This window comes from Mesocricetus auratus, unplaced genomic scaffold (assembly GCF_017639785.1).
Source record: "Mesocricetus auratus isolate SY011 unplaced genomic scaffold, BCM_Maur_2.0 Super-Scaffold_100022, whole genome shotgun sequence".
NCBI lineage: Eukaryota > Metazoa > Chordata > Mammalia > Rodentia > Cricetidae > Mesocricetus > Mesocricetus auratus.
This window is the reverse complement of record NW_024429203.1, coordinates 6,415,300-6,487,388: the sequence shown is the minus strand read 5'-3', so window position 1 is coordinate 6,487,388 and position 72,089 is coordinate 6,415,300. Positions and strand designations below refer to the sequence as shown.

Sequence of the window (72,089 nt, the reverse complement as noted above, 5' to 3'; positions counted from 1 at the left end):
TACCTGCCATTTCCTTGCTGCTGAAACTAGTGATGGGTCCTTTAGATATTTGTTCAGGAGTGGTAGAGCTGCGTCATATGGTGGTTCTGTTTTTTTATTTTTTCTGAAAACCCTCCATACCAATTTCCATGAGAGCTCTACTAGTTTGCTCCTTAATCCCTAATCATGAAGTCATTTTCTCTCTTGGCTGTGTGGTATTACCTCAGCCTGGATGTCAGAATCACGCAAAGTGGGGCCTGTGGGAGAAGGAGGGGAGAGGGTCATCTTGACATTCGAACAAACACGAACCTGGGTCTCATAATACATCCCTATCTGAAGTTCAGTGTCCTCCATCACTTGGAGAACCGTCTCATCTTCAAACGACTGTTGCAGATATGAAGAGACTGAGTACCAGGTGTGGGAAATCCTCCACCTTCTGAACCATGCCTGTCCTCCGCTCTGCTACTTACTACATATTTCCTCCCACTCTCCTCTCCTTCCTTGTATTCTCTATTCCTATTTTCTCGATCCCACTGCTCCTGAAACACATGCTTCCTTGTGGGCTAGCACAGCAGGAGAAAAGAACACACCCTTGGACCGTGGAAAGTGCCTTGGAAGTCTGGATAGCAGCCTTCTGGCCACCCAAGGAGAGCCATAATACCCTCATTTCTTCCTGTCTAATGCTATAGGGAGCCAGAAAATGTGGGTTGCGTACTGTGGGCTCTGTTGACCCTGCCCTTTTCTTATTAACAACAGAAGAAACCCTGGAAGAAGAAGACAATGCATCCGCATTCCCTCAAAATAAAGTCACATTTAAAAAACGACCCTGCTGGAATGGAACAGAAGGGGACACCCCTCGGCATCATGAGGTCACTGAGCTCCCCCTGCCCGCCACCCCCCCCCCGTTTTTTGAAGCCAGCAGTCTATGCTGCTGCTGGCTACATGATTTCAAGAATTAATTTTCTATTATGAGCAAAATTAATGACTATAGCCAATTTCTTGTACTCATAAAGCTGTGCTTTTCATTGCCAAGGTTAACAGCCTGCTGGTGATGTGGTCTCCTGGCAGAGTGCCCACAGGGAACTGGGACTGGGTAAGAAGAAGGGCAAGGGAGGAATTCATGATTCGATTGGACAAAAGCTTGCTTCACCGTGCTAGCCTCCTAGCTTCTGATTTAAAACTTGGATTTCCTAGGAGCTGACTTTGACTGACCCTTGCCACATCCTTGACACCTACCGGACCCTCTTCTGTTCAGGGGCACTGGGAGTTTGCGGAAAGGTGTGACATTTGGTGTGTAGACCGGAAGTACAGCTGGATAGGAGTTAGTGATGAGTAGTATAAGGATGGTGATGGATGTGCTCCACACTGGTTAAACCAGGATAAGCACAGCTTGCTGTAAGAACCCCGGGAAGAACACAGTAGAAAGGTCCTGAGCAAGGCTTGTCGTCATGCTTGCCTGAGGCCTGAGGACAGGCTCCTTTAGAACTCTGCACCCTCCACACTGTACCTTTAGGCCCCGAGTCAGTGAACTAGAGGCATCTGGCCAAAACCAGCCTATTGGTTATTTCTCTAAATCAAGATTCATGGGCACATAGCTGTTTTCATTCCTCTACACAGGCCCTATGGCTGCTTTCGTATTAAAAGGGCAACATGGTAACTGACAGAAATCCTTTGAACTGTAAAGCCAACATATTTACTTGACAGCTTTTATATCACAAGTCACAGGACCCTGCTCTTGGCTCTTTTTGCCGCTTGCAGGGAACACTCCTCATGCATGGCCTCAAATATTCCTGCTGTCTGCTCTGATTGGTTGAGTCTATAGTCGCAGCAAGGTATTAAGATTTGGAAGGCAAATGACTTCAAAGGCAGGCCCTGTTGTCCAGGGGTCTATGTTTGTATCTTGGCTTGGACTAGTCACTGACTATGTAGTAATGACAGTAGTAGAAACTGTAGTCAATGGGGAAACAATTTTATTTGCTTAGAAAGGATTTGGTGTTTTTATCCTCTGCTTAGGACTTATTTTTATTAATTTACTTTGTTTTACATTTCAATCCCAAGTTTCTCCTCCCTCCTCTCCTCCTACTTCCCCACCACCCCACTTCCCATCAGCTCCTCAGAGGGTAAGGCCTCCTCTAGAAAGTCTACTAAGTCTGTTCTATCATCTAGTTGACATAGGACCAAGGCCCCTCTCCATCCCACACACCCCTGTGTCTAGGCTGGGCAAGGTATCTCTCCATATAGAATGGGCTCCACTAAGTCAGTTTGTGCATTAGTGTTAGATCTTAGACCCACTGATAGTGGCCTCATATATTGTACCAGTCACACCATTGTCACCTATATTTAGGGAGTCTAGTTTGGTCTTATGCAGGTTCCCCATTTTGTTAGACCTGAGCCAGTGATCTCTCACTAGCTCGGGTCAGCTGATTCTGTAGGTTTCCCCATCATGGTCTTGACTCTTTTGTTCATATTATCACTCCTCCCTCACTTCGATTGTACTCTAGGAGCTTGGCCCAATGGTTAGTTGTGGATTTCTGCATCTGCTTCCATCTGTTTCTGGAAGATGGGTTCTAGCTTCTCTGGGGTTGTGGATTGTGGCCTGGATATCTTTTACTTTATGTCTGTATCCACTTATGAGTGAATGCATAGCATATTTGTCTTTCTGGTTTTGGGTTACCTCATTTAGGATGCTTTTTCTGCATTTGGTGGGGTTTTAAAATAACACTAGTTCATTATATTCTCACAAGGCTTGTTTGGATATAGGTGTTTTTAAAACTCATTTTGCAGACACTGACATGAAGACTCAGACTAAGTGGTGAACTTGAGCCAGTTAAGAAGTATATTCTGCTTCTGGCAAAAGAGAAGGATATGTAAAAATCAATATCTCAAATGAAATAAAATCTTTCTCTCTTTTCACAACAGAGTGAACAGTCCCGATGGGTGATAGGGTAGATTCACAGATACCTAGGAGCTGTATTCTAAGCACATTATTTTCCTGTTTTCAGGTCTCCACATACCCAAGAGTGGCCTGAGCTCTGCCCATAGATATGGGAAATAACAAAGGGCAAAAAGACTTTTTCCTTTTTTTTTTTTTTAACAGAAGTTACATAAAGTCTCTTGTCCGTATCTTATTGGTCAGAATTTAATCATGTGGCCATAACTGCTTGCAAGGGAGGCTGGGAATAGTTTTGTGGCAGTGCGTATTGTTACCTTGCATAAAAATAAGATATAGTTCCAACAAGAATAAATGCCAGAATGGTCACCTGTAACACTGGTGCAACCTGCACATTGACCCCTAATTTGCATTTCTGAGGCATGGGATTCCTACCCTGTATCATCCTAACCAGTTACTACATCCTATAATCTAGGATCAGGTATTTCCTTCAGCCCCAGACAGGGTTTCTTACAACCTAGTGATTTATAAATTAAAGGACAGGTCTGTATTTTGCTCCTAATCTACCAAATTTATCATTGTTTTTTTTTTCACTTTTTTTTATTTTAATTTTTTTTGTTTTCTTTTTTTCTTTTTTTTTAATTTTAAATAGCTTGTTTTACATGTCAATCCCAGTTCCCTCTCCCTCCCCTCCTCCCGCACTCCCCTTCCACCCTCCCTCCCACCCTATTGCCAAATCCTTCCACATAGGGGATGTCTAGAGTCTATCATTTTACTCTTGGTAGGGTCAAGGCACTCCCCTAAGAGTCCAGGCTGAGAGAGCATCTCTCTTTGTGCTATAGGCACATGAAGACAGATTGTATACCAGGGATAGACACTGATCCACAGCTCAGAGCCCCATAGGTTGTCCAGGCCTTCTCACTGACACTCACATTTGGGGGGTCCAGATCAGTCCCATTCTGGCCTCCCCCCTGTCGGTCTGGGGTCCAAGAGCACTCCCCTGTTCAGATCAGCTGTCTCTGCTGGTTTTGCCAGCCCATTCTTTGCCAATTTGCTCATCATTCCTCTCTCTCTGTCACTGGGTTCCTTGGGTTCAGTTCAGTGCTTAGTTGTGTGTTTGCCTCTGCTTCCATCAGTCCCAGGATGAAGGCTCCCGGATAGTTATAGACATCAAGTTCATTATCAGGAATGGGCATTCGAGGTGGTCCTTCCACTATTGCTTAGCTTGCCAATTGATGTTATACCTTTAGATCACTCGAGGTCACTCTGGTGCCTGATCTGTCTTCGATCCTATGATTCCCTCTTCCCCCTATTCTACCCCCACCCCCTCAACTTCCTGTTCCCCCATGACCAACTCCCTTCCTCTTTACCCCCTCTATTCTTCCCAGGTCCCACTACCCCCCCCCCTCGCCCTGTTCTTAGCACAATCTTAAAAACCAATCATCCTTTCAGGAGAGGACGAGAGAAAAGCTCAGCAATCGCTGGGCCATTGATGATGGCTAAGCTGCATTCTTCAGGAAGCACAGGCTTGCAGCTGCAATAGCAGACTGGGCTCCATGGCTGACCCATGTGGATTCTCCTCTCTTGACCTTAGGGTTCAGCTCCTTGGGCACTGTCCTCTATGAGTCTGACTTGGTCTCTGGAAATGTCCTTCCTGCCAGACACCCTCTGCTACCATTCTGCTGTGGGCACAGAAGAATAGATCTGTCCTGGAGAGTGCCAGATATGGATACCCTGGATGTAGTCACAGGACTAGGGATGTTTGTAGTATTGACTCATTGACAGTTGGGGATAAGGTTTCCTTAGAATTGAAATTCTTTCACAATGCAGATTGGCTTCTGGTTTATTTTTTAAATGATAATTTTATATGAAAATAATGTAATTAGAAAATAATCATTTTTTTGTGTCCAGATAGATGTAGGTCCAAGCTTTAATATTTGTCATTCTACTTCCAGACTTCTTAGCTCTTAAAATAATACCTATGACAGAACCATTCACCTGATCTTTGCTAGTAAGTAGATTCTCAGTGTCTCTAGAGAACTCCCATATAACATGCCTGACAAAATCTGGTGGTTACACCTTACAGTCACCATTTATGACTGCTTCAGTTAGAACACAGTTATGGCAGGATATGCTTTAGATTTTTGAAAAAATTTCAACTCATACAAAATGGCTAGAAACATGTTTATTTCTCTTCTCATCAGCTTGCACACCCCCTAGTTCTAGTTGAAGCCCATCTCTCTTTTGTAAGATTTGTGGAGAGAGACAGAATGATTTGAATCACATCAGCATTCTTTTACTTTTTTTAATACCACTGGGAATGGTACAACCCCTAGAGGCATGGGAGTTGACCACTTTGCTAATTCCCTTAAGGATTGTGGACTTTCCAGTATGAAGGTTCTCTCTCTCAGTCTGCATGATGTTCTTCCTTACACATCAAACTCAGACTTGCAGTTCCCATGGCTGACAGGAAATACTATCAGTAAGAAATCTCTGTTAGCAGAGATTCTGTATCAGTTTCCAGAAACATTTAATGGCCCAGATGATAGCCAGTACTTACCTTGTCACCAAATACCATCATGAGCACTGGGCTACACACCTTTTAGTTTCAGAATGCAGATACTAAACCTTAAACCACCCCCACTGCCATGCAGTAGCTCTCTCTGGAGAGAGCCAAGATTCTTCTCTTGCCTCTTGGAGCTGATTTAAGATGAAGTATAAAATGCTGTGTGAATATTTGATGTTATTATGAATGTGTTTTTCCATCTAAGAAACTTATTTGCATTTTAAGCAGAGTTTTCAGTGTCTAGAGCCAAAGGACTAATGATGCGGGTTAGGTATCTCAGGCACCACACAGAAACAGCTATTAAACTAAAACACAGGCAATAATTTTAAGCCACTTCTCAATCTTGCTTTAAAATTCCTCCTTCCTATGCTTCTTCCATCCTCTTGGAACTCAACAAGCAGGGAGTCAACCTGGTATTGCTGTGACATCTCACATGCAGCCAGAATGTAGGGGAAAAATATAAAGTTCCATTGCCAAATTATTTTTATAACACCACAGTTACCCTGATACCCAAACCACACAAAGACGCAACAAAGAAAGAGAGCTACAGATCAATCTTGCTCAAGAACATTAATGAAAAAATACTCAATAAAATACTGGCAAACTGAATTTAAGAACACATCAATGAATTCATCCATTATAATCAAGTAGGATTTATCCCAGGGATGGTTCAACATATGAAAATCTGTCAATGTAATCCACCATATAAACAAACTGAAAGAATAAAAAACACATGATTATCTCATTACACACAGAAAAAGCCTTTGACAAAACCATGATAAAGGTTCTGGAGAGATCAGGGATACAAGAAACATACCTAAAAGCAATAAAAGCAATATAAAACAATATGCAGTCAGCTGACAGCCAACAGCAAATTAAATGGAGAGAAATTCAAAGCAATTCTACCAAATCAGGAACAAGATAAGACCGTTGTCTCACTCCATAGCTGTTCAATATAACCCTCAAAGTTCCAGTTAGATCAAGAAGGCAACAAAAGGAGATCAAGGGGATACAAATTGAAAAGGAAGAAGTCAAACTTTTGCTATTTGTAGATGATATGATAGTATACATGAATTCCCAAAATTCTACAAACTTCTATAGCTGTTAAACACCTTCAGTAATATGGCTGGATACAAGATTAACTTAAAACAATCAGTGGCCCTCCTATAGAGATAATAAATGGCTAAGAAAGAAATCAGAGAAACACCACCCTTTACAACAGCCACAAACAATATACAATATCTTGAGGTAACTCATATCAAACAAGTGAAAGAAGTCTTTGAAGGAAGAAATTGGAGAAGCTATCAGAAAATGGAAAGATCTCTCATACTCATGGATTGGTAGTATTAGCATAACAAAAATGGCAATCTTACCAAAAGCAATCTATGGATTCAAGGCAATCCTCATCAAAATATTAACAAAATAATTCTTCACATACCTCTAAAGAACAATAATCAACTTCATATGGAAAAACAAAAAAAGCCAGAATAGCCAAAATAATCCTATATAATAAAGGAACTTCCAGAGGGATCACCATCCCTGACTTCAAGCTCTATTACAGACCTATAGTAATAAAAACAGCATGGTACTGCCATAAAAACAGACAAAGTAGTTCGAGGGAATTGCATTGAAGACCTTCACATAAATTCACATACATATGAACACCTGATTTTTGTCAAAGAAGTCAAACTTATACAATGGAAAAAAGAAAGCATCTTCAAGAAATGGTGCTGGCATAACTGGGTGTTAACACAGATGATTAGAAGGTAGATCCATATCTATTGCCTTGCACAAAACTCAAGTGGATCAAAGGCCTCAACATAAACCCAGTTACACTGAATCTGATAGAAGAGAAAGTAGGGAATGGCCTTGAACACATTGGCACAGGAGACAGAATATGACCTCCTTCATCTCTTTTGATTGATTTTAATTTGAAGTCTAATTTGTTAGACATTAGGATTGCTACCCCCCCTTGTTTCTTGGATCCATTTGATTGGAAAATCTATTCCCAACCCTTAACTCTGAGGTAATGTCTGTCTTTGAAGTTGAGGTGTATTTCTTGTATGCAGCAGAAGGATGGATTCAGTCTTCATATCCAACCTTTTAGTCTGTGTCTTTTTATAGGCGAGTTAAGACCATTCATATTGAGGGATATTAATGACCATTGATTGTTCATTTTTGTTTGTTTTGAATTTGTTGTTATTGGTGGAATTGTGTATGGATTTCCACCCCTTTTTTTCTTTTGGCTGTTGGTAAAGTGAGCTTATCTATTGTCTGCTTTTTTCTGGTTGTAGTTAACTTCCTTGGGTTGGAGTTTTCCTTCCAGAACTTTCTGTAGGGCTGGATTAGTGGATATATAGTGTTTAAATCTGGCTTTGTTATGGAATATCTTGTTTTATCCATCTATAGTGATTAAAAGCTTTGCTGGGTGTAGCAGTCTAGGCTGGCATATGTATCTCTTAGTGTTTGTAGAATATCTATCCAGGACCTCCTGGCTTTCAGAGTTTCCATGGATATGTCAATTGTAATTCTGATAACTTTGTTTTTATGTTACTTGACTGTTTTCCTTAGCTACTCTTAATATTCTTTCTTTATTCTGTATGTTTGCGGTATTGATTATTATGTGGTGAGAGAAATTTTTTGTGGTCCACTCTATTAGGTGTATGTAAGCTTCTTGTATTTTAATTGACATGCCATTCTTTAGGTTGGGAAAGTTTTCTTCTATGTTTTTGTTGAAATATGTTTTCTTGACCTTTGAGGTGGGTTTTCTTTCACCTTCTTTTATACCTTTTATTATTAGGTTTGGTCTTTTCATGGTGTCCCATATTTCCTGGATATTTTGTGTTAGAAATGTGTTGGACTTAAGATTTTCTTTGTTCAATGAATCCATTTCTTCTAGTGTATCTTCAGTACCTGAGATTTTCTCTTCTATCTCATATATTCTGTTGGTTATGCTTACATCTGTAGTTCCTGATCATTTACCAAGCTTTTCTATTTCCAGCATTCCCTCAGTTTGTGTTTTCTTTATTGTCTCAATCTCAGTTTTCATGTCTTGAATTGTTTCCTTCACCTGTTTGATTGTTTTTTCTTGGCTTTCCTTGCTTTCTTTAAGAGATTTTTGATTTCTTGTATTTGTTTGTCTTGGCTTTTCTTCAATTTCTTTAAGGGATATTCTCGTTTCCTCTTTGAGTGCCTCTATCATTTTCATGAAGTTGTTTTTAAGGTCCTTCTCTTCTGCTTCATCTGTGTTGGCATGTTCAGGTCTTGCTGGTGTAGAGTCCCTAGACTCTGATGTGTCATTTTGGATTTTCTGTTGTTGAATGTCTTTTTATATTGTCTTCTTCCCATTCCTACTTCCATTGGGTGCAGGAGGATTCTCTTCCTCTCCTGGTGGGTATAGGTCCAAGGTTCCCTTCTGTTGGGTGCAAGCAGGTCCAATACTCTGATGGCTCTCCTCTTCAGTATATGGAGGCAGCACTAGTACCGGGGCCTTCCAGTCTTTGTGTGTGCTGGACTGACAGGATGGATTTCCCAGTGCACAGACTCCAGACCTCAGGTAGCTCTAAGCAGGGCCTATGAGATACCATCTTACACCTGTCAGAATGGCTAAGATCAAAACTGCTAATGACAGCCTATGTTGGAAAAGATAGGAAGTGGAGAAGTCTCCTCCTTTTTCTGTTGGGAATGAAAACTTATACAGCCTCTTTGGAAGTCAGTGTGGTGGTTTCTTAGAAAATTTGGAATCAGTCTACCTCAAGACCCAGCTATACCAATCTTGGGCATATACCCAAAGGATGCTCAATCACACCACAAGAACACTTGTTCAGTTATGTTCATAGCAACATTATCATAATAGCCAGAACCTGGAAAGAATCTAGATGCCCTCAACCAAAGAATGGGTAAAGAAAATGTGGCACATAATGGAATATTACTCAGCAGTAAAAAAAAACTATGACATCATGTAATTTTCAGGCAAATGGATGGAAGTAGAAAAAAATTATTCTGAGTGAGGTACCTGAGACCCAGAAAGACAAATACGATTTGCACTCAAGTATAAGTCGATATTAGATAGAAAGCAAAGGATAACCAGGGTATGACCCACAGCCCCAGAGAAGGGGAAATAGATGAGATCTCCTGGGTTAACTGGGGGTGGGAGTGGAGTAAGTGGAGGGCAGGAGATGGGAGAATGGGAACATGAGGGTCTGGGTTGGTCAATATGGGCATGATGGAAGGGGAGAGTAATAAAAGGGATATCTTGAGAGAGGGATCATTTTGGGGTCAGGGAGATAGCTGGTATGAGGGAAACTCCCAGGATTCCAAAAGGATGACCTAAGGAAAGACTCCTGGCAATAGTGGAGAGGATGCCTGGATTGACCTTCTCCTGTAATTAGTGGTGACCAACTGAACTGTCATCAGAGAACCTTCATTCAGTAACTGATGGAAGCAGATGCAGAGATACACAGCCAGGCATTGGACCAAGCTCTGAGAGTCCAGTTGAAGAGAAGGAGGAGGGACTTTATGAGCAAGGTGGGGATCAACATCATGATGGGTGACCCCACCGAGGCAGCTGACCTGAGCTGGTCAGGGCTCATGGACTCTGGACCAACAGCTAGGGATCCTGTATGGGACTGACCTAGGACCTCTGAATGTGGGTGACAGTTGTGTAACTTGGTCTGTTTGTGGGGATGCTAGCAATGGGATCAGAACCTGTCCCTTGCATGTGATCTGGCTTTTGAGAACCTATTCCCCATGCTGGATTACTTTTCCCAGCTTTGATGCAGTGGGAAGAGCTTGGTCCTACCTCGACCTGATATGCCATTCTTTGTTTATTCCCATAGGAGGTCTGCCAGCTTCTGAATGGAGGAGGAGTGGAGGGTATGAGGATAGATGGGAGGTGGAGGAAGTAATAGGAAGAGAGGAGGGAGGGGGACATGGTGGTTGGTATGTAAAATAAATGAAAAAAAAGTTATAATCTTTTAAAAAAAGAATCTAAAAATCCCACGTTCTAAAGGAGTATGAACCTTTTCTCATGGAGTTGCCATGTAGAAGAGGGGGTACAGAGGATGGGGGTACACTTGTGGTAGAAACAGAGATGGCACATCCCTGTGGCATAGTACCTCACAGATATCCTCTTAGAGGTGACAGAATATGATCTGCAGGATGATGAGAGGAAAGGCATCTTCTCTGGCAGGACTCTGGCTAGCTTGGCACGTGCAGAAAAGAGCCCAGACATGCCATATGGGAGGACATTTTGTGGAAGTCATTAGCAGGTGTGGAATGCCATAATTTGGATAGTTAGAGAGAAGGAAGCCGGAAGTCCTGTAGATTGGGAGCAGAGCCATAGAACTAGCTGGCTAAGAGGATTACTCTGACCTCTCCTATGTACTGGTGTTGTTTTCATGAGGGAGGGAGATGGAGCTGTCATGATAGGAAGCCCCAATCCATGCTTAGAAAATGTTTCTCAAGTACAAAAAAAGCAAGATAAACCCCAAGCCTTATTTAATGTGCTTACCTCTTTCATAATATCATTTTCTATAATTTTAAAAAATTTCCAAACTATTATAAAAGTGGCAAAACTACAAACAGGAAATGAAAACCATTATTGAGAGTTGACCCCTGCTACTTCTATTCTCTGTGACCTTCTGACTACCCTCTGCAGATGCAGACACTGGGATTATGATCTTATAGGGTGCAGAAGTGTGGCTCCTGTTTCATACTGCTTCCTTCTTTCTCAGCATTTCAGGGATGTCTGTCTGACTTAGTGTCATAGGTCTCGACTCTGAGATCTTCTCCTTTAGCAAACAGAGAGATGTAGAGATGTTAGGTCAGAGGTTCTTAACCTGTGGGTAGAGACCCCATTGGGGGGTCTCATATCAGATATCTCACATATCAAATGTTTACATTACAATTCAGAACAGCAGCAAAAATTACAGTTATGAAGTAGCAACCAAATAATTTTATGGTTGGGAGTTACCACAACATGGGGAACTATATTAAAGGTTTGCAGTATTAGGAAGGTTGAGAACCACCAAAACTAGACCATTGTGGGAAGTCTGGTTTTGTCTATATGGGGTAACTTCTACAAGGCCCCCTTATGTCTACCTGTGGGCTTCATGAAGCCTGTGGATTCAAGGCAATCCAGTACTAGTCTCACCTATGATCCTGGCTGACATGTTCTTTGGGAGAGAGCTCAGGTTTAGCTCCACCCAGAAGAGGGAGGAGCAGAGCTGCAAGCTGTTGCCTGTCCAAATCCATGACTGCTCATGGAGCAGCTGCTTATAAAACAGACCACTGGAGTTCAGCCCACCCTGAGATGGGTTCTGCAGGGCTCAATCTGTGCCACTTAGTAGGCATGAGGGCTTGTTTTCCTCTTATCTGGAATACTGCTCACATGTCAGGGGCCCAAAGACTTGGGCTGGCAGATGAGCTTTTGAATTATTTTCTCCACTGGCATTCGCTGCCTCTGTGCATCTTGCTGTTTAGTTTAGCTCTCAAGGTCAATCAACAATGCCCCTTCCTTCTATTGTCAAACACTACTTAGCTAGGATTCAGACTTGGAGTCAGTCACATCCCTGCTTACATGATTCAGTAGCTCCTTATTGGCTACGATTCTCTTTTTCTCAAAACAAACCAAACCAAACCAAAAAAAAAAAAAAACCCTTGCAAGTTCATTGTGGCTGCTTGTGATGTCCCAGGGCAGACTACCTCTTGCCAGCATGCCTTCTTTCCTCTCACATTCCTCTCCCCATCAGTACTCAGACCTCCCCCACCCCATGAAATGAGTACTTTATTCACCTCTGCTGCATGCCTGCAGCTACCCCGTGAAACTGCACACTGCAGGCCGGGGATCTGTGCCATCCACTAGACACAAGTCTCTTCCCCCTGTCTATGGGCCTACAGTGTGCAGTTTATAGAGTTGGAACCAGTATGCCTATTATGAATGAGGGAGAGGTAGAAGCCTTATTTCACTAACTTTTACCTTCATGTGTCCATGGGACAGAGCTAAAGGAGTGCGGGTGATTGTCGTCACACAGGGGACTTATGGTCTGGAGACACTTTTGTTTCCCACTACTTATCTGAAAGCCTGTACCAGTTCAGTGGCCTAGGAGCTCAGCTGGGCTCCAGGCAGGGTGAGTTCAGTACTCCGAGGCCTTCTCTGGAATCCAGACATGATTCTGGGTTTGACTTGCTGTCAGTGTATGTGACATTGGACAAACAGTTGCATCTTTCTTGGCCTTGGGTTCCTCACTTCTAAAATGAACATGGAGGCCCTTATGTTCCTCTCGCATTTTCCAGTCCTTCCTTGTCAGGCTGTGAACTCATCTTGCTCTGAGAATTGCATGAGAAGTAGAGGCTTGGGGAGAGGAGAAAGGAGGGAAACAGAGTGTTAGTCTCTTCCACTTCACTCACCCTGGGGACATCCCTTCAGACTCCTAAGAAGAGCCACAAATAATGACAGTTTCATAAGGCAAAGCTAAACCCCCTCTGTTCCTGTAAATGAGCCTTGGCCTGTTCCTGTCCCCATCCTCAGGAGATCACGCCTGGAAAGTCAGGCTCGGCACTTCAGAGCCACAGGCTGCCTCTCTCTTCCCTCTGCCACCAGCACCCACGCCCCGATGATCATGTCTCAAACCAAGAGGTGAAACCTCCCGGGAATCTCTTCAGTCAGAGTTCCAGGTCCCTCAAGATCTTTTCTACCAGCATGAATTCCAGAATCCCCTGCTGATGTTTCGGAGCAAGCTGTGCTGCCCCCATTTTCAGTCTGCAGAGGCTGGCTAAAATGACAGCTTCCTTCTAGGTTTGAATTATGGCCTCACACCCAGGTATCTCAAACCTAATCAGCAACTCTCAATGGCGACCCACATCCTTTGACTTGTTTTAAAAATGGGAGATGAAGAAGTAAATAATGTCCTATAAATAATTCTTTTCACTACAAGGCACAAATAATAAAAGAGAGCCTTAGGAGAAGGGTCTACAAGCACCAAATAGCTCTTCATTTGATAAGCAAAGACCTAGAACAGGGAGAAAGGGCACTGCGGTTTAAGTGGGTCACCTGGAGTTCACCTGTTGGAAACTTAATCCTGAAAGACATAGGCTAATGACATTTACACTGGTGAACAATGGTGGAGTTTGGGGAAGTAATTGAGAACAGATGAGTTGATGAGAATAGGGTTCCCATAACAGTATAGCAGCTTTGTAAGATCTACACGAGTGCCCTTACCCTTTGAAGCAGCACAAGGCCCTCTCAAGACACTGCGAAGAAAGCAGAGCCATGTTCATGTTTTTTCCGGACTCTAGACCGGAAACCAAACAACTGTGTTTTCCTTATCAGTTGTTAATCTTCAGATGTTTTGTAATAGCACAAGAGATCAGACAAAGACAGATGGAGTGGATCACCCCAAACAGGATGGGCAGAACTCAGCTCTCTGACCCTAACTTAATGTCATTGGCTGTGAAGGGACATTTTCCAGTATTATTGTTTTCATATGGGCAAAAATTCCTAAACAACACAGTTTAATGTCTATTGAGCCTGACTTTTGGGCAGTAACAAGTGGTTATGCCAAGGAAAGCCTGGTCTCTTAGAGGGTTGGTGGAAATGCTTTAAAGCCTTCTGAGATGACAGCTGTGGAGAGCACACTGCATGTTAGGGTCTTCCTTTCTGTTGAGACCCCAGGATTTCCACAGATTTAATAAGCTGAGTGTGACAGCAAGGTCGTGGTCCTTAGTTCTCTAAAAATAAGAACTACTTACCAAGCAGAAGAGTGATCCAGAGTGAAACGAGGATCCGCCTGGAGCCCAGCCATGTTCTGTCCATTTGCCAAGAACACCCTTTGTTCTGGGTATGTGCAGAGAGTGGTGGTGGTACAGACAAGGATGCTGTGCACAGCAGAATTGTGTCTAGGACTAAGCAAAGTATCAGAAAATCTTTTGGATGTACGAAGAAGTAAGGGCAATGCATGTTCTATTTGCAGGGTAGATGTTAATGTTAGTGTTCTGGGAGGAGCCAGCCTTGCTCATTGATAGAGCAAATGAGTCACAAGACTTAATGCTGGTGAACAGAGAATCAGGGCTGACATCCAGACCAGGGGTGTGGCCTGGAGGAGACACACAAGTCCAGGCCTCAAACAAGTCTAAAGAATATAGAGGTGGGGTGGTCTCCTGGTCAGGGTCCATATGTGTATTGTGTGTAGGGCTTCTGTGGGCAGCGTTTGGGAATGAGGTCTGAGACTAGCACCTGCGGGCCCTGACTGCTAGCCAAGACTATTCCATCCCTTTAATGCGACATGGGGTTGCTGCAGAGCCTCACTCAGCTCTCCATTCTAGCTCCTGTGTGATGCTGAGGAGGGAAGAAAGGACCAGAAGAGAGGTTAGACTGTCCAGGCTCCACGGTTTGGCACTTGAGTCTCTTTTTTGCCTGCCCACACAAAACAGCAAATCTCCAAGGATTCATGTGTAGGATGTGACTGGATGCCCCTCTCTCCCCTTCAGATGTGGAGGGATTTCTGGCCAAGAGCAGTTGGCACAAGAATGGACTGGAGAGCCAACAACTTGCCCTCAGTTTGTTCCATTGGCTTGGGTCAGGTGAGTTGGCCTAGAAAGTGCTCCTTAGGGGCCAGTTTGCAGGGATCTGCAGAAGTCTGGAGCCAGCTGGGAAATAACCACAGTCCAGGAGTAGCACAGCTGAAAGACAGAAGGACGAATACTTGTCAAGTGCCTTCTGGGAGCCAGACTGGACTGTCTGAAAGAAGCCATCTCACTTGGATTCTTATAACAAATTTGTGAGTAGCTCCTATTTTAAAGGAATGAACCTTAGGCTCAGAGAAATTATGGGCTTTGTCCTAAACCACAAAGTTAGGGAGTGTGTGAGCATGGTTTTGAACCCAGGTACCTGCCTTTGGGTTTCAGTTGCCCTTGCAAGACTTGAGAAAAACTGGGCTTTGTGGGGGGGTATTTCAAGTATGACACAGTACAATTTCATGGCATTGTTCAAGCAGAAGGAATAGCGTGAGTAAGAGAGGCTTCTAGTCTTTACAAAGATAAGGGGAAGGAATCTGGGGGAAGGTCAGAGACTGAAGGAGAAGGGAGAGGAGGAGAAGGAAAGGGGAAAGAAGTTTGAAGATAAGTGAATGGGAGGTCATGTGCCTGGTTGGTGCTGCCTCTAACTCTGCTGGGAATTCAGTCTGGAAGGAAAGAGCAGAGTATAGGGGAGGAAGAGGAACTAAGTGAGGAAGAGAAGGAAAGAGGTCAAGGTGTGAGTCCACAACACATACTTTCAGAGGATCTCCATGTCACAGCTGGATCCAGGATTCAGAGATGGAGTCACTCAGAGTCACTCAGATTGTGCTCAGCTTCCCCTGCCAGCTCCCCCTCCCTCCATCACTTCTGCCTTCACAGTTCAGAGTTAAAGATCAAAGCTTTCCAGGAAAACTTTTGACCTGCTATATTCGCCAGAGTTCTCTAGAGGATTAGAACTTACAGAATACACGTATGTATGTATGTATGTACATATCTGTCTGTCTGTCTGTCTGTCTGTCTATCTATCTGGTTTATTAGAATGGTGTGCCCAGCCATCTGGATTCCAGATGCAGTCAAGTTGGCAACCAAGAATAGCCACCATACCTGCTTTTGGGTTAGTTGTCTCTATAGACATTTTCTCTTTGGGGATCAAAGTGTAGGCCTCACCGTATCCCCATTCTAGAACCAAGGGAACTCATTTTATGCCTGCGTTAGGGCTGGGACTCTTCTCTCCTTCTGCTCTGTTGTAGCATCTTTGGCTCTCAACTGTTACAGGAAGTCTTTGCCTGAGTGCTGTGTCAGCTTAACTATTGCATTTCTTCAACCTATTTTCTTAGAATTGACTTGCTTTCGTGCATCTCGTCACATTTAACTGGATGTGTGCCCCACCTCTCCACCCACCATGGCAATAACTTCCATGAACTTTTTGTCTTGTTTAAGAGGATATATTCTAGCCGTAATGAGACCTTGCTAATACCCTCACCAACAAGATATATGATTTCTGTGTTGATAGTATCCGTTCCTCGTGATCACTTCACTCCCTTCCCGTTTAGAAATGAAGAGGGACAGTTGTGTGGGAGATAGGACATTGGGAAGAATATTCTATAGCTAAGGCAAAGGGCTCTTCCAGAAATGATGGCTTTTTGCTGCTCAGTTCATCATTGCTTTCATGTTGTAGTATCATTTAACAGTCCAAGCCTCCTTTCTCCTTCAGACATTCAAGAATAGTTATCTTCTAGGGTGAGGTATTCAGTTTATATCCCATAAGAAGACCCCAAGACCCAAGAATTGCTTGCCATGGATACTTTTTTTTAATTGGGAAAAGTAGTTCTAAATAGCCCTAGTGGAGATCGGATTGAAGGTTATGGTGGCCTGGCCTGACTTACCCTTCAAACATTGATATATGCAATTCTTAATCTCTGGTTGTGTGCCAGGTACTACCCCATCTCCCTCCACACTGTTCTGAAGTAGCATGGCCATTTTATCTTTCTTGAAAGAGAACGGATACATCCATTATGAGAAACAATTCATTTATTTGAATCTGCATGCAATTAAAAACTAAATTAAGCAGGTCCAGAAAACCTCCCAATTTAACAAGCCTGCTTATGGAAGTCGTCACTCAGATCTCCACTGAGGCTTGGGAGAGGCAGGGAGTGCACAACTATGGAGGAAGGTGTGGAGAGGAAGATCTGTAATTCTCCTCACTTCCATCTGTCAAGAGTCTTCCCAGCAAGACCAGTAGGAACAGATTCTGTGCTCTAAGGGAGTCTCCTGTGATACAGACTCTCATGATGATGCAACTTCTGAGACCTGTGTGGTGGTTGGGAAAAGGCTGTGTCCATAGTTCCAGTAAGTCCCAGTCTATCTCACTAACCAGGTCTAAATTCCACATGTTGCATTAAGGAACATGCAGCCACACACATCATGATATACACTGTTCTTTCCATGTCTCAAGAAGAAAAGTTTAACAGAAAAACCTAGGCTGACTTCTCGAGGAATTGAATGGGGTTGAGTAGCAGGAACCATTTCCATGTGTATCCACATGGGATTAATTCTAGTCTCTTCCCACCCCAGGTATCAAAATCTTTGCACTCCTAAGTCCTTTATGTAAAACTACACCATTGAGTATAACCTATGCACACCCTCCCTGAAACTTTAAATTATCTTTAGCTTACTCATAAGTCCACACACAATGTAAATGCTATGCAAATAGTTGTTAGACTGTATTGCTCAGGGAATAATAACAAGGAGAAATGTCTGTATGCTAAGTGCAAGTACAAATATTTTTCGGAGTATTTAAAATTTGAGGTTGGCTAGATCCACAGACAGAGAACCCACAGATATGTACACTTACCCCATTCCTAAAAGAGTTGAGTAGCTTGAGTGAATGAAGCCTAAGGAAGAAAACTCACCCTTGAGGGAAGTTGTTGCATGCTTGGATATGGCCAGGTGAACCCAAAGAGCATAGGAAAATATAGGAGATCGGCAATATGGTAAGTCTTTTTAATTAGGACAAATAAAATTCAGCGCGTAGAAGTTGTTAAAAATCTGGCTGAGTTAGGAGGTGGCATTGCAGTAGGACAAGCCAGAGGAGATGAGAGCCAATAAACAGGTAAGAGGGTTTACAAAGGCAGGCCCTATGCAGGCCTGTAAACAGGAACTCAGCTAATTTACAACAAAGGGGAGAGGTTGGCATTTGATGATTTGTATCCTGAGTCACATCTAAAGGTACTTACTTGCTTGATTCTGTATATTCCACATACATGGCGATTCCTTATTTGTATTGGTTAACTGCGTTGATTTGGCTCAGGAGAGAAATAATTCCTAGTGATAGACTCTGCTCTTTGTTTCCTTCTGTTTACGTATCTGTGCTTTTTCCAAATTATTTTTAAATAATTTGCTAAGTTGTAATGGGATGCTTGGATCATGTTGCCATATTTACTTAAGAACTATCACTTTACAGTGAAGACACAGAATCTGAAAAGACCCAATATGTGGTCGCCTATAGTCTGACACCTATGTATGAGTGGTTCTCGACATGCCATTGACCCTCTCCCAGGGGTTGGCCAAGATCATCCAAAAACGCAGATATTTACGTTACAACTCATAACAGTAGAAAATTGCAGTTATAAAGTAGCAGTGAAAATAGCATTATGGCTGGGGATCCCCACAACATGAGGAACTGCATTAAAGGGTCACAGCACTAGGAAGCTTGAGAACCACTGCTATAGACTGTTGCTCGCCAACCAAATCTGCTACTTCATTCCTGATTTCATCAGTAGTATGCCGTCCTCTGTGCAATCATGTGTTTCAAGAGAAGCCAAGCTCATCAATCACAGTCATATTTACCTTGTCAATCACTGGCTGTGCTATATAAGGCAAGTGACAGCCTGGGACACAGTCTTGGATAATGGGCTGATAGAAATGAAGCGAGAGAGTTTTCTTTAAAAGGTACAGAAGAAACAGATTGCCTTGTTCGGAATATGTGACCACACAGCTGAGTTTGAGGATGGGTCAACAACTCAGAAGATTGACCCCCCAGTCTCTTCCTGACACTGTTGAGTCATTCAATCATGAAACCTTGAATCCCTTGAAAAAGCTTGTCATCAGGATAAACTTGCCCCATTGGAACTGTTGTTACTGGGAATATTTTACAGTTCTACGTATCCATGTATTGTTTCTCTAATTCAGTTGACACTGTAGTAGGATCCTCATAGCCAATCTTATCTCTTTTTAAAGTAGGTTTTAGAGATGCATCTGCAGCCACTGCATGTGTCCATGACACCATCCAGGAAAGCTGTCAGGGGCCACAAACCTGGAGGTTAGCCAGGAAGAAGCATGCTCTGCTAGGGTGGCTAATAAATGAGCCCTGACAATGGTTGGTTCCCTTCTACATCAGCAGCCAGGCTCTGTCCTCCTTTGCTACTACTTCTAGTCAGAGTAGTGCTGCAGTGACAGCATCTTTTATTGCAAAGGGCGACAATTGATATCTCTTATTTTATCAGGCTATCTATCAGCAGCAGCTAGGCAACTCTACAAATCAAATCCATAGTGACTCAATCCCCAGCAGAGATGCATCTGATAACTGAAAGCATCCCCTGACTGCATCCTGGATGAGGACCACAAATTCACTGAGGGGGTATTCTGCTCCCCTGGCTTTAGTGTGGGGAAGGAGTATGTTCCTCTTCAACGCATCACATGGTCACAGTGTTCACTGGTCACAAACACAGACCCAGTAGTAATCAGGACACAGATGGTTTATAAGGCCTTTTGGTTAAAAATATTCTATCCACTGGTGTGTCTGCACTACATTCAGGAAGACCATGATGCAGAGAGTGATGGGGTGTCCAAAGAGTGTTGGAGACTTCTGGAGTCAGGAATAGTACCAAGAAGGGAAGGATCCTACAAAACTGGGAACATAGAGTTCAGAATGATGAGGATGTTGAAGGAGGGATTTTGAGATTCTGGCTTAAGAATAAGTAGGGAAGTTTGTTGCATCTGTGTTTTCAGACAGCTCACACCTCCCAATACTCAAAGTCATGGGCTTGGTCAGTGTAATCCTGAACATGTGGTAGATAACTATGGCTACAGGTTTGAGTCCTTGTTCAGTGACATCACCTAACTATTTTATGTAGATGACCTTATGTTCCTCAGGACAGCCAGCGAAGGAGATACTGTTTTTGTTGCTAGTGAGGAAACAGATTAAGAGTGGTTGAGTGAGTTTTACAAGGTCTCCTACTTAGATCCTGGGCTAGAACTCAGGTATTCTCTTTCCAAGCAATAAGCTCCCAGCTGGTCTAGAGATACAGTCTCATAGGTGAGCACTTAGCTGGGTATGAGGATAGCTTGCCTACATATAACGGGAGCTAGGGGATGGAGTTACACCTCTCACCAGCAGTCAGAGACAGGAGGCCCGTTTTGGAATTCTCTTGTGGAGCTGTTTATTACCTCGTGGGCATTTTGCTGAAGGTGCAATTTGCAGAGCTGTTAATGGCAATGAAGTTCCAGCGGGTGTCAAGAGACATGGGGAAAGTGGAGAATGGCGCAGAGGCTGCCGCTATTTCAGCTGCCCTTTGCGAGGACTAATGAAGCCTGTGCACTCCCTGCTCCTGACAGCTCCAGGAAATGTCAGGTGCCACCTAGAAGACCTTGTGAGCTTGCCAGCCTTCCTTTGTGTGCCAACACCAGTCACTGGGGGAGAAATTGCCATCACATGATGCTGTCCCTTTGCCTCCCATGCTCAGAGTTCTGCAGGATAGTCAGAAACAACTTTGGATTCAATTGCTGGACCTCTAACATTGCGCGTTAATGGTGTTACTTTGTACAATAAACGTTGGGAATAGCTGGACTCTATAATGAGGAATAACTCGATTCTAGTAATTTAATCTCCATTAAACTCGTCACAAGCTATTTATTGATGTTTTTAAGAGGAGCAATGTGAAAGAACACGCCCCTCCCATCACACAACCTCCCGTGTCCTCTTTCATGGTGTAGGCTTTGAGCAGAGATGGGGCTCAGCGACGTGGAGTTCTACACAGAGAAGCTGATAAAAGCAAGGGCGGAGAGTGACACCGATGACCCTGGTTTCTAACGGAGCTGTGGGGCACAGTGTGCTCTGTCCTTTTTGCAGTCTTGGAACCCTCCTGTGAACAGCTGATGTTCACACAGGCAGACATTCTTCTGTGTGAGGTCAGGACTGAACATCAGCTCTGCCTGGCAGGATGGTGAGCATACAGGTAGGTCAATCAGGGAAGAAGAGGGACAACAGGGACAGCAGCCAGGACAGTAGGGAAGGGAGCAGAGAACCCCTAAAAGGACCACCTGAAGGAGTGGACTCAGGGAGAGGAGTATGATTCTCGCAGCAAGTGCTAAAGGGCTTCAGGGAGAGGGGTTGCATGGCTCAGAGCTGGTTCCAATCTCTGCAAGGTGCTTGCTGTGTGTAGGACCTTGGGCAGGGTAATGAGCTGATTGAAGTCTGCATTTTCTCATCAATGAAATGAAGATAACGATGCTCATTTTACATAATGTGTGACAGAACATGTTTCAGGGGCTAGTCATGTGAGAGAAACTCACAGAATGTGAGCTCCACTCTAAGTTCTAGAAGCGACTGACTGAGAAGAAATAGTGTGGCTGAAAAATGCACAGAATTTCTGCCTGGGTGAGCCTGTATGTGAAGCAAAGGTTTTTAACATGGGTATGCTATTCTCCAAGCCTCTTTCTCAAATAGGACTACTTTTTCACATTAGTATTTGTATAAAATGTTGGTTATTGATGAATGTGTATTGGGGCACATTGCATTGAAGCTATATGAGAAAATAAAGAATATCTAGAAATGTCCAGCTGGAGAAACAAACCCTGGGAAGCAAATGCTAAATTTATCACACACGACAGTGGAGAGCATCAGGAGCTCTCTGTGTCTCTGAGGTAACACATAGTGGCTCAAGGCACTTAGTGAATTTGTGAATCAGCCAAAAGCCCAAGACCAGTGCTTCTTGGTTGTGTCCCCAAAGCAGCTGAGTTGGTCCTGGTGGGCCTGTGTTCTCAGGAGAATGACTGGATGCAGAAGGACTTACACTTAAGAGGGGGCAATGACCTATGCAGGTCCAATGTCACTGAGTTCAAGATTCTTCCAGAAGTGGGGCGGGGGAAGCTGAGGACCCCAAATGCTAGTCTTGAGAGGGGCCTGACATTCAGAACGAGTCACAAGGACATTCTTAGCTGAAAGTTAGGATTTGAAAAGCAGCTCCAGGCTAAGGCTGCAGGGGACCAGCTGGTGTCTCATAAGGAGCTCTTGAGAGGCTTTTAACAGTGTGCCTTAGGGTCTCTGAGGAGTGAACAGGGGTGGGGTGGGAGGGAGGTGGGGGAGCAGGAGGGGAGGGAGTGGGAACTGGGACTGGTGTGTAAAATGAGAAAAGATTGTTTTAAAATAAAAAAAAGATTTAAGACGTGTCTAGATACAGTGGAGCCTACATTTATTAGTGATATTTGGAATAGATGGGCTCCCAGAAAGTACCTGCTGAGTGCTAACTGTATGTAGGGGTTCAGTCAGGGATACTAGTACAGTGACCTTGATGCCAAAATGCTATTGGAACACACTGGGAGGACACAAACCTCTACTGAGTGTCCCTTCTAAGACGTGTGACGTCAGGAGAAAGCAGAGATGGAGAAAAAGCCCGTGTCTTTCCTCAGCTCACCAGTTAATCCGTGTGGACCTTGGATTCCAGCTTGTGTCCTATTGGTGTGAAATAACTGAATATTATCTGGTAACATGTCCTGGTAGATGGTGACTATGGGGCTGGGAGGGGTGGTGAGTGAGTTATCATTTCAGGACTATCCTTTGAGGGACATCACAGCCCCAAAGATGAAGGTATTAATTATGCTATTCCACAAAGACTAGCTGGTCGGAGACTAACTAACTCCAGGCCCATGACTGTTCCTGGCCTCTGTGATCACCTGAATGAAGGCTCGCTCTGTGCTACCTGGGTCGCTGTTGTGAATTTCCATCCAGTGCTTGGTATCTGGAGTTTTTTCTGTGGCCCTCTCCAGAAAGACTTAGTAGCAGGGCTTTCTGTCCTGGAATAATGCTCAGGATAAGGATCTGCTGGGGTTACATTCCCTACAGCAAAGCTAGTGGTGAGTGGGCCCTTCCCTGCTTTCTCTGTCTCCCAGTCAGCCAATGGGATTGTCAGGGCTCTATTTTCCTTTCCTTATAGCAGGGTGACACAGGGGACTGGTAACCTTGTGGAGAGGGGGAAGCTCCCGGGGCACAGAGAAGAATGACCTTCCTTCTTCCAGAAGACCAGTTTTCTGGCTGTCCCAGCTGCATCTGCTCCAGGCCGCCACAATGCTGTGTCAGCTGAGACCCACAGATGACAAGCCACTTTGGTCTTGTCCTCTCTTCCCAGCCTTTCTCTGGTCTGGGCCGGCTGCCTGTGTCCAGAGTCTTAGGGCTCTCCTCTTGTTCCAGTCCATCATGCTGTTCTTCACAGGCTGTCCTCACAGCTCCCTACACAGCAAATGCCAATTCTGTCCTGCTGCTCGGGTCATATTCACTGCAGCTGCTCCTGGCCCCTCCCAGACTCTTGTTCTCTCCTCCCCCCACACCATCATTTTCAACATGCTCCTCGGGTCAGTTCCCATCCCCTCCCAGATAAGTCCTCCACTGTGTTTTGCATAGCCAGAGAACCATTTGAAAGCATTGCAGGCTACAAAGAGCCACCAGCACAAAACCAAGTTACCAATGTGGAGAAAGAACCCTTAGCTACTGCCTATGGGAATATAAACTGGTTCAGCCACCAGGGAAATCAGTGTGGAGGCTTCTCAAAAATGAAAAACGGAAGCCGGGTGTTGGTGGCACATGCCTTCAATCCCAGCACTCGGGAGGCAGAGGCAGGTGGATCTCTGTGAGTTCCAGGCCAGCCTGGTCTACAGAGCCAATTCCAGGACAGTCTCCAAAGCAATACAGAGAAACCCTGTCTCTCAAAACTAAAAAAACAAAAACAAAAAAATGAAAACAAAACAAAAAACAAACAAACAAAAACAACCAACCAAACAAACAAACAAACAAAACGAAAAACGGAACTACTATATGATCCCTGTCCAGTCATACTCCTTCTACTATACAGCTCTAGGGATATCAGGACACAGCCACAGGATGGATGGATAAAGAAAGCATGGCATATATGCACAATGGGGTGTTATTCAGTCATAAAGAACAACAAATCCTGTCTATTTGAGAGAAACAGATGGAATTCAAATCATCATGTTAAATGAAATAAGCTATACTCAGAAAGACAAATATCAAATATCTCCTTTGTATGTAGAATCAAGGAACTCTTAAAGGAAAGGAATTATGGGTAGAGAGAAGGGTAAAGAAAGGTAATGAAGGTTATGTGGATATGAATAAAATATATTCATGTATGAAAATGTATTGTGGAACCTCATTATTGTGTATAATTAGTACGCATGAATATTGCCTTTTAAAATGCCTCAGGTGAGCTTTCTGTGTTCATAACTCTTGGCAATTTCCCTGTCACTTTGAGCTAAAATCTAATGGTGACTTTCACAGACTCAGGTCTCCTGACCCCTGCGACTTCACTATTCTAGTCTACTACCTGGCTTTTATTCTTCTTGAGCCTGCTTGCCGTGTCACTGTCCTAAGGTTTTTGTACTTGCTGCTGTTTCTGGCTGGAACTCACTTCCTCTGTCTGCCTCACTCCCCTTAGCTCCATAGCAGTCAGAACAGGCTGAGACAGCACACAGTCAAAATAAGCCCCCATGCCTCCCATACAGGATGTGACATTCTCAGGCCAACTAGTCTGTCTGCTCAAGGAAGCCCACACCCTGCAGCCAGCCTAGAGGAGACACCTAAAGGCTGCCTACGAGTGAAGGTGTGCATTTCGTTCACACTTCACTGACCATGTCACCCGTGCTTCCTCTCACCTCATTTGGGCACAGGAGCCTACCCACTACTATTAGCCAAGAAGGAGCCTGAGCTGGGGCTCCCTCAAGTCCTTGATGGATTTTCTCTCCCCTCAGCACTATGTGGTAGTTTTGGGAGCACAGCAATCCCCCCCCCCACACACACCTGGTATCTTAGGAACCCCTACTTATGAGACAGAACAAGTTCTGTTTTCACAACCCTTCAGCCCCATTAAGGATAATTCCACAGGGCAAAGCAGTACCTTCTGATACCCCACCGATAAGTTTAGCAACATGTCCTCCAAAGACTTTCTTAATGACCCGAGGACTACAGTGACACCTTCCCCAACAACGGCAGGTCATACAGCAAGCCCTTCCCATGGCCTGTGCCATGGAGATGCCCCACCCCTAATTCTAGCTCCTTCCTTCTTCCACTTTCCCACTTGAGCCCTTCCCCAGCTGACTCACAGCTCTCTGAAATATATTGACTTATACATGATCCTCCTCAGCTTCTGCTGCTGGGGCAGCGCTCAATTGACGGGACGTCTAGAATAACAAACCTCAATCTCTCTTTGTTCTGGAGGTTGGAAGGCCAAGGTCAGGGGATGGCAGACTTGGAGTCTGGTAAGAGCCACTTTCTGCTTTGCAGACAACACTTGCCACTGTTCCCAGGAGGAATGCTGTTTCCTCTTCTCTTGACATATGGGCTCTGTCCTCTTACTTGGAAAAACTTTCAAGTCCTTGTTTACAGCTCTCCCACACTGGGCTCAGAGTTACAAGGAGACTGGGGGACCTTCATCTGCTCTCTCCCTCGTGTTATCAAGGTTTTTAGGTCAAGATTTCTCCTCCTTTAAAAAAGAGTGATTCATTTTTATTTTATGCATATGTGTTTATGCCTGCATATATGTATGTGCACCACATGTGTTCTGATGCCCACGGAGGCCAGAAGAGGGAATTAGATTCCCTATAACTAGAGTTACAGACAGTTTTGAGCTGCCCAGTGTGGGCGCTGGGAACTGAGCCAGGTACTCTGTAAGAGTAGCAAGTGCTCTTAACCACTGCGCCATCTGTCCAGCCTGATTTCTCCATTTGTTATCAGCACTCGCTATTTATAAAAACCAACAGGTTTAATTATGACATTTTCCATGTACATAATGCATTTTGATCATATCAATCCTACATACCTTCTCTGGTCCCCTGCCACAGGTGCCTTTAAGGGGTCTGTATGTAGTGCAAGCACATGTGTGTGAATGAAAGATGGGCTTTTGTTGGGTTGATAGTTGACCCTTGCTGATGTTATCATTTTTCACTTCATTTTCCGGGGCTTACAAGATGGTGGATTCATTTTATCTTCTGCATTTGACAGGGAGAGAACTCAATTATGTGGGAGTGGGTACTAGGCCTAGGCAAATGGGCTTGCTATGTCCATTCCTGGGGCAGATAGGATCTGTAGCTGACTAGGACTGTGGATGGGACAATTAGCAGACTCTGAAGGGAAATTCTTTGGAGAAGCACAATTCAGCCTGGACAGACTCCACAGGAATTTCATTTCATTTCCTAATGAAGAAGAGAAAGAGAAAAATTTACTGTGTCGGAGGTCCACATCTGTCTCGCTGTGCCTCTCTGTTCAGTGTATCCATGCCTCTACATGCCCAGAACAGTGTGTGGGCAGTGTGTGCTCCTAGATACTTGTATCTGTGCCCAGTGTGTGTGCCATGCATCTCCCAACTGCAGCCACATCTACAGAAGACCTGCTCCCTGCACTCAGCAGGGCATGTACAACATATTTTCCCAACATTAGGAACAGACTCTTACTTGCAAGAGCCAACAAAGTAGTTAGAGAAAACCAAAGCAGTCTTCTGGTCTTACCGTCTTTTCAGTCTATGAAGAAAAATAGCAACGAGTAACTGCAGACTGTGTGCAAAGTGGTGGTGGTAAGATTTTCTCCTGTGTGCTTCTGTGTGTCTATGGATATGTACTTAAAGGTAGCATTTGCACATTGAGGGGCTTGCTCTTATGTCTATGCTGTTATGTGTGCTTGAGAACATCTTGTAATTAAAGAGGGTGACAGAAGAAAGATGGGCATGGAACATGACTGGATATGAGGTATAAGGAGATGGAGGGCTGGAAGAGGGACAGTAATATGGCCTAGCAAAGTGGCTCAAAGATGGGTAGTCATTCTTACTGTGTCTCTTACCAGTGGTATGACCTCAGGCCTTTGTCTTGTTTGTGTAATCAATATCCTAGGACAATCAACCTTAAAGTTCCAATAAGCGTTGCTATTTAATTGGTCTCCACTTGACTGCTGGCCTTATGGAGTAGATCAAATAGCTGAGAATAAAAGACACAGTGGACATACAACCACACACTAGTGCACGTGTGTACAGCATGCTAACGTGAGGCAGGGTCAGGCACAGTTCAAATACATTATTCATGAGAGGAGGCCAAACAAAAAAATGGAATGATTGATCATGGTGAAGAAAGTAGAGACATGGCAAAGGTGAGGACGAGGAAGCCGCAGGTGGCATGGTGGGGACCTAAATGCTAGGTGCTGGGTCTCATGGCCCGCAGGAGTCCAGCCCCTGCTTCTTGAACACATGAGAGCATCTGACGCATGTGACTTGGTCATAACAAAGTAGGCAGTTTATCTAACACATTCGTTCTTCTTGGAACTAGGCATCTGAGATAAAGAGCCTGGCGGAGCTGACTTCCCCCCATGCCTCCTTCCATTGGTTGTACAGTGCATCTCCTCTGTCTTCACAAGGGCTCTGCATGTGACTGTGTCCTAATGTCCTCTTGCCTAAAGAGGCCAGCTACATTGAATAAGGGCGAATGCATCCTAGTGATTTCTGTTTACATTAGTTGCCTCCTAGCTTTAAATACAGTCACATTTGGAAGCTGTCAGTGTCAGGATTTTCATGTATAAAATTTGCTCCCTAACAAGAGGATGTGGAAGTCTCTTCTGCTAAGATTAGATCCAGTGAGGACACCAGTCACTGGAAACATAGATGCCTGGGCATGCAGAACATAGCTCGGGAGGCATAGGTGTTCCAGCTTTTCAGAGCCCATGTGTGAGGCCTTGACCAAGGAGAATTCACTGTGTCTCTGAGTCTATGTGAGTGAGGCTGTGCACACTGCTCTGAAGAGGACTGGTAAAAGGGGCAGATAAAGTTGAGAGGGTTTGCTAAGATGACAGCGATAAGACACACAAGTAACCGAGTGCCAACCATGTGTTAAGAGCTGTGTGGATCACTGGGTGGCTTTGGGATTCCTCTTTTTGCAACCAAGGCTTGCATGCAAGGGAGAAACAGCTCCAGGATGTATTAGAGATGAATATACTTATTTTTTTAATGTATTTTATTGTCATTTGAGAATTCTGTACATATATAGAATGATCAAATCCATCAATAGTTTCTCCCCTATAACTCTATTTTTTAATTTAAATTTTTGAGAATTTCATATAGAAACACTATATTTATACTGTTTGTACCATTCCTCCCTCCACCAACTCATCTCCTGTTCCCCGTTCAGATTCATGACCTCTATTTTTTCTTTGTCATTGTTACCTGTAAAACCACCCACATCCATTTAGTATTGATTGCATGTGTACATGTTTAGGGCAGACCCCTTGGGATTGGATAACCTATCAGGGAGGTCATCTCTGGAGGAAACAGATTGTTCTTCTTAGTACCTATTGATTGCTTGTAGCTCTTTGTTTTGGGGTGAGACCTTGTGAGGTTCTCCCCATTCGCGTCAGCTCATCAGCTTGTGTTCTCATTATGCAACTCTTGTTGAGGTTTCCTGGGTAACTTTGCTGTCCTGTTTAGAAGACACGATCTTGCAGCAGGTGTCCTGGTTCTCTGGCTCTTATAACTTTTCTGCCCTCACTTATGTCATCCCCCCACACCATGCATTTAGTAGTAGAAATTGCATTGCAGATATGTCAGTTAAGGTGGGAACCTTATGGCCACTTGTTCTCTGAATTTTGAACAATGACAGATGAGAGCTATACTTATCTGTGGGTCTAAGAATAAGTATTTAGAATACACTTGGAAATTATATTGGTTAAGGAAAATGTCAGTCAGCCAGCCACGAAGAGTTTGCTAGGTTTACAGTGCAAAGCATGAATTCTTTTATCAAGAAGGCCTTACATCCAATTAGACAGTTGTTGGTTACCCCCAAAACAAAATGCCACTATTGCTCCACTATGGTTGGTGTTTCAAGCAGGGACAAATAGCTGAGGTGGCTATTTAGCATATCAAAGTGAGCCTGGTCTCCAGATTGTCCCAGAATCCCTCAGCCCCTACCTGTTACAGGGTATTATTGGCATACCCTGTCCTCTACCCTGAACTCTGCAACCCAGAGGCTGGGCTGCCCTTCTCCTGGAGTCTCTTCCCTATATAATCCAGACATTTTGGTTACCTGCCCCCTTTATACCTTTGACTTTCTGGCTGCACAATCTGGTTCCCTCTCTCCCTTCTCCCTCATGACTCAGGGTCATGACCACTCTGGTGTCTCCCAGATGTTCTTATTTCTACCCACTCTCTTTTATCTACAATAAACTTTCTCTTCCACTGTACCTAGGAGCAGCTTTCTTTCCTTTTCATTTCTTTTTTTTCATTCAGATATCATGCTAGGCCAGACCAGTACTCTTTCAATAGGATGCTATGGATGCTACAGGATTTACAGTTGCTAGTCTCTCAGCATTACAGGCTTGTACATCTGTCTGCATTTCATGTGGGCTACACTTGACATTTATTTTAGGTTCTTAGAGATTCACTTGTTTTCTAGTTGTTAGATGGGCAGATGGAAGTGGATGGTTTAGAGCGGGCTGTGCAGCTGTTGGGATAGAACACAGCCCTGGTGATTATTTTGGCACCAGTGTTTGTTCATAATAAACCCATAATGATGAAATTCTGGACTTTAAGGGGGAGGAATTTGAGACATATTGTGAGGGAAGCTCCTTGGTATCCTGAAAATATCTTATTTGAGGGTCCACCTTTTCAGAAGAGACCTACCACTCACGTTGCATGTGAGCCTGGAGGTGATTTTCTGTCCAGACTGTAGAAAGTTGTGATCCCCCACCCTGGCAGGGACAACTGTGTTTTGTATGAACTGAGAAACCCTGCTTTTTTGTGTTTTTTTGTTTGTTTGCTCTTCTTTAGCCTAGGAAGCTTCCATCTAACCCTTCCAGCAAAGAGGGCAGCTGCTTTCTGCTTATAAACAGGGAGGGGAAGGCTTTACTGCTGAGCTGTTTTAAGCTCCCCTCACAGCATGTTTTAACAGGTCCTTGCATGAAATTGCTCAGTGGAGTGGCTTCCCATGCAGGCTGAGGCTGTGCCATCTCATCTGAACCAATCCCTCCCCTTCTTCGTGTGTATTTCCTACCACCAATCCCAGCAGCCCCACATACCTGTCAGTCTTGCAAGGCACTCAGAGCCCTTTTTTTTGTCAGAGTTGAAGGCTGAGTGGCTAAGTGTTGTAAGGGTTCAGGAAGTGAAATCGGGCTTAGGCCACTGTAAGAGAGAGACTGGGCCCCCAGGAGTGGCTTCTTCAGATTCTCCCATAGGCTTAGATTACAGACTGAGAACCAGCTCAGGTTAGGGCAGTTCCTCCTCTCAGCTTTGCACGGTGGGCGGTGAGCTAAACAGACTGTGGTCCGGCTGTGGCATGCTGCTCATGCTCTGTCACTTCAGGCAGATGCCTCTTCTTTCCTGCTGTAAAGGGGTGACCTTAGTGTTACAATGTTGTCAGAGGGAGTCTGTGACATGATGGATGTACAGGGCCTGGTGTCCATGATGGCTACTGTTTTATTGTGCTTCGTTGAGAATGTGGCTTAGAGCGGTACTAGACCCTCAAAACATACACAAACTCACTCCTGGCCCAGAGGCTAAGAGAGGAGACTCAGTGCTTCTGCAATCCCTCTGACCCCTTGCTTCCTCTTTCCCTCTTATTCACGCCTCACTTTCCATCGTCTTTGGTTCTATATCTTCCAACGGCATCATCTCTTGACATCTCTGTGGTACCCACCCCTGGATCCAGACATCCTGGGTGTGGTGAAGCCCTGTTGTAGGACTTAACCTCTTCGTGACAGAAATGCAAAATGCTCCCCAACCTCCAGAAACCCCACCCACCTGCCCTACCAGCACTCCTTAAAGGAAACCACCTTAGAGGAAAGTGAAGCCATTTTAATAAAATGGCGGGGGCACAGTGGGACCTTATTAAAATACCGAGAGATTAACATGGCCTCTTTCCCCTCAATTATTAACAATGTACTTGTTCTTTGGAAAGTACCCATGAAAATTTAAAACAGATGAAAATGGTTGTTCACTTAAAACGGCTCCGTTAATCTGTGAGTAATGTTTTATTCAGTGCATTAAATGAACACTGAGGTTGGACACCTGCTGATCCATCTCCCCAGGGTACCACAGGCACAAGAATGGATAGAGATGGGGAATTATAGACCAAGGGACAGCTGAGGGCCAAATCAGGAGTCCTCTACCCAATTTACCATCCAGTGGCAAATTATGAGGTGTGCAAGAAATACTCGGGCAAGACGACAGCCAGGAAGCCGGCTGCAAGAGTAGGGGGAGGTGATAGCTCTGACTGATGACCTCAGTGGTCTTTTCTCTATTCCCCAGTATCGCCTATCTCCCGACTACTGTGTCTAGTCATCTCATTGATGTAAAAGGGAGCAGAGAAGTTTCCACATCCAGGCTGTAACAGCACAGAGAGAGGGGGAAGTGGCCAGCTGCTTTTGATCAGTCTGGAAGTCTGGTAAAATGGGCCAGTCTAACAGAGGAGGCATAGTTTCTGCAGATGGAGACAAGTAAGGTGGGCTGGATGGGGCAATGAGCACCCAGTGCTTCCTGGCAGAACTGTGAAGGCTGCACTGGATAGCTTTATTTTTGATGCCTGATGCTTAGCGCTTTTTTTTCCATTACCATGCATGAAGCTGGTTTTCATAGATAGGGTATCAATGTTTGTCAAGTAAATTAATAAGGGGATAAGTCAATGAGTAGATGAAGTAGGTAGAAACTCAGGCACTCACACATGCCTCAGTTTACTTTGTTGCAGGGCATTGGGGTGTTATGCTTCAAACTTTGGGATACTATCCCGGAAAAACTGAGTAGTTATGTTTCAGTCTTTTGCCTCCTGGAGGACCAAGACCCTCTGGTGAGTCTTAAGACTTGGTCCTTGAGTGCCTTACAGTGAAATCTACTACCTGTTAGCCAAAGCTGCTTTGGTGGAACTGCTCCAAGGGAGCACTGAGACCACAGCCCTGGTGCTGAAGTTGTAAGCTGCGCTTTGACTTCTCTCTACAGATTATGCTCTTTCCCCCAGATACCCCTAATAACTGAAAACAGACATGAAGACTGGTAGGTAAGGTTTGAGGAGCATGGAATGAATGGACAGAGGTGCAGACCACAGGGAAACCAAGTATCTATAGCTCAGCTATGTGTCTGTGTGCTGAGTGAGCTTAGGATATGTGCTGGGAATGGGGAAGGAGCCAGGATCAACTCATTCATTGATCTTTAGTGACTCAGAAAGAGGACAACATGAGGGAGGGACAAAATGGGCCTCTTGTGGGTATTTTCTTAGGGAAGGTGAAACAATAGAGCTGGTGCAGTTTAGACTTGGAAGAAACAATGATGCTTTTAAGGTCATGCCATCATTTATGCATCCAATGATGTTAGGCATAGATGAACTTGCCAATGACAGTGAAGGGAGACAGTGATGAGTGGAAAGGAATATATATTAACAAGTGATGAATTCAGCTAAAATTCAAATAGAGAGTAGCTGCTGAGATGTCTGGGCCTTGGTGAGATGAAAATGACAATTGTGCTGAGGACTAAACCACATGAACACATAGTCACATTTATGTTCAGGGATGAAGTACATATAGGATTAAGAATGCCAAGAAAGAGATCCCCCATGGAGGGCCTTACCTTCCCTGGGGAATGGAGTGGGTAGCTGAGGGGGGCTGGTTGGGGAGAGTGGGCATGGAGGGGAGAGAGAGGGAGCTGGGATTGACATGGGAAGCAAGCTTGTTTTTAATTTAAATATATAATAAAAGTGTTAAAAAAAAGAATGACAAGAAAGGCTTAGAAGCTTGAGTTCTCTAACCACATGGGCTAGATGTGGGACATTGGGTACATATGGAAGACTTGACAGAGATGTGTAGAATTCCTGGTGATATGGGCCATGAGGAATGTGAAACATGAGCTCTAGAAGGAATAGACCATAGAAGTTCACGGCAGACCCAGGGAAAGTAATTGAGCAGTATCAGGGATAGGAGTGATGATGACATGATGGTATCACAGCAGAGTCAGCAACCACTTATAAACAGTTAGATCATGGTAAGGATGGTTCCCAGTGGTAGAACAGGTGTGCAGGATGCAGAAGACCTTAGCCTCGCCATTGGCAACAAGCTCAACATATGGAAATGGTCAGGTTAGGATGGCGAGAGCCTTTGACCCATGGATGAGAAGGAGGCAAGAATTAGAAGAAAATAGAAGAGCAGTGAGAGGTGTTGCCAAGGACATGTTATTTTCCCAGAGGAAGTCCATGAATGAAGGTGCTCTTGAATGAAATAATAGACACCATTTTAAGTCCTTTGCCTCAGAAGGAAGTGTAAGTGTGCAGTCCAAAAGGCAGACAGAGGCTAAATGTTTTAAATTTACATTTAATAACATATGCTTTATATAGGAGATGCCACCTTTCTGAGTGCACATACCTATGAATTTTGCCAAATGTACATCTTGTGACTTTGTGATCATTTCCCCTACCACTACCACAGCTACTAGAAATTACTGTTTTGCTTCATGCTCTGTAGCTTGTTTTTTCTAGACTGTCCCATAAATGGGTTCACACAGATGCATCCACTGAGTAGATCTTGCCTGTGGATCCTAGCTCCTTTCATTTATCATAATACATTCAGATCAATCCACATTGCAGGAGATCCTTTATATTGCTGAGTTCATCGTATGGCTATACCAATAGGTGCTTGTCGATTTGCCTTTGGCACTTTTGGAATTTACCCCTCACAGATTTTTTTTATCATTCATGAATAAAAGTATTTTTAAAACCACATGCAAATGTTATGTGAACACATATCTTTCTGCTGATTTAATAGTCAATCATGAGGTTTCTGGGCATAAGATTAAGCGTGTTTCATTTTATATGTAACTGACAAGCCATTTCCGAAGTGTTTGCATCATTTTGCATTCTCATCACAACTTGTGAGATGCAGTTGTTCAGCAGCCTTGCATGAACTTGGTGTGCTGGGTTCAAAGGACTAAGCAATTCTGAGCCATGTAGAGCTAGACACTTAGAGGAGTGTTGATGGGTATCTTTATGTCTCTTTCACATACATACACATCCAAGGGGTTGTTTGTACCCCACAGAGAGTTGCATTACTACAGTAAAAATATCTAAGATACCAAAAATATAAAGAGAAAACATTTATTGAATTCTAAGTTTGCCAGGCATGACGCCTGCATTGGCTCAGTTCTGGTGGTGAAGGTAGCAGATGGTGGTGTGTCATGTCAGGAGTTTTCAGGGAGCAAAATAATGTTGAACATGTTGAACTAGAGGAGACAGGCAGAGAGAAAGAGAGAGAGAGAGAGATATCCTAGAGAGATACACAGATATATAGATAGATAATAGAGAGAGAAGAAGGAAAGAAAGAGAAGGAAGAAGATGAAGAGGAGGAGAGATAGAGAGACAGAGATGAGACAGACAGATAAAGAGAAAGAGTTCCATAACTACTTGAAGAGTATACCTCTGGTGCCTTAACTACCTTCTACTAGGCATTAGGTCCCTCCTCTAAATTTTCTATCCCTTCTTAACCGTGTCATCCTAAGATCAAGCCTTTAATGTATGGGCCGTTTGGAGGCACACAAAGTCCAAAATGCAAAGGATTTGATTAAACAGACCATCCAGAGGAAGTGTGAGCAAACGGAAGTAGGCTGGGGCAGTTGGTCAGGTCAAAGGAAGCCGACGCAGACGTCCTAGATCCTCACCACGGAAGGCTCTGCAGCGGAGATCCGTCTAGTGGTCACACGCTGCTGATGGGCTGCAATGCAGCAACAACATCCAACTCTGGTCAGTTTGGGAAGGTAATAGTGACTAGCAGTTTCAGGGACGCGGGAGTAATGAGACATAAGTAACAGAGTCCCAGGTAAAGCATAGACCTTGACAGCAGGAGACGCTCATTGTCCGAGGCAGGGAACAAGAGTCTTCCATCTGCCTCTCCAGCTTTCTCCTCTGTCCCCGGTAAGAGCAGTCTGATTTGAGGGTGGTATGACCAGCTGAAATAGACATTTTCTAGCTCTCTGGGAGACTACACTTTAGATATGCTAGCGACACTTGGTAAGTGGACTTCCAAGAAATCTCCTTCAAAGGGGAGGGCGAGTGGTTGGCACAGGGCCGCTTTGCCTTTTACTGTCTTCCTTCCTGGAATAGAGACATCAGGAGTATAGCTCAGTTACCATGTCACACATTTAGGATGCAATGATCCAGAGGATGGGAGCCAGCACCAAGGATGCCAGAGGTGAAAGACAGAAACCATTTAAACCCACATGATTCTACTGTGCTGCCAGCTAGCCGAAGCCTGCTGCTCATCAGACCTCCCTGTGGAGAAGCCCAAGCATGCAAGCATCACCACTGGATACATTTCCTAATAACTACAGATGTAAGCCTTTATGTGAAGATGTATTGTCTCTCTTGTTGACCTGTTTGATCCCAAATGAATTAACAAAATGATGTGTTTTGAGATTTAATTTGAAAATTTACCTGAAATTCACGTAGAAAAATAAATACTCAGGAAATGTGAAAACAGATGTGTGCTGGTAGGTAATGAGGACTACACTTAGATTTTAAGATTAAAAGAAATACCAGGTGTGGTGCTGGTGCATGGATAGGAAGTCTAATCAATGGCATAGGATGTAGAATCTCAAAATAGCACTGAATTCATGGGAGAAATTTAGAGTTACATGAAAGAAATCTCTCCACTGTTCTTAAATTAGTGAGAAAAGGATGGTTTATTGAGTAAGTGCTGTTGGCATAATAATGTAACTGACTGAAGAAATTTCTGTTGAATCTACAGCTAGGATATTAATAGACATCTTAATGCACATTCCAAACAGATCAAACAGATTTGAAAGTTAAAATATGAAGCCATATAATTATTAGAAAAACATGGATATTTACCTTCAGTCTCAGGATGGGCTAAACATCCTAAGGATGACAATAAACACACAAATAAGAGCTAGAAACCATTGCCCTGGCAATTTTAATTACACAAGAACCTACAAAAATTCTGCAAAGTAAATCCTGTAATAAACAAATCCAAACAATAAAACCTAGGAAGATGCTTGGAATTCTGGTTGCTGATGAAGGTCAAGGTCTCCACAAAGATCTCCCCAAAATAAGAAAAAAAGCTCCAGAGATAAATGGTCAAGGAAAAGAAGAGATAATTCTCAAGAAGTAAAGTAAAATTAACTTTGAAATGTGAGTAGATGCCATCCTTTACTGTCAGAAATTAAGGCTCTTTTCTTTTAATATTTTTTGAGACAGGGTCTCTTTGTGTAGTTCTGACTGTCCTGGAACTCCCTATGTAGACTAGGGTGGCCTCCAACTCACAGAGATCCTCCTGCCTTGGCCTCTCAATTGCTGGGATTAAAGGTGTACACCACCATTCTCAGCCTCTTTTAATATTGTAACATTGTTTCCCACACAAGCTGTCAACAATGCAGATTGGGTACAAGTTTTTGATAAACATTTCCACAAAAAGCCTTGGTGGAGGTTGCATAAATAGGCTGTGCCTCTTACTTTTCTGAGGAGCACTTCAACAAGCAGATGTCGACCATTCTGTAGGACCCTCGTGGACATCAGAGCACCAGCCTTTAACATGTTGACCATGAATGACTACAGTATTAGTCCTTACATTTTTCCAAGAGGCTCTATGTTTTCTTTCTATGTGAGTAAAATGAGGCTTGGAGAAATTAAAGCCAGTTAGTAGAGTTACATGGGAAGACCTCTCATGCTCATGAATTGATAAAGTTAATATAATGAAAATGAACATTCTACAAAAAGCAATTTACAAGTTCAGTGCTATCCCTATCAAAATCCCCACAACATTCTTAATGGATATAGAAAAACCCATGTTAAAATTTATATAGAACCACAGAAGACCTGAGAGCCAAAGAATTCCTGAGCAAAAAGAACAATGCAGAAGGGATTGCCATTATAGATTTCAAGATACGTTACAGAGCTACAGTCATAAAAATACTATGGTACTGAAATAAAAACAGGCATGTAAATCAATGGAACAAAAATAGAAGACTCACACATTGATATATGTAACTATAGCCTTCTAATACTTGACAAAGATGCCAAAACATATACCAGAGATCAGACAGTATCTTCAACAAATAGTGCTGGAAAACTGGACGACCATATTAGAAGAATGAAAGTAGACCCATATATGTCATCTGCATAAAAATTAACTCTGAATGGATAAAATGTCTCAATGTAAAACCTGAAACTCTGAAACTTCTAGAAGAAAACATAGGCAACAACCTACAAGACATTGGTGTAGGAAAGGACTTTCTAACCAGGACTAGATTTGCCCAACAGTTGAAAGAAGGACCTAAAAAATAAAAACTTCTGTGCATAAAAGGAAGCAATGAAATGAAGAAGAAGCCAATATATAGAGAAGCTTTGTCAGCTGTATATCTGACAGAGGATTAATATCCCAAATATATGAAGAACTCAAAAACCACTGTCAGGACAATAAATGACCTAATTTAAAGAAAGTAGGTCAGGGATCTAAGCAAAGAGCTCTCAGAATAAGAGATGAAAATGGCTAAGACATATCTCTAAAGACATCCTTAGCAATGGGGATATACAAATTAGAACAACTTTGAATTTCATTTTACTCAACCATAAACATGTCTTTCTTTCCCTCAACCTGCCTTCCTCAAGCCCTCTTTGTCTCTCCCCTTCATCCTGCCTTTTCATCATTCTACAAGCAAATGCCCAGGACCAGATGTGCACAACAGATGTGCTCATCCAGGCCCTCAGGCTTCTGACTGACTTCCTACAGATCAGAGCATCATAGGAACCAGGTTCATGTGGCCAGGGGGCTGTGAGCTTGAGAAGAGTCCTGGGCCACTTGGTGCACTGTTCTCCTATGCATCTCTGAGTACTAGGCTGTTTTCCTACTTGTCTAAGCAGAAAATCTGGGTTAAGAAGCAAGATCATTAGCATGTGACATCCGTAAGGCCCTGGAACTCAGAAAACTGCCAGGCATGAGTGAACCCAGGCACTGCTTGTTACGGAGGCCCAGGCCATCGTAATGTTTGATTTTGTTGCCCTTGTTCTCATCAGAAGCAGGTCCTGGAAGATGAAGGCAAAGGACATGGGGCAGATCTGAAACATCCCCCCTCCAGGCTCCTGATGAGAGGAGGTGGAGGCTAGGGATAGGACAGCACAGGAGGATGTACCTGTGGGCCTGTGTGTATGTGATCCAGTTACAAAAGACCCCACCCTCCAATGCCTTCCCTGGCATCTTTTCCCTTCTTGCTCCCTCCCGCTCCTCTCTTTCCTGAGTACCTTTCCTTTCCTTACCCTTTACCTTCTGTTCTTACAAGATAAGATGCAGTCTCTACTACAGCCTTTTAGGCCCAAGAATCATAAGAAATATTTTCTGTTCTTTGTAGTCTACCCAGGCCCAGGTATTCTGTCATACACATAAAATACATGAAAATACACTTGAGCAGAAAATTATAGAAGGTAATGAGCCTCAAAGTGTCAGAGTGCTCCCATCCTGAAGGACACTGAGGACTGTCACTGCTGTCCTTTTCATAGGGAAGGCCACCAAGTTGTATCTCTTTCGGGATCTAAGTATGCTTTCTGGAGATGGTCCTTCTGTCACCATCTGGGAGCTACTGCCTAACCAGTCACTCTGTCATGTGGAGACCTCAAGACTTCAGCTCACACAGCTGCTCAGACCAGACCTTTGACTAACCTCTCTTGGTGCCTGCTTTCCTGCTCGAATTGCTGCTCTTTCTTGCGCCTCTTGGCTGTGTGTAGCCCACAGGCAGCCCTGTTGCTCTTAGATTGACTCTGGGGATGCCTCTTGCCCACCTCCCCCCCCCTTGTCCACAGTCCCTTAGCTGGGGATGTTGTAGCTTCCATATTGGCCATGCTGATAGATCACTGCTGTTAACCTCTGATCATTTGTCAGTTTGTCACTGCTGTTAACCTCTGATCATTTGTCAGTTTGTCATATCTCCTGGCTTCATTGTGTGCTCTTTGCAGCCGGGGCTTGGGTGAGGCATGATCAGATTATGTACTGGTTCTTTATAGTGGCTTCCTAGCTAACTAGTGGGCCATAGATAAGGAGTGGGACTAGCTTTCCTGAACCAAGCCCGAGGGGCTGGAGGCTGAAGCTCAGCTCCAGCATGGAGAGACTCCAACTTATTGTGAGGAGGCTTTCCCTTGGGTAAGCATCCAGTTTGACCCATAGCTCTGTGGCTGACAATCCACATCTCAGCTTAGGCTTCTGAGTGGCATATTTGTCACCACTTCAGTGTGTAATCATGACTTTTTTTAACCACCTTCATAGTCTTTAACCAATTGGCTCTGTTCTGTCTTCTGCACCTTACAGAAAACAACGAGTCCTGCTTACACAGCCTTCACATACCCAGTGAGTGATGGAACAGGACTGCACAGCATAACTACTGTTCCTACAGGCTGTCTGCTCTGACTCTATCCTGCTTGGATGCCTTTTTTCATTATGTACAAGTGGGGTCACATCAGTCACCTTCTTTTTTTCTAAGCTCCCCGTTCCCTTGGAAGTAGCCAGCTTCAGAAGAAGCAACTTTTGCTAGTAGCTGGGAAGACTGATTCTCTGGAGCTGGTGAGCCACCACAGGGAAGTTTTTGGCTCACTTTCCTCTCTGAGTGATGAATGGATATACTTCTCATTCTTCAAGGCCCCTAAAGAGACAGGCAGACACACATTCTCAAGAAAGCAGCTTGCTGAGAAAAAGCAAGCTGAAGAGCCTGCACCAAGCATATGGTGCCTCCTCCATTCCTTCTGGAAACAGGCTCTTTGGGTAGTTGGAAGGAGATTGGCACTCAGCTTCGTCGTCTGCAGCTCACCCACCTCTGCCCACAGGTTGAGAAATACACCCAGAGTCTCAAGTGCATCCCTAGGGATGATGGGAAGCTCTTCTCTGCTTTTCTCTTTATCCTGCCTCTCCTCACTTGAGCTCCAGAAAGTAGGAAGGAAGCATATTGGCTGGTAGGGAGCTCTGAGATGGCACAACTCTGCCAGGAGTTGCTGCCTTCTTCCACACACTGTAAGTGGTTGCTCTTCCTGAGGTACTTTCCATTTTCATTCTCACATCCACTCTCCAGAGAGGAGATGGTGGCCCGGGCCTGGCTGGGCATATATTCCTTTTGCAGAAAATGCCAGGGCAACAAGAAGAGTTCCTTGGCAGGTGCTCTGAGAAGCACTCTTCCCTCTGGAAGTGTCCACAAGCTTTGGCGACAGGCCTATATCCAGGCAGGGACTCTGAGATCTGTTCTGTGGGGCATCCTACTTTGGAAGTGACCAAGAGGGAATCATGACTTGTGGTTTTGAAATCTCCTTAAATGAGGCTTAGATTGTGCATTCTTGGAAAATGTCACCAGTTCCCAGAGTTCATGGAAAAGCAGATTACCTAAATTTGTTTTTTAGTGACTAACAGGATACTACAGGCTGGGTGGGTCACAGAGGAATACATTTCTTATAGTATCAGAGGCTCAGAGTCTAAGATCATGGCATCAGCATCTGGTGAGGGCGTTTTTGCTGCCTTGTCACATCGTGGAGGAGATTGCATCATAGGACAGAGAAAGCATGGTAGAAAAAGTTACCTTTCCACTTCTGGGAAACCCATTAATCCATTATGGGCATCTTATCATAGCATGGTAGAGGAGACTGCATCATGGGACAGAGAAAATATGAAAGCACAAGTCACTCTTCCTTTTCTGATAAATCCACTAACCCATCATGAGGTTACTATCATAACATGACAGAGGGCATGACAGGATGAGACAGAGAAAGTATGATAGAACAAGTCGCCCTCCCTTTTATGATAAATCCATTAATCCATCTTGGGGTCATGTCCTCATAATCCCGTTCAGCTCTACTTACCCCCAAAAGGCCACCGCTCCAAATGCCATGAAATTATGAATTTGGAGACTAGGTTTTTGTCACATTGACTTGGGAATGGGGCATAAAAACCATGGCAGGTGGTAGAATTTAACTGAAGAACCAACAGTATGCACTGCATGTCACATGAGCACACTGGGACCATTAGGTGGTCAGAGGTTGGAGTGGGTGAAACCATCATCCCAGAAGTCTAGAAGTCTAGGTTATGATGTCAACACTCAAAGGAAGTGGGGTAATTACTTTATGGATCTGAGTTTACACTTGATACTGTGACTTCCCATATGGTTTTGGCAATCCCTTCCAGGCTACCAGTGAAATGAAGGGTAGCCTCACCTACTTTAGGAGGCTGGATAGGAGATAGGCTTTGGGAACTAATTGAGACATAACTACATAATAGTATACAGCTTAGGGTACAAGGACTCCATGTGTTTGGCTTCCTTTCCTTTAAAAGGGGAAAAAAAGAAATGTAAGAATGGGACCTATTTCATGGGTAGGGCTAGAACAGTACAATACAAGGCCATGATGCATATGTGCTAACTTTTAATAATGATCAGTACCTTAAAGGGTTATGTGGCAGTCAGATGAGACATACCTGTACATATGATAGTACAATAAGCACTCACTTGGAGGAGTGTTGCCAATAATAGTGTTACTATAGATGTCCAAGATGGATCGAATGGACTTAAATCCCCATCTGTAAAGTGGGAACGGTGCCTTCTAGTCCTCCCTTGTACATCTATCTAATATACACGAACACTTTTTGGGAATGTGATCTCAGCAACAAGATATTCCCGTACATATATATGCTGCCCTCCCACGCCTTTAAAAATAAGACAGAATCATCACTGTGCCTCCAATAGAGAAGCAAAAAGACAAGAGGGTAAGGCAATTGCCATCTGGAAGGAGGGAATCTTAATTAAGAACGAGAAAGGGAGGGTAACAGAAAGGACCCAGCCAGGTCCACATGGAGGGAGCCTGTGGGTGCTCCTGCACTCGTAGAGCACTGGGGCACAGAGCCCTGTTTTTCCACCAGATGGCAGTGGGGGGTCCTGGGAGATGGGACTAACCATCTGCTGAGGTCCTAAAACTTTCCGTGGAAACGTCCCTGAATTGCCGTGGGGTGTCTTGAGCTCTCTAGGATGGGGATGTAGCATCTGCAGTGTGACTTTCAGAACAGGATTCCTGGACCCACAGCATCAGCACCACCTGGTATTTATTTATTTTTAAATGCGTTTCTTTGGGACCTATTCTGGACTTCCTGAAGAAGGGACACCTTAGGTGGGGTTCGCATTCTTTGTCTTACAGACTCCGGGAGCCCATGGAGCATGCCAGTGTTGGAGGAGCTTTGGTCATAACAAGAAACGGTTATGGACATCTCCCAAGTTGTCAGGTGGAGCAGCACGAACATCTGCCTTTCCCCTTCTCAGTGTGCAAAGAGCCTGAGCGTGGGTGCTAGACAAGCCTACATTTAAATTCCAGCTTAGCTCTTTGCTGCTCGTGCAGCTTAGCGAAGTTTTGCTTCTGTGTCTCATTTCTAAATCCAGGTAATAACCCAGCCCTCAGGGTCATTGTCAGAGTCAGACATAGCATCTAGGACACAGGTTCTTCATGAAACAAGAAAACAAATGAGGAAGCCTTCTGTCATCCCTACCTCCTCTCCCTGCCCCCAAGAAGTTCTCATAATGTCTTGCCTATAATAGATGACTGTATATAAATAAATTAATCTGAAGCATCCTCAGAGCTTGCCATCTGCAGCGGATTCCAAAGGGATCATTCATTGTCTTTCTTATGTTTCCCAACAGACATTGAGCACATTGAAGAACTGCAGTGGGTGTGGAGAACACGCTTGAACAAACAAAAATGAAAAGCTTGTAGGGCTTCATAGCTTTTCTGTCCCCCTTTGCCTTTTTATATACTAGTGCAGATTTTCCAAGCAGCGTCCAACCCAAGGTGGTGAGATGGTTCAGCGGGTTAAAAAAAAGGGCACTTACTGTAGAAGCCTGATGACCTGAGCTACATCACTGAAAACCATGTAGAAGGAGATGATTCACTCCTGAAAGCTGTCTGATTTCCACAGGCAGGCATGCTATGGCATGAGTGCCTACACACACACACACACACACACACACACACACACACACACACATGCATGCACACACACACAGACAGAGATACAGAGACACACAGAAAGAGATAGACATACAGGGTGATAGAGATACACAGAGAGACAAATAGAGACAGAGATGCAGAGACATACAGACAGACATAGAGGGAGACAGACACACAGACAGACAAACAGACTTAGAGACAGACAGACAGACAGACACACACACACACACCTACACTCAATGACAATTTCTCCTTCCAAGCAAAATATATGGTTATGAGGTTATTTTCACTGTGAAGAGTTCCCTTTACAGCTTTCTACTTCTGGATGGTGTCTGCTAGTGTGCAAAACCATCTATAAACCAAGTCCAATTCTTCTCTTCTGCAGATTATAGAACACACCCCATGAGACTGTAGATGCAGACCTGGGAACAGAAGGCATTGTAATGGGAGTAGGAACCATAGGAATCATTTAGGCAACTTTGTCATGTAAGCTGCTTGTGTCTTCAGGACCCACTTGGACATAATTGTGTATATACCACTTCTGTTTATAGTTTATTTCTGCTGTGCACAACATACTTAATGGCTAGATGGGTTAGATAATACCCAGCTGATGATGGGCAGCAGGAAGGAGAGAACTGAGTCCTGACATCCATAGACATGTGCAGTTTTTTTTAATTCTATGCCCTTGAGGGCTGGTGCCACCCAGCTCCCAAATAAATACACAGAAACTTATGGATGCCAGCCTTAGCTTGGCTTATTTCTAATCAGCTTTTCTAGTTTTAATTAATCCATTTCTCTTCTTCTATATTTTGCCTCTGGGCTTTTACCTTTCTCCATTCTATATTTCTTTCCTTCCTTCTTACTCTGTGGCTAGTTGTGTAGCTGGATGGCTGGCTCCTGGCATGCCCTTCTCCTTTTTACACTCCTCTCTCTCTTATTTCTTCTGCATTTCCATCTCCTGCCTAGCTATTGACCATTCAGCACTTTATTAGACCAATCAAGTGTTTTAGGCAGGCTAAGTAACACAGCTTTACAGAGTTAAACAAATATAACAGAAAAGAAAGCAACACATCTTTGCATCATTAAAAAATATTCCACAGCATAAGTAGATGTAGCACACCTTAAACTAGTATTTTACAACATGAATGCTATGTCATGAGGGTCTGTACCACACACTTATCACACATATACACACAGGGGTAGGGGTAAGGAAGGAGTGTGAGAGAGAAAGAGCGAGAGGCCCAACCTAAGTGTGGATGGCAATGTCTGATGGCAACACAGGTAAAAAGACATAGAAGATGGGAATTGGTCTTTTTGTTTGTTTTTATTTTCACTCATGAGTTTCTCTACCCTGTTGCTGTGGCTTTCATTAGACTCAGATTTTACATAGACTGAAGACATCAGCCATCTGTGGATCCTCCAGGCCTTCAGAACCAGAGACGGTGCTGCTTGGAGTTTCTGGGAAGTCCCTGTTGGTGAATCAGGGACTCTTGGAATTCTGGAGCAACACTCTACCATCATCTGAAGACAGCTTTGAAAGATAATACTTAACCTACTTTGTGGCCTTAACACTTGAGCTCTGACAATAAGCTAAAATGTTACCATATGACCGGAGCTGTCCACCATCAGCTGGATGTGATCTAACCCAGCAAGCAACAAAGTATAATGAGCACAGCAGCAATCAGTCACCAAATGCAAGTGACAATCCCAAGCAGGTCATAAGGACACAGCAAGTTTCATGAAGTTGACCTAGTATCTATGGTTCCTACTCCTGTTACAATGCTTTCTGGTCCCAAATATGCATACATGTCCTCATGGAGTGTATGACTGAGAAATAGAAAACTAGGGCCTGATTTACAGATGGATTGTTCTGCTAACATGTAGGCACCACCCAGAAATATACAGCTATAGCACTATAGCTTATTTTGTGACAACCTTGAGAATACTACTGAAGGGAATCTCTTCACAGTGGGAATAACTTTGGGCAGTGCCCATAGTCACACATTTTTCTTGGGAGGAGAAGATGCCAGATGTGATTATATACTTATTCATGGTCTATATACAATTGTTTGGTTGGATGGTCAGAGACTTGGAATGTACATGACTAGAAAATTGGTAGGAGAGATATTTGGGTAAGACAGATGTGGCCAGATATCTCCAAATGGACAAAGGAGAAGAATATAATTGCATCCAATGTAAATATTCATCAAAATGTGGCTTCATTAGCTAAGGAGTTCAATAATCAAGTAGATAGGAAGATCTCTTCAGTGGATAATTGGCATCATTCTTGGGCCACCCTTGTCATTTCACAGTGGGCTAAAGAACAAAGTAGCCATGGTGGCAGAGATGGAGACTATGCAGGGGCTTTACAACATGGACTTCAAATCACCAAGGCTGACCTGGTTTTAACTGCTGTTGAGTTCCAGATCTCCCAGCAGCAGAGATCAACAATAGCCCCCAGTGTGGCATCATCTACAAGATAGTGGTAGGATTATTACATTTGACCAGTTCTGTAATGGATGTATTTATGCTTTACTGTTATTAGAATAGATAACTATTCTGTTTCTGGATTTGTCTTTCCAGAGTGTAATATTTCTGCCCAAACTACTATCTATGGGCTTATAGAATGTCCTTTCCACTATCATGGTACATGCTTCTGAGCAAGGAGATCACAATTAAACAAGTACAACAATAGGCCTATGCCCATGAAATTTACTGATCTTGTCATGTTTCCCACCTCTAGAAGCATCTGACTTAATAAAATGGTAGAATGGCTTTTTTATTTCATTTATATTTATTTATTTATGTATGCATTTTTTCATTTAAGCTAGCAACAAGCTTGTATTCACATGTAGATCCCAGCTCTCTCTTCCTCCCCTCCCCCCCCAGCACCCCAGTCCCTACCCAATCTCCATTCTGATCCCCAAGGAGGATGAGGCCCTCCATGGGGGATCTCCAGAGTCTGTCATTTCATCCAGGGCAGAGCTTAGGCTCTCCCACAAGAGTCCAGGCTGAGAGAGCATCCCTCATTGTGGGATGGTCACTCAAAGTCCAATTGTATGCTGGGGATAAATACTACCCAAGGCCCCATAGATTACCTAGGCCTCTTCACTGACACCTACATTCAGCGGGTCTGAATCAGTCCCATGCTGTCCACCCAGTCATAATTCTGGGGTCCAAGAGAACCCCTTGTTCAGGTCAACTGTTTCTGTGGATTAAAACAGCCCAGTCTTAACCTCTTTGCTCATCAGTTCTCCCTTTCTGTCACTATATTCCAGGAGTTCAGTTCATTGTTTAGCTGTGGGTGTCTGTCTCTGCTTCCGTCAGTCACTGGATGAAGGTTCTGTTTCCCAGACTCTCTGGCAGTGGGATTGTATGCCGGCAGTCCCCTGATTCATGTCTAAAAGCCATATATGAGTGAGTACATACCATGTTTCTCTTTTTGTGACTGGGTTACCTCACTCAGGATGGTTTCTTCTAGTGCCATCCGTTTGCCTGCAAATTTCAAGATTCCATTGTTTTTCTCCACTGAGTAGTACTCCATTGTGTAAATGTACCACATTTTCTCTATCCACTCTTCAGTTGAGGGACATCTAGGTTGCTTAGAGGTTCTGGCTATTACAAATAATGCTGCTGTGAATATAGTGGAACAGATGTCCTTGTTGTATTAATGTGCATCTTTTGGGTATATACCTAAGAGTGGAATTGCTGGGTCTTGTGGTAGGCTGATTCCCATTTTCCTGAGGAATCTCCATACTGATTTCTAAAGTGGCTATACAAGTCAGCACTCCTACCAGAAGTGAAGGAGTGTTCCCCTTTCTCCACTTCCTCTCCAGCATAAATTGTCATTGGAGTTTTTTTATTTTAGCCATTCTGACAGGAGTAAGATTATATCTCAGAGTTGTTCTGATTTGCATTTTAGACTCCTCTACTAAGAATTCTCTATTTAGTTTTATACCCCAATTTTGATTGGATCCTTTGGTGTTTTGGACACTTACTTCTTGAGTTCTTTGTAAATTGGAGATCAGCCCTCTTTTAGATGTGGGGTTAGTGAATATATTTTCCCAATCTGTGGGATGCCTTTTTGTCTTACTGACTGTGTCCTTTGCTTTACAGAAGCTTCTTAGTTTCAGGAGGTCCTATTTATTGTCAATCTTAGTGTCGGTTCTACTGGAGTTAGAAGCAGCCTCCTGTACCAATTTGTTCAAGGATACCTCCCACTTTCTCTTCTAACAGGTTCAGTGTGGCTGGATTTATGTTGAGGTCTTTGATCCATTTGGATATAAGTTTTGTGTGTGGCAATAGACATGGATCTATTTGCAGTCTTCTACATGTCAGCCTCCAGTTATGCCAACACCATTTGTTGAAGATACTTTCTTTTTTCCATTGTATAATTTTAGCTTCTTTGTCAAAGATCAGGTGTTCATACATGTATGGGTTAATGTCAGGGTGGTCAATTTGATTCCATTGGTCTATGTGTCTATTTTTGTGTCAATGCCAAGTTGTTTTGAGGACTATAGCTCTGTAATACAGCTTGAAGTCAGGGTTGGTGATACCTCCGGATGTTGCCTTGTTGAACAGGGTTGTTTTGGCTATCCTGGGTCTTTTCTTTTTCCATATAAAGTTGAGAATTGCTCTTTCAAGGTCTGTGAAGAATTGTGCTGGGATTTTAATGGTGATTGTGTTAAATCTGTATATTGCTGTCAGTAAGATTGCCGTTTTTACTATGTTGATCCTACCTAGCCAAGAGTATGGGAGATCTTTCCATTTTCTGGTGTTTTTTAAAAATTCTTTCTTTAAAGACTCAAAGTTCTTGAGATACAGACTTGTTTGGTTAGTGTTACCCCAAGGTATTTTATGTTGTTTGTGGCAATTGTAAAGGGTGATGTTTCTGTGATTTCTTTCTCAGCCCTTTTATCATCTGTATAAAATCAGGGCTACTGATTTTCTTGAGTTGATCTTGTATCCTGCCACATTCCTGAAGGTATTTATCAGCTGTAGGAGTTCCCTGGTAGAGTTTTTTGGGTCACTTATGTAAACTATCATATCATCTGCAAATAGTGAAAGTTTGTCCTTTTCCTTTCCAATTTGTATCCCCTCCCCTTGATCTCCTTTTGTTGTCGTATTTCTTTAGCTAGAACTTCAAGGACAATATTGCAAAGGTATGGAGAGAGTGGACAGCCTTGTGTTGTTCCTGACTTTAGAGAAATCGCACTGAGTTTCTGTCCATTTAGTTTGATGTTTACTGTTGGTTTGCTGTACATAGCTTTCATGATGTTAAGGTAAGTTCCTATTACCCGGATCTCTCCAAGATCTTTATCATGAAGGGGTGTTGGATTTTGTCAAAGGCTTTTTCAGCATCTAGTGAGATGATCATGTTATTTTTGTTTCTTAATTTATTTATATGGTGGATTACATTGATGGATTTTTGTATGTTGAACCATCCCTGCTCCCTGGAATGAAGCCTACTTGGTCATGTTGGATGAGTTTTCTGATGTGTTCTTGGATCCAATTTGCCAGTATATTATTGAGTATTTTTGCATCAATGTTAATGAGGGATATTGGTCTGAAGTTCTCTTTCTTAGTTGTGTCTTTGTGTGGCTTGGGTATTAAGGTTATTGAATCCACTTAGAAAGAGTTTGTCAAAGACCCTTCTGCTTCTATTGTGTGGAATACTTTGAGAAGAATTGGTATGATCTGTTTTTTAAATTTCTGGTAGAATTCTGCACTGAGGCCATCTGGCCCTGGTTTTTTGTTTTTTGTTTGGGAGACTTTTGATGACTTCTTCTATTTCTGTAGGGGTTATAGGTCTATTTAAATTGCTTATCTGTTCTTGATGTAATTTTTGCAAGTGATATCTATCCAGAAAATTGTCCATTTCCTTTAGATTTTCAAATTTTGTGGATTACATGTTTTCAAAGTATGACCTGATGATTCTCTGCATTTTCTCAGTGTCCGTTGTTATGTCCCCCTTTTCATTTCTGATTTTGTTAATTTGCATGTTCATACTCTGCCATTTGGTAAGTTTGGATAAATGTTTGTATATCTTGTTGATTTTCTCAAAGAACCAACTCTTCATTACATTGATTCTTCGTATTGTTTTCCTAGTTTTTACTTTATTGATTTCGGCCCTCAATTTGATTATTTCCTGGCGTCTACTCCTCCTGGGTAAGTTTGCTTCTTTGTGTTCTAGAGCTTTCAGTTGTGCTGTTAATTCTCTAGTGTAACTATAGGATGGCTTTTTAAATACACAGTTACAATGACAATTAGGTGGCAGCAGCCTGGAGAACAGGGGCAGGTCTCTTCAGAAGGCAGTATGGGCTTTGAACCATTGTCTAATATATGTTCTGATTTTTCCTAAGAACGGGACACAATGATCCAGGAATTAAGGGGTGGAATGATTCCACTCACCATCACCCATAATAGGACAGCTGGAAAATTTTTTAGTTTTGTGTTTTGACTTTATGCTCTAGTTCCAGAACATTCAAGTTCCAGAGTTAGTGTGGAGTGCAGTTGATTCAGACCACCATGAGGAAATTTGACTTCTTCTCTACAGTGGAGGTAAGAAGATTATGTCTGAAACACAGGAGATCCTTTAGGGCGTTACTCTTCTATTGCTGTGATGAGAAACTATGATCAAGGCAACTCAGAAAAGAAATAATTTAATTAGGTTCTTGTTTATAGTTTCAGAAGTTTTGTTCATTATCTTCATGGCAGGGAACATGATGGCATGCAAGACACTGGTACAGTGAGAGTTACAATCTCATCCATAGTTGGAGAGAGGAGAGAGGTGAGAGGAGAGGAGAGGAGAGAGAGAGAGAGAGGGAGAGAGAGAGAGAGAGAGAGAGAGAGAGAGAGAGAGAGAGAGAGAGAGAGAGAGAGAGAGAGAGAGAAAGAGAGAGAGTGCAAGAGAGTTCAAGAGAGCAAGAGAGACTGGACTTGGTAAGAGGTACTCCCTCCAACAAGGTTACACCACCTAATCCTTCTAATCCTTTCAAATAGTGCCACTTACTGGTGACTAAGAATTTCAATAAAAAGCCTATGAGAGCCATTCTTTTATACTTTTAAATTTACTTATATATTACTTTTATATATGAGTAGTTTGCATATATACTTTCATGTCAAAAGAGGGCATCAGATCCTATTATAGATGGTTGTGAGCCACTGTGTGATTGTTTCAAATTGAACTCAATCTCTGGAAGAGTAGCTGGTGCTCTTAACCACTGAGAAATCTCTCTAACTCAAGGAAGCCATTCTTATTCAAATAACAACATTGTACTCCCTGAATCCCATGGGCTTTTAGCCATATTATAATCCAAAATACATTTGGTTCAAATTCAAAAGTTCCTATAATCTATCACAGTCTCAATATTATCTAAATGGCTGCAGTTCAAAGTCTCTTCTGAGAGTTATGACAATTGCTTAACTATAACCCCATGTAAAATCAAAATAAAAGAAAAAAACATAAAATTCTTCCAATATACTTTGGCATAGAATGTACATTACTATTCCAAAGGGGAGGGAATAGAGATTAGTGAGGAAATACTGAATCAAAACAAGAACCAAAATCAGCTGGACAAACTCCAAAGTCTTCATCTCTATGTCTGATGTCAAAGTACTCTTCAGATCTCCAAATTTTTTCAGCTTTGTTGACCCAAAGATACTTCTCTTTCTTGAGTTGATTCTACACCTGGTCAGAAACAAGGGCAAGAAACAGTTACATTCTTTTCAAAATGTAACAAGAATGGTGTACTGACTGGTTTTGTATGTCAATTTGACTTAAGCTATAGTTATCAGAGAGGAAGAAGCCTCAGTTGAGACAAAACCTCCATGAGATCTAGGTTTAAGGCATTTTCTCAATTAGTGTTCAGTGTGGGAAGGCCCAGCCATTGGTGGTTGGTGCCATCTCTGGGATGGTGGTACTGGGTTTTATAAGACAGCAGGTTGAGCAAGTGCTGGGGAGAAAGCCAGTAAGCAGCTTTGCTCCTTGGCCTCTGTATCAGCTCATGCTTCTAGGATCCTGCACTGTCCTGACTTCTTTCAGTGATGAACAGTTCTGTGGAAGTGTAAGCCAACTTGCTTTTTGGTCATGGTGTTTTGTTGCAACTATATAAACCCTAACTAAGACAAATAATTTCCAGGCTACTTACTAATAGTCTTCCCCTCTGAAACCTCTTAGGGGCCATTATAACTTATATTACTCTTAGTATTACTGTCTTCCATTCTCCTACTAGAATGGCCCATTAAACCCCACTTAAAGCATTCAACTGCTTTTGTAATGCAAAAGCCCCAAAGTCTTCCATATTTCTCCAAACAAAAGCATGGCCATCCTTTTCATAGCTGTGAAGAGACACCATGACTAAGGCAATTCATATAAAATGAATTTAATTGGGACTCGTTTATAGTTTCAGAGGTTTATTCCATTATCAACCCTAAAAAGGTTGCACTTACTTCCTAATCCTTCTAATCCTTTTAAATAGTGCCACTCCCATGTGACTAAGCAATCTAATACATGAGCCTATGGAGGCCATTCTTATTCATACCACCATACATACCTTATTATTAAGGTCAATGGGTAACTACAACAGCCCAATCCAGGGAAGGTGGCTGGCTAAAGACCCTGACACTTCAGGGGTAATGTAATGATATGTGTCACCTGTTCAGGGAAAGAATTAAGACCTGTTGTGGTACTTTCTTTGGGTGGAAAAATACAATATACGTAGCAGAAAAAGGCAGTTATAAATTCATAATAGCTAAGGCCACATGACCAGTTGCAGAAATAAGGACTGTAACTGAAATGTTTCTATCATTGTTTTGTTAGTAGCACATTTGTACATATATGCACATATGTTAAACAGATACTTGTTTTTCCGTCCCTCCACTTCCTTGCCGTGTGACATAACTGTCATTGGAATAGTATCCATGGTTAAATTTGCATTAGCATATTTAAGTTATAAGACTTTAAATGGGTAATCTTTCATAAATTGACCTTGACACGTGCTCTAAGTGTGGGCAGCACCTTCTGGTGGCAGCACAGATGAAAGGACAGGGAAGAAGGAAACTTGCCTTGTGCCGGCTTCCTTCCCTCTTGCTGGAGAGTCTGTCTATACTGTAACTGTTACTAGAAACATCTTCTTCATGCTTCCATCACACACAGAAGGCGAGAAGCTCTCCGGGAGCCTCCCAGACCTTGAGCATCTATTGAGATATACAGCCCCATGAACTGAGCAACTACTGGATTCTCAAGAACTCCACTGTGAGACAGCATTGTTGAACTACCCAGACTATATCATGTAAGTCAATCTAATAAATCTCCATTTCATATATAGATTCCTTCTATCAGTCCTGTTCCTTTAAGGAACCCTGAGTAATGCATCAACTCAAATTTTATTAGTCCCAATTAAACAAGCACACACATGAACACACACACACACACACACACACACACACACACACGCCAAGGGAGGTACTGTTCTCTCTTGGTTCTGTATGGGTGAGTGGTCCCACATGCATAATCTGAAGGGCATGGGTTTGCTTGTGTTTGTAGGAGCCAATCAGGGGCCCCTAGAGGAGGCCCCGTCTCCCTTCTCAATAGGAGTTTCCTCTGTGTTCCAGGGCAGGAGACAAGTACTGACGTGGTGCACTTAGGTCCCACACACTGCCTGAGCATGTCCTAAAAGACTATCTCCTAGAGGATCCAGGGGAAGTTTTATTTCTATTTCCAGATTCACACTGGGTGCAAAATGGCAAGTGGACAAAAGACCATCAATACACGCTAAGCTGAGTGGGAGTGTGCAGCTCACTTAGCTGCCTTGACATCGATTTCCACCTGCTATTGTTGATGAAGCTGCATTCATAAGTAGTGATAAATCCATTAGACAAACATGGCACTCCATTATTCACAGTGTCTACAGCAGGCCGACACAGTATGTGATGTTCTGCTTAGGGCTGGAGAGCCTGGCACAGCTGGGGGCAGAGGAGTGGGCATAGCCTTTCTGAGATTGACTCATTAGTAAAAGGAGAGGGGCCCAGGAAGTCTCATTAGCCACAGTTCCTTGTGTGTTGTGGTCAGGTGGGTCTTACAGTATTATGAGTACCTGCTCTTAATTACGGCTAAGGAATAAGAGATCATGCCTAGGAGGGATCTGGCAGAAAGGATAATCTTTGTGTCTCCTTCAAGCTACCCTGTGAAGGAGGCTGGCTGGAGCTCTGTTCCATTTAAGACATAGAAAGCTAACTTCAGAAATAGGAAGTGTTTTACCTGGGGGCTTCACAAAGCTAGCAGAATCGGGGCTAGAACCCAGGAACCCTATATTTTATCCTGCTCCAGATCTGCCTCTCAGTGCACATGGCCTTTGCATTCCTTATGCTGACAGCACATTGACCCTTATTCATTTCTTGGAATAAGGATCCAATGGAGAATCATGTGAGTCCCAGGTAGGGATTTGGAGCCTTCTGGCCTAGAGTGACTGGAGATGCCTAGGGATATAAGAACAGGGACTAACTGGGCATAAGTGTCTAGTGAGGTGGGTTTGGGCTTCCACGGAGTAAGGTACCTAATGGTTCTACATCAGCAGGGCTGATCTTGGATGGGACAGTTGCACAGCAAGGTAATAGACTCTATCAGGCTTGCTGAGATTAATGTCTGCCTTTATAATCCTGAGAATATTCCACTTGTCTGTAAAATAACATGTCCCAAATGGGTGAGTCCAGATACTGGTCCATGGTTGAATTTGGACTTAACTCTGTGTCAACACTGTCTTCTCCCTACCCCCACCATTATGTCCAACAATGGTAGAGGGGGCTAAAAGGGAGGGAGTCACAGTCAGGGTTGATGTTCTGCTTGGAGTACTCAATGAAAGGTCTGGAGGTCTGGGCAGACTGATGTTCTGCATGCCTCCAAGATGCAGAAGCAAGAGCAGAACCAGGCAAGTAGGCAGCATGGGCTTGGAACTTCAGGTTTACTCTGCAGGCTGCTGTTCCTAGGAAGCACCTCCCTGTTTGACTTCAGTCTATGGCTGTTGAATTGGACTGGACTTGAACCTTCTATAATGAATCTTCCTCAGCAAGAAAGTTAGCCCTTGCTTGCAGAGATGAGAGAGTACTGAGATTTCTTACTCCCGGATTCCTACTCACACCTCTGTCCACAGGAGATTCTGCTGAAATGCTGGAAGCTGATTTCTCACCTCATTGGCACTTTTCCTCAGCGGTTAAGAAGTTGACTTTATTCAGGAACTACAAATAGACTCTTCACAAAGAAGAAGGCAGTGACAGGTATCAATACGGACTATGTCCTCCTGTTTCCTTGAGTTCTTGATGATGACAACAGGTACTTGGCAAGCTTCTCTGAGACCCCCCAGACCCGTCTTGAGGGTTACCTGGTATGCACCAGGCATGGCTCCTCAGTTGTTCAGGGCTCGGGGTCTGCAGAATTCCTGGAGAGAGGGGAAACCTTGAGTGCTGATGTCCATCCTGTACTCTAGGTATTAGGGTCAGGATGCCCTTTCTTCATGGGTCAAGTAACTGGGCTGAGATTCCCCTGGCCAGGTCCAATTTCCGCCCAGTAATTATGCCCTTTGAAGCCAGGCTGCTAATTGCTTTTGCTATTTCTGGACTCTGCCTCTCCTGCTCTGTCCTCCTGCTGGAGACAGAAATAACCTGGCACTTGGTGGGTAATTATTGCGCAGCATTTTCAGCATCAGCAGACATAGAGCAGCAGATGCAGATCCCTGACTCAGCACGCAGGTTTCGGCCAGGATCACTGGCAGTGCCAGACCCTGTTTGGGCAGTGTACCTTAGCTCCAGCACTCGTCCCTCAGGTGGAATGTTCTTCTCTTTCACGGGACTCATTGTGCTAGAGCTCCTTCTGTCTTGGTCATCTTGACCTCATTTGTACTTGTTTCTTATTCTTTATTATGTGACGTATTCTTGGAACAGGGGTACAATGAAAGGGAGTCGGGATGTTGGGGTACCCCGAATTGCAGCACTCGTCCCTCAGGTGGAATGTTCTTCTCTTTCACGGGACTCATTGTGCTAGAGCTCCTTCTGTCTTGGTCATCTGGACCTCATTTGTACTTGTTTCTTATTCTTTATTATGTGACGTATTCTTGGAACAGGGGCACAATGAAAGGGAGTCGGGATGTTGGGGTACCCAGAATTGAGGAGGGGTCCCCAAGCTGGATTTGTCACCCCAAGAATCAAGAGTCCACGCGCCAATTGATGCAACACACAAGAGGCTTTAATTAGGCATCTGCAGATGGGCCTCTCAGTCAGCTTTTAGACCGATTGGCCCCGAGGTTCAGTTACAATCAGCTTTTAAAGAAAAAAACCACAAGCCTTTGGGAGGGGTCCCTATCTTGTGACGGGGGGGGGGGGTGGGTTCGTGACTACTGACCAGGGGAAGTAGATGTCTTCCTGACCTACACGTTGTAAATTCCTCAAACCTTGGTATGAGTTAATCATCTCTCCCTAAGTAAATGGTGATTATCATCTCCTTGTTTCCCACGAATCTTGTTTGCCCATCTCTGACGCCCTGGTCAGTTCTTCACAGGTGGTCAGTAGCCCGGAATTGGCCTTTTGTGGGTTTACAGCCCTTCTGCAATTAAGGTTGCTAAAGCATACATTCCATTCTGTGGTTTGGCCAGTTCCTGGAATGGGGTCCTTTGTTCACTTCCCAAGTTCTCTAGTGGGGTGCCCTCCCTGTTTAAGCTTATATTTTATTTCTATAAATTCGGGGTCTTTCAGGGAGATGCGTAGTTAGAAACTATATGTTCAGTTTTTTCCTTCCTGGGACACAGAGATGGCTCAGCAGTTAAGAGCACTGCTTCTTTTCCTAGAGAACCTGGCTCGATTCCCAGTACCCACATGGCAGCTCACGACCATCTGTAACTCCAGTTTCAGGGTATCTGGTGCCCTCTTCTGGCCTCTGTGGGCACCAGGCACTGACATGATGCACAGACACATATGTGAATGAGACACTCATGTACACAAAATAATAAGAATCTGTTTTATCTTTCTAATAGAAAGACCAACTTTGGAGATGAAGTAGTAGACCAAATACTACAGTCAATATTTGCAAGGGCTCCTTTATTTTCAGGATAGATGGATGACTGCGTGGTGTCTCTACTATAAGTTTTAGGCTTTCAGAAAAAGGCGAGTGTTCTCTGTGTGGCCCCAGGAGCTTTCTGAAGTAGTGGAGGCCTGAGTTTCCATCTGAGGAGACAAGAACATTGCTTCAGCAGTAAAGAGACAGTGGGTAGGAAAAGCTGGGGACCTCAGGCCTGCAAGCTTCTGAAGCACAAAGCTATTGACAGGCTCAGGACTTCCTCTTTCTCGGAGGTCCCGAGCCTGTCCTGGAGCACTAACTTCACAAGCGAGGTATGTCACAAGAGAAGAAAGGTTTGCCATTGCTCAGCTTGGGGGCTCAGATTTGTAACCCTTCCTCCCCAGGTTAGTTCCTGATGCCACTTCTGAGCTGGGAACATAATTTTAGTTCAGCAAGTAGGAACTCTGAGTGAGTCGTTCTTGAAATCACCAGGTACTTAGTTCATGGTTCAATTGTACTAGGATTTGCATTTTGACCTTGCTGCCTTGAACAGTGGTAGGCATTATGACACCTGTCACTTGGGCTTCATGGTGTCTCAAACAGCAGCTTCTCCCAGCCTGTGTCAGGTAGCACTGTATGCAACCTCCACACTTGGTGCTTCGCTTTAAGAGATGTGGCTCTGTGCATTCATGGTTACCTACTGAACACTGACTGCACACTTACCTTATACTACGAGGTGAATGTAAGATTTGAAGGACACAGTCTTATTTAAGAGGAGTTCAGAGGAAAGACAGAAAGGGAGACAGAAAGGGAGAGGGAGAGAGACAGAGACAGAGAGAGATAGAGAGAGTGGAGATACACATAGAGACAGATAGGGACAGAGACAGACACAGAGAGAAGAAGACAGCATGAGAGCATTCACTTTCAGAGGAAAAGATGCTCAAGTCAGCTCAGGGAGGTGCTAGACTCATTTCTACCCATCAGACAGGCAAGAAAACCAAGGACTGAGAGGACTAAGACACTGTTCAAGGCCACAGTTGACCACCCAGACATGGTTTATAACTGTGGTCCTGACTTCAAGACCAGGCCCGTCTTTACTCCCCTATGCAGTGAGTCACCTGATGGAGCAGACTTGTGAAGGTCCAAAAAGCCTCTGTGGATCTCAGCCTTCTGCTCTGGGGGCCCGGAGGCCTGGACGGAAGGCTTCACAAATCAAACTGGTCTCTCTGCAACATTCCCACGTATGGAACTCGGATCCAGACAATGCCAGTAAAGCCTGCATGTGGCCTTGTTCAGCATGGATCCCAATCTTTATTTGAATTTTATTTGAATTCTTCTCTTAAGTCTATTTCCACACACCTTGAAGCAAAGGTCTGAGGCTAGATTAAAAACACACAGCCTAAATAATGTTACTCATTAGACCTTCTACATCTCTCTTCATCAAGAAATGCTGGGGGGATGGAGAGAAAGATAGATAGATATGGAGATAGATAGAGAGAGACAGAGACAAAGAGGGAGAGAGAGACAGAGAGAGGGAGAGGGGGAGATAGAGAGATAGAGAGAGAGGGAGGGAGGAAGAGACAGAGAGAGAAGGAGAGAGAGAGAGACAGACAGACAGACAGAGAGAGAGATAGAGATAGAGAGAGGGAGGGAGGGAGAAACAGAGAGAGATACAGAGAGAGAGAAGGAGAGAGAGAAGGATAGAGAGAGAGAGAGAGAGAGAGAGAGAGAGAGAGAGAGAGAGAGAGAGAGAGAGAGAGAGAGAGAATTTTCCATGTGCTTTGATAGCCAGGAACTTACCATACTCTTGCCTCAATGACTCAGTCTGGAACTCTGGGATTACTGACACATACCATCATCCTGAAGAAATGGTGTCCATTTTACCCCCATTCTCAACACTGCTCCTCAGCCTCCATTAAAATTCAAGGTTCAATTAGAGGGATGCTAGTTGGCTTGTCTTTGTCACTGAGGCAGGAAAAGCCAACCTGTCATTCAGACCCAGGGTCTTTCTCCTAGGATGGGCTTATTTTCCCTTTTGAAACTGGCAGGTGCTACATCCCAGGCCTATATAAATCAATCCCGAGACTGGGGGACCACAAGTGAGAGAGGACGGGATGTTTTTCTTCTTTGGAAGACAGTAATTGCAAATTTGTCACCAGCACTGACATGGTGGTGAGAAATTAATTCTTGGGGACTCCCTGCCTGTTACTACATGTGGCTGAAGTCGTGGCAATCCTCCTTGTTTATAAGACTCCTATCCCCACTCCCAGTAGACAATTCGTTTTAGACCAGATCCCTGGACACAAAAAAGAGGCCTCATGCCTAAGGGTCTAGTTTTGGGGACATTACCTTGCCAGGCAAGAAGAGATGCAGAGTGCCAACTATAGTCCACACTTGTACACTATGTACATGTAGCTTGCTTCCAGGGTGTATAATTGTAACACCCTATTGGGGAAGTAATCACCATTGTTTGTATTCTAGATGGGGAAATGAAAGCATAGTGGGGTTGATTACTTGACCTACAGACCCACAACCCAAAGTGGCAGAGTAGGATCCAAATCTAAACAGCCTCATCCTGGAACAAGTGGCCCTCACCATAGCTCTGTACAGCCTTCTTTTTGGCCCCCTAAAGCGCGGAATGGGTGAACTGGTTCAAAGCCATCTTTGCCCTTCTGGTGTCTTCATCCTCAAACAAATTACTTATAGTTTTTCCTAAGCCTCATTTTCTTACCTGTGAAACAGGGACACCAGTACCTATTTCCAGCGCTGTTCTTGTAGGCAAAGTGACAAGATGTGTGCTATGTCCATATTCCTCATCCTAGTCTGCTCCTCCTGCATCCATAGTTGCTTCCTTTTGCAGCAAAGTAGTATCACCAGAGTTCCACTCAGTCATTGCTGAGTCCTCAGCTGTTGTGAAGAGTGAAACTGACTCCCAATGCCAAAGTATAACCAGTCAAGCGCATAGCTCATAGGCATAGCCAGGAGACAAGAGTAAGGACAGGGATATCACTTGCAGCAAATAATTAGAGCAAGGGGGCAATTCCCAAACAGTAATGCAAGGGGCCAGACGACCTTATTGGGAAGAGTCTTGGCGACAAGCAGGAGGCAGGGACACATTTCTGAGCATGCTCAGTTAGAAATATTGCTTCTTCAGACATCACATGTTCAAAAATGGTAAGCAGGAACAAACATCCCTGTAGGGAAATTTAGGATATATAAATTAGCATTGTAACTATTATAATGGATTGTAATGAGCATAGTTCACTCTAGGTCACACAGCAAAGTGACTCTGATCTTGTGGTTCCTTGTGATTTGCTGTGGAGGGCCTCTTCTGGCAGCAAAATAGACAACCCAAAGAGATATTAGCAACAGTTAAAGGGCAGTGGCTCCTTCCTTTGAAGCACTGGTATAACTGGCCTGGTCAGAGGAAGACAAACCTAGATTCAAGCTCCTCACCTTGGCCATCGGACTATGGAAACAATGGTAGATTGCCCCCAGGAATCCCATGCTGGGAGAAGTGAAAGCCTAATCCTGGGCCAGCAAGAAGGAAGCTTTTCTTCAGTAAACAGATTTACAGCCCCTGAGACCACTTTGAAGAAGAGATAATGATGGGTTAGCTGTATAAAGCTTTGTCCTCTGCTTAAACCTTAACCTTATGTCAAAACTCCAGAGATAGACTTGGGGCTGGGGTCACTCCATCTCCTTGTAACTTTTCCCAATGTGGCCCAGAACAAATCTCCTTTTTTCTGCTTCTCACCATTAGTTTGCTGTTTTAATTGGATTTTCTAGGACAAATGGTCAAATATGGCTTGTTGGGACACAGGTTGTGACCCCAAGTCAGGTAGCACAGGTATGTGCCTTTGAAGTTCCCAACTACTAGCTAACAGAATGACAAAACCCTGAACTGAGCATCTAAGTGATGTTCAGGCTTGAACAAAACTTATACATCCCCATCAGCCAAGAGGAAGTCCCCACTGGCCACACCAGCTGATGGGTGAGTTTTCCACAGGATTGTGGAGATCTAAGCTTAGCTGGGCCTCCAGAGGGACTGCCGTAGGGCAGGCTTGAGGAGGAAGGCCATGCAGTCCAGATCCATGGACAGATTCAGTTAGACCAAGCAATACAGGGAGAACTTGGAAAATGCCTCATGTATTGGGCTCGGGGAAGACATACTAATCTCTTGATAATATTTTAAAGCTCCCATTAAAGTAAGTTATGAGGCCTTGTACAAATAGCCCAGGGATGAATGTTAAGGACATGAGACAGGGGAGAGACAGTTTAGCAGAATATGACCCAGTCCTTGAGGGCAGGGCTCTGGAGACTGTGAGCCAAGGATCATGCTTTTCGCTCAGGACACATGGTTTGATAACATTATCTTGACAACTTATTTCACTCCTCGAGGCCTCAGTTTCTCCACATTCACACCCAGAATGATGTTCCCTAATGCTAAGACTTTAGGCTTAAAAAGTCTTCTCTTTCTCTGACTTTCACACTCTCACCAGAGGATTAACAGTAAGTCAGCACCAGTGGGCAGCAAAAAGGGGAAGCCACCTGAACACGGAATAGGGCATCTTCTAGGACCTGAACTCAGGAGGCCACACAGCTGGTCTAGTCTTCGCAGGCCTGCCACTGACGGCCACGATCGGATGGAGCACTTGTGTGTTGTTCTGAGGCTGCCTTCAGGGGGAGATGTGAGAGGACAACGCTTTGCCCAGTTGTTTGATGCCTGGATTTCCTTGCCTGTTTCTGTGGCATTGCCTGCCATCAGCATCTTTGTTGGCAAAGCAAGCTTCACTGAGAGGTAGAGGAGATTTTCTTTGAAGCTGACAGAGCCTAGATCTAGTTTGGAGACTCACCATTCTGATTGGATGTTGGCTTGAGTCTCTGGGAATTGCTGCTGTGTCTCTCCTTGCAGAAAAACTCAGAGTCCAGTTTGTTCTAGAGTCTCTCTTTGTCTCTCTGTCTCTGTCTCTGTCTCTGTCTCTGTCTCTGTCTCTGTCTCTCTCAGTCTCTATCTGTCTGTCTGTCTGTCTGTCTGTCTGTCTGTCTCCCTCTCTCCCCAGGAGCACAGGAGTTTCTGGGGAGTTTGGGACTAACTGGGAGTCAGACCAGTATTGCTTCTGTTCATTTGCCATTTTCTAGCACCTGTCCATCTCCATTTATGTCCCCAGGGAGAGGGGATAGCAAAATGGAGAAGCCTCTGACTTCTTACTCTCCCATCCCTGGGTTCACGCCACATCTCTTATCATAGGTCAAGTAAAAATCGGGATGCTGGGAGTACCCCACTAAGCTCAGAAGTGAGAGTTGTGTACCTGTGCCATAGGCACCCCCACTGGAGTCTCCTATCACCTGACCTGCTGCTTGTCTCCAGTCAACCACCCCCAATTGCTTATTCCTACCATATTTCACAGACATCTCCCTTGAACTCATACGCATGCCTAGTTTCACTTTTTCATTTATTTCTCATATTTCCATTTCTTTCGTTACTTTTAATTTACCTGTTTTCTTGATTAACTCTCCACAATTAATTCTCAATACATTAATCTACTTATGAACTCTAAATCTATTTATTATCTATCATTGATCATGTATCATATATTTCTCATCAATCTGCATCTAGGAATCAGCTATCTGCAAATTAGATATTTATTATATGTCTGTTTCTCATTGTGTGCTCATCTATCTATCTATCTATCTATCTATCATCTCTCCATCGATCATCTACCAATCTATATCTGTCTATTAACTTAGCTCATTATAGAAAAACACATATATTTGAAGTAGATCCATTAATCCTGTCCTAGTGCAAATGAAATGTTATTTTCAAAGGAGTATTCTAGCAGGGCTACCATGTGAAGGTTAGCTATCCAGTGAGGGCCAGCAGAAGCAGCTGCTTGGGAATACTGTTTCTAAGTCAGAAAGACACAGCACAACTGCAGAATCGGTCTCTGAGACAGGCAAGTTTCTGGCTTCCTGGAAACTGAAGGTTAATATCTGTAAGGCTGGGGCAGATGGAGAGGAGATGGAGAGGGCCCTTACTCTTCAGGCAGGGCAGACTGTCTCTCCTTCAGGTGGAAACACCTCTGTTCTCCCATTCCTGGAACTGAGATGATGGCTGTGGAAGCTAGAGCCCTGTGCAGGACAGCTCCGGGCTGCACTGTTGGTAGGTGTCACCTACTGTCCCTCTGTAGTAAGTGCCACTCTCCTCACAGGCTCCCGAGCGCCCCCCCCCCCAGTCACTGTTGTGACTGAGTGGTTCTTGTTTCCTGCTAATCCCATCCTTTTCTTTTTATCCACATTTACATTGGGTTTTATGAACATACTTGATCATTGTTTTGAAATCTTGGTCTGGAAGCTCTTCCATGTTCTCTATACCAGGTGTCCTTATGAGATTTAATGACTGGAGGGGCAGACATGTCTAGTGGAGTCAGACTTTTCTTTGGGCTGCCAGCTCACAAATAATGACACAGAGTCTTGCTTTTAATTACAAAATCTTGGCCTTTAGCTTAGGCTTGTCTCCAACTAGCTGTTGTAGCTTAAATTACCCTGTTTCTATTAATCTATATTCTGCCATGTGGTTCAGATACCTCTCCTCTGTACTGTATGTCCAACTTCTTTAGTTTCTCACTGGTGTCTCTGCCTCTCTTCATTTCAGAGTCCCCTCTCTCTCTTCCTGGAAGTCCCACCTAGTCTCTCCTGCCTAGCTATTGGCCATTCAGCTTTTCATTAAAAAAAAAAAACAGAAGATGACTTAGGCAGAGACACATCTTTGCAGTGTACAAAAAGATTATCCCACATCATTCTTGTTTCTTTCAGATTGATTTTGACTGTGCTGGGACTTGCATATCTGTTGTTAGATGACTGGTTGAGTTTTCCCTTTGCGTTTCAAGCCTCCTGTTTTCTTTCAGTGGTGGCATTTGTCATGTTCAGTGAGAGACTAAGTTATAATGGGGTTGAGGTGTGACTTAGTACTTAGAGCCAAGGCTCTGTCTCAAGTCTTCCTTTGAGAGTCAGGTGTGGTCCTTGACTCCTGTCTTGTTCCACAGTGTTCTGTGTGAGTTGTGGGACCCTCCACATATGGGTGGGCTGTACCACTGTCAGATCTCGTCCCTACTCTGGGTCTCAGTACTGAAGGTGCTACAAGATGAGGAACTCTCCAAGCACTGGAAGGCCTTACATGGGTTCAGAACTTCTCTTCACTCTGGGTTTACAGCTTCTACAAAAGCCACTGGGAGATGAGGAACTTCCCATGCTCCCGATAAGAACTCCCACTCCACTCTACATTCTTTTCCTGGGCCCACACTACCTCCCCAACACCATATTTGAGTAAAGTGATTGACAGAGGAGGCTGGATACTTTCCAGATCTGGACACTTCAATACTTTCTTCTGGGTTCTGGTTCAGGCCCAAGTCCTTAGAGATAATACTCATAGACATGTATATAGTGCCTTGTAGGGTTGTAGTTGGTGTGACCGTGTCCCTAGACCACTGTGCTGGCTGAACATTGCACAGCAGATTGTGAATGTCAGTCAACACATAGAATATACCATGCAATGCTGTCGACTTCATCTTGTGATTTAGTATCAGAAAGCTACTTATTACCTACAGTTATTCGTGTTTCCAAATTTTCTGGAAATCTAAGATGCATATCATAAAACAAGTGCTTTGCTAGAATCAGCAATGCATCTAAAAGACATTTTACTCATCTCTTTGTGGGGGAGCTCAGTTCTTCTAAGACCCCAGCTGAAAAGATTCCATCGCAGTCTTTTATCTAGAAAAACAACACCAATCACTTGTTATTGTTATTAAAGTATTCCGTGGACATCAACTATTTCAACCAGGGTGCAGAAGCTAGGCCAGATAAGACCACACTACCTAAAGCCTATAGATCCATACTAGGGAAGGCAGAGCCCCTTCCCATGCAGCTGTTCACAGATGACAGGAGGAGCTCTCCTCGTCAACTTTCATTCTGGGGCTGTACAACTTTGTCAAGACCTCACCCCTCCCCACTGGCTGGTCCCACTGTATCCTTTGCTATGAACAATGTGAATGCCTTTATGGGGAACCCTCAGGAAAGGCTGCCTACCCTGAGCATCTGCAAAGGGCCTGAATACTGTGGGTGGCAGTATTCAGAGAAGGCTCTCTTGTGTAATCTAATATAAACTGTTCCCCAAATGCCACAGGCTAAAGACTTTGAGACACAATTGGATCAGGAGTTCTCTAACCCATCAGTCCAGTGGTGGGCTGATAGCTTGATTGGCTATTAGAAGCTGAGAAGAAACTAAAGAGATAAGACCTGGTTGAAGAAGAGTCCCTGGGGGTGTGGACTTGGGGTTATGTCTCGGATGCCTCCCTTTCTTTCTGTACCTTGCACCACGTACAACAGGAAGTGAGCTGCTTTACTCTCGTCTGTGTTGCTGGCCATGATGCCCAGCCTCACACTGGACCCAGTAGCAATGAAGCTAACGAGCATGAATGGACTCTTCTAAAATCATGAGCCAAACTGTGCCTTTCTCCTCTTTATTTAGTTAAGGTGATGGAAGGCTGACCAACACACTCTGGACGTGAACTGGGGAGGGTCCTTCGTGATGAAGCAGATTCAGGTCTGCAGAGGGGACGAGGGAAGATGCCCGGGGGTGCCTCAGATCCCAGGACCTGGGCTTGGGAGCACCTGTGGGAGAGGCCATGGTGGTGAGGCTAAAAGCACAGCCTGGAAAAGGAGATCTCCTCTGTCAGACTTGCTTCAGAATCCCTGAGCCTCGAGCCTCCACCTGCCAATTGTTCCAGGGAGCTGGCACTCAGGTTGATTGGCACAATCACGCTGCAGGGGAATCGATATGCGCATGGGAATTAGAAAAATCTGGATTCAAATCTCAGCCCTGGATTTCGTGGTCTGTGGCTCTGGGGGAAGGCCTTCAAGGTCTGAGTGTCCTTCTCTGCATCTTGAAAGCAGTGAGACTTGCTTCCCAGAAGTGTAGTGAGGGCAGAGAAGTATCACACTAGGCACTGACCTGAATGTGCACTGTGTTTACCAGGACAGTCTAGCTCTGTCAATGGAGGCTGGCTGCCCTTGAACCCCAAAGTCCCCTCCAGCCACTCTGGCACAGCCTTGAAAGTGAAGGGGATATTTCTCATCTCCTATATTGCACTGGTCTGTGTCTGTCCTTCCTAGCTGTCATAGTGCAGTCCTCCAGCTGACAGCTCCCAGGACTCATTTGTTGGGGAAGGCGATCTCCATAGCAACCAGTTCCTGGCTCTGTCCTTCTTCCCCCAGGCTAGGACCTCAGGCCCCTCCATACCCAGCCTGCTGCTGTTTCCAGGGTACAGGCCAGTCCTGTGCGATGGCAGCCATCAGAGCGACAGGATTGTGTAACTCAGGTGGTTCAATCAAAGTAACTGGGGTAACCTTAATTTTTCCCCAGCATGCTACCAGAAACGAGTTGCTGTGCTCTTTGTCAAGAGGGGTGAATGAATGGCTGCCGCTGTGGCTGCTGGGAGGAGGTGAGGCGACACTGTTGCTGGGTAGCTGTGCAGGAGCTAGTGATGGAGAAGGTGCAAGCTAATCCTCTGCTAGCTGCCCCTGTCTCTTCTAAGGAAACAGGAAGTGCTGCGGGGGAAAAACAGAGTTAGCTATCAGCAAGACATGCAACTCTCGATATGGGCCAAATTTAAGGCTGTTATGAATAATTCAATCAGCTGTGGAGGCACTGAATTCCTTGGGGGAATTAGTAACAGACAAGCGTTTTTTTCCTGAGCCCCTCCCCCTTTCCACCGCAGCCAGTCTTGTGCTGGCATCACACTTTTGGCAAAGGAGCACCCTGGTGAGGGAAGGAGCAAAGAAGGGAAAGGCGGGTGGGCCTCTCCCCTCTTCCTAGAAAAAGTCGTAGCCATGGATTCTGCTGCACACAAATTTACATCTCCATTATAGGTTTAAAGAGAAATCTGGCACTAGGGAAATGTCCAGAGATCCACAAGAATGACTCCAACTAAGAATCTAAACTATAGCAGAGAGACTACCTTAAATGCCCTTCCCCTATAATGAGACTGATGACTACCTTCAATGCTATCCTAGAGCCTTCATCCAGTAGCTGATGGAAGCAGAAGCAGACACCCATAGCTAGGCACTGAGCCATACTCCTGGAATCCAGTTGTAGAGAGGTAGATGAGCAAACGGGTCAAGACAATGGTGGAGAGACCCACAGAAACAGCTGACCTGACCAAGTGAGAGCACATGGACCCCAGTTGTAAAGCTGGGGAGCCAGCATTGGACTGGACCTAGCCCTCTGAATGTGGGGGCCAGCTAGGAGGTGTAGGTAGTCTATGGGACCTCTATGGGAATCAGCATTTGTCCCTAGTGTGCAAATAGACTTTGGGAGCCCATTCACTATGGAAGGATACTCTCTCAGCCCAGATACATGGAGGAGGGCCTAGACCTCCCCCCAAATGATGTGACAGACTTTGATGATCCCACATGGAAAGCGTCATCCTCCCTGGGAAGTGGATGGGAGGTGAGATGGGGAGATCAGTGGAGGGCATAGGAGAATGGGAGGGAGAGGGAACTAGGATTGATATGTAAAATAAGATTATTTCTAAATTAAATAAATGAATTTAAGAAAATGTACATCTCTTGTAGAGCCACAAGCTAGCAAGTGCCTATGGTTGGGCTACCTTGAGGTGCAGGATGGATGCAGGAAGTTAGTCTTAGGTAGGTCTAGGGCTGGTCCAAGCTAGTTCAGACACTTTCCCCTACATTGTCCCAACATCTGATGTGGCGAAGCCAATGCTTTTCTCAGGGTACCCTGAGAGAGAGCTCAGTCCTTCATATCAGGGTGGTGACCTTGCTTTTGGTGTGACTGGGATGCTCTCAGGTCAGTTGGGTTAACTTTAGTTCAGGTAGTGAGATAGTGAGATGATGACTTTAGGAAGTGTCCTCATTTTGGGGACCGACTCTGTCCCTCCAGGAGCTGGTGAGTTAGGGGCCACAATGAGGACAGCCTTACAGAGGGCACTGCAACATTTTATGTGCTATTCATCTTCCCATGGCCGCCCAGGGGCTACGCCCCGCTTCTGCTGGTGGCAGGACACTGTCACTTTGCTGCTCTGCAATACATGACCAGGGCCAGGCCAAAGTGACTAGCAGATAATTTCAGAGTTCTTTAGCTCCACTATCCCCAGCATCAAGGGGCCAGCAACGGGACTACAAGTAGAGTCTGCCAATAGGTTCTAGACTAGCTCTAGAGTCTGAATCAGGTCAGAGAAGAATCTGAGGAGTGATGGGAGTCCCCCTGGGAAGCACAGGTTCTAGGATCCTCAATGTCCCAGGTATGGCTGGGGTATCCACCACGTCCCTGATCCTTGGCTCGTAGTATGAATTCTTATTACTGATCATCAATCCAAGATGCCAGGCTTGATGCATGGATCCTAGGCTGGGCCTTCAGAGGATGTCAGGGAAAGCCTTTGGACCATTCTTAAGTGGAAGTTGCACTGAGGAGACCCTATGTATCCTGTCTTCATCCTTTAACATGGAGGAAGCTCTGGGGTCAAGTGGCTTCCTGTATACATCAGATGCAAAAAAGAGGAGTGTTGACTCTAGGGAGCCATTGTCCTGCTTTGTGACCTTCTGAGGGAGGAACAAGTCATATCACATCCATAGGACATAGTTTTACCCAGGTACTGGCACTATGGAGGGTAGTGATAAGAGCCGGGTCTTTCCATACCCACTGTCTGGCTTGCAGAGAAATAAAGAAAACACGTGTGTTTAAGCCCACATTCTCAGACACAAAAAAAGAGATTGAAGTTCAGGGCTTCTGGTGGCAGGAAAGCAGTAAAAGCCAGCACTATAGGAGTGTGAGTGAACAATGGCAAGTGTGTGTTTATGTGTGCGTGTGGATCAGTGTGCTCTCGTGTGTAGGTGCATGCGTGGTGTGAATTTGAACGTATGCACTGTCACAGGTATAGGCTTGAGAAGAAACTGCCAGTATAAAACAGGATCCTCAAAGGATGGGTGAAAAAGTCTGCCAATACCCAGGGAGCAGGGAAGAAAGCAGCTCAGCTTGAAACTCTGAGTGGAAATTCTCTCCTCTAGGTATCCTGAGCTTCTACCATGCCTGTGTTTGGAGTTGGAACTGATTCTCCCTCCATGGACCTGGGAGTTCCAAGCTGAGACACGAACCTAAAATTGATCCAAGATATGAGATGTTCCATCATGCCAGGAAGTAGCAGACAAAAAGTTTGAGATACATAGAAAAAGACCTGTTGGTTTCTAGTTCACAGAAACATCACCAAACATATTCTATCAACTAAATTTGCTAGCACAAGACGATATCGTTTTGGAGCTTTGGGCTCTGGGGTTAGTATCTCAATGCTGCAACCTTATTGGCTAGAAGGCACATGGGCCAAAGGAGGAGCAGGGCAGTGTGACATGAGGAGAAGAAGGCTTGAAACAGTGAACTTCTAAAATGAATGTGGATAACGCATTATTAGAATATTAGTGGTCAACTTAAATCGCTGGCTATAGGCAGTGAAGATAGCTTTCTCCCTCTGATGGTCGTGAGAGAAGCTACTCATCAGAGGAATCCTGAGAAAGTCTCTCAGCCAGCAGGACCTGGGAAGAGGGGTGGGGACGGGTGGTTTTTCAATGATGAAATGGCCTCAGAGTCATAATTAGTGAGGATGCGGCTACTCCAGTGGAGGTCAAGCAGGTACAGTAATCAAAGGAGTGCTGCATCCCAGGCAGGGGCATTGACATGTGTGGGGCAAATGCATGGGAACAGTTCTCAGACCCTAGGTTTCTTACGTATATAGTGGCCTTCTTCCTTTAGGTTCACTTTCTGTAGTTACCCAAGGCCAACTCTGCCTCAAAATAATAAATGGAAAGTTCTAGAAACAATTGTGTACTTTAAAATAAATTTCTCTAACTAACGTGTTTTGTTACAATCTTTATATTAATATGTCTTGTTAGCAACCTCTTACTATATTTATATTAATATGTCTTGTTAGCAAACTCTTACTACCCTCAATATTCAGAATAGGGGTTCAGAACTATCTAGAGGCTGGGTGTGGGGTGGGGTGTCACCATGGCAGTGTCTACTGTCCTGATTCTATCCAGTCAGTGTGCAGATGTTGGGAATAGGTCTAGCACTGAGCACAAAGGCAGAATGACTTGATTGTGGTCCTAGGGTGGTGAGTGCGTGACTGAACTCAGGGCACTCTCTGGGGCCTTACTCACTTTGCCTCCTGCTTGCTAAGAGTCCTGGAGGACAGCCACAGGCTGAAGATAGGTTAGGCTCTTTGTGTTTCACTGCCCCTCCCCCTGCCCCCAGACTTGTTTCCTCATCCCTTGTTCTGACCAGGTTCTGGTATTTGTCTAGAGACTGGCCCATGTTCCCGCAGTCTCAGAGCTGTACAGTTGTCTTCTCTTGGCTCTGCATGCCTTCTCTTTGCTGTTGGGCTCTTTCAAAAGCCTTGAATGCTTTGGCAACATGAACAGACCTACTTTGAAATGTCTTCCTCTACTCCAAGTGTTGAACAGAGCAGTGTTTATATAGAGAAGGTTATTGGGAAATCCAGGCCTCCCAGTTAAAGATATGCCACTGATAGCAACATAGCCATTTTGGAAATTAGTATAAGCCAAGGCATGCTGGGCTTGGCTATCTATTTGAATCAGGGTGGAATCTGGCTGGATCTGGCTCAACTTTCAGGATGTGGAGCTGTGGGCAAAGGTTTTACTAGCACAGGACCAAGAGGTGCAGGTTGCTAAGGTGCTAGGTCAAAGCTTTCTCCAGTGTCTCTTGCCCTTATTTCTGACTCTGCCTCAGTGTTCTTCCAACTGCCTTCAGTGAGGCTCATATTCTCATATGGAGACTTGGGATGCACAAGGCTTGAGCTCTGACCTAGAGTTTTTTGACTTCCTTCCAGGACCTCACTGCCTGAGTGGAGCCTTCAGCTGAAGAGGCAAATGTTTGTAAAAAGCTCCTTTTAGCTTCACCTCACGGGTCTGTGCTTCCTCCCAGGAAAGCATCAGGGGACAAGCGCCTGCAGCAAAATTTCTCTTTGGAAGAAGAAATTCCATCCATTAATCTCACTGATGGCTCTGTGTGGAGTGGTCACAGTTTCCAGGTGGGCCACTTGTCCATTTGTTAAGGAGAGGAAGAGGGACCTCTTGCTGGAGTAAGATAAGCAACACTTCACTAAATGCTCTTTATCATCCATCACTGTGTGGCCAGGAAAGGATAGCACCTGTCACAGAAGTCCACAGCACCTGGGGCAGGTGGCACCTTCTTTGCAAGGACTTTAGCTGCCCAGATAGCTTTGAGTTCAGGCCACATCAGGCCTGGGGAAAGGGAAGGAGGAGAAAACCCAGGGCTCTATGGAATCAGAGAAGGCCTAAGAGAGGCCCATGAGCTAAGAAGGCAGGATGCAAACATGGTCTTGTCTTTACAGGAGCACTCACTGGGATCCAAAGGCTGTATGATGTCTTGTCCATTAGCACATGTATCATCATTTGAAATAGTCTTACTAGAACAGCAGAAAGTGAAGTGTGTCTGATAGAGATGGCCCTCATTATCAATCCCGGGAAACTGAGTATCCTCACCCAGGGAAAATGGGCTTAGAGACATTGATTTATTTTGCATGAATACTCATTTCAAAGGCAAATTTAGACCTTGCAATGTATTTAAGGTTTTAGGTGTCCTCAGGTCTCTCACAATCTGGACCCACAACTCCAGCAAGTAGGCCAGAAAAGCATTATCACTGACTCAACTGAGGAAGGGCAGTGACCTCTGTCTCCCCTAGAGAAACCTTGTAGGCCTGATCATTCACAGAGAGCTAGAGACAGGTTCTATATATTAACCCCCCTATGCCCTACTGGCTAGTCTTACCCAACTTTTGGGACAAGTCTAATCAGGGTGGGGAGACTGTATCCCCTCCTTGCTACAGATTTAAAGAGTTTCTGTCTCCATAGAAACCTTTTAAGCATCCCAGATCCCCTTCAGACATTCAGGTCTACAAGGATTGACAGCATTCTCTGGCCCGATCTTCGAAGGTCAATCTGTGGCTAGCCTGTCTTTTCCCAGCATGTGGCATCCTTTCTATTCCCTGAAATGTTCTTCCTTTGACCGAAAGGGTAGGAGGAGTTTCCCCTCACATGACTCCCACCCCAACCCCCACAAATGTTTGTACACTTGTGTGTATATGTGTGCACACACATGATTTTCTTACTTGCTTCATTGTAGATAAATGGATGGTAACACTTCTGCTTTTACACGTTTCTTTATTCTACGTGTATTCATTGAAAATCCTGACATAGGTCTATGTTCTAGAGATACATTTGATGAGAAATTTTAGAAAGAAAATAATCCAGATCAGATATTTCATTAGTTGACAAAGGCAATCCTTAAGTATAGTCACATACTGTCATGTGGCATTTCAGTCCATGGCGGTGCACAAGTGTAATGGTGTCCTCATGAGACTATAATGGAGCTGAAAAATTCCTGCCACCCAGTGATGTGCAGTCACCTTCACTTTGCGATGTAAGGTCATAGCTCAATGAATTGCTCACATGTCTGAGATACTACTGGCATAAGCAAGTCAACTGTGCCTCCAGTTGTATAAAAACACAGAGCATACAACTACATACAGTAGAGAATACTTTGAAGTGAGTGACAGTGTTGCTGGTTGATAATATTTATTATACTATATTCTTATCATTATTTCATAGTGTACTCCTTATACTTGCATAAAAACTATTAGCATGAAGCAACCTAAATCAGACCTTTCAGGGGGAGGGGGGCTAGAAGAGACCTTGCTATCATAGGTAATTCTAGTTGCATGCATGTT

At 44.1% G+C, this 72,089-nt stretch overlaps 1 long non-coding RNA gene across 1 annotated transcript; it reads left to right on the top strand.

Moving 5' to 3' along the window:
• Window positions 1–21,048: 21,048 nt before the first annotated feature.
• LOC121133415 lies at window positions 21,049–42,635 on the top strand. Its single transcript, XR_005870241.1, has 3 exons — window positions 21,049–21,187; window positions 35,382–35,568; window positions 42,405–42,635. It is a non-coding gene; the product is annotated as an uncharacterized LOC121133415 (long non-coding RNA).
• The last annotated feature ends 29,454 nt before the right edge of the window (window positions 42,636–72,089 follow it).